Source organism: Emydura macquarii, unplaced genomic scaffold (genome assembly GCF_026122565.2).
Source record: "Emydura macquarii macquarii isolate MOO-44397 ecotype Brisbane River unplaced genomic scaffold, CSIRO-AGI_Emac_v2 contig_1851, whole genome shotgun sequence".
NCBI classification, from domain to species: Eukaryota; Metazoa; Chordata; order Testudines; family Chelidae; genus Emydura; species Emydura macquarii.
This window is the reverse complement of record NW_027131988.1, coordinates 156,470-216,988: the sequence shown is the minus strand read 5'-3', so window position 1 is coordinate 216,988 and position 60,519 is coordinate 156,470. Positions and strand designations below refer to the sequence as shown.

Here is a 60,519-nt window from a genome sequence, read left to right as displayed (position 1 = left end):
TATCTGAGTGATCGATTATCAGGGTTATCAATTGCTATTAGTTGACTGGCTGGGGGGGGTGTTACACAGACATAACCAACCATCCATTAGCTACGCCAGCAAAGTAGTCTCCTTAAGGACCCACCGCGCGGAGATCAAGAAATTGACACCGATTATTTCTGACGTACTTCCCAGCCCTGCCATCAGGGGGCTGCGTTGTACCGGGAGTTTAGGGCGCTGTTATCCTCACACTGGACACCGTCCGCATCATGGGTCTCTGAAAGTTAGTCCCTATCCCTGAGCAGTAGGGGGCGCTGGGCTCCGGGGGCAGGGTGGGGGTTCTCCCCAGGCAGTCAGGTCTGGCCCCGGTGCCCCTGGGTGGCGCTAGAGGGCGCTGGGCTGCAGGGGGCGGGGCAGGTGACTCAGTTTACCCAGCAGAACTTTTGTATGGGTGAGAGGATAAATCTGTGGCCAACTTGGAGCCTGGTGGGACCATCCCGGCTCTGTGATGAGACGGCTCACGACCACAAAGCACATCACATCTGCCCTCCACCATGGCAGCTCCCAGCGACGGGGCCCCAGCTCTGGGTGGGAGGTATGGGACTCCCCTGGACTAGAACCCACAGAGCCTGGGCCACCAGGCTGCCCTGCAGGCCAGGAGTGGATGATATCTACTGGCGCTCAGGGACACCGGGAATGGGTCAGAAACAGCCAAGGGCTGCCAGCTGGGGCTGGTTAGGTAACGGGTTAGATTCATGAGCCGGGGGTGAATGTGATGGATTGACCCCAGGGGGTGTGTGGGGATGGTGGGATAGGATGAGACTGGATGGTGTTGGGACCAGTGGATAGATGGATGGATGGATGGATGGATGGAGGCTGGGGGGAGGGAATGGATGGGTGGATGGATGGTGTGTGGGGGAATGGATAGATGAAAAGGTGGGTAGGAGGGGTGGATAGATGGCAGGGGGTGGCAGGGACCATCGAAGTGTATGTGCGGGGATGGATGGGTGTGGGGATGGATGGATGGAGGGGTGCAGGGGAGATGGATGGATGGAGGGATGGATACGTGGGGGGTGTGGGGATGGATGGATGGGTGCAGGGGAGATGGATGGATGGATAGAGGGAGGGAGGGAGGGATGGGGGAATGGACAGAAAGGCATGTGGGGATGGATGGATGAATGGATGGGCGGAGCTGAGGATGGGCCGTGCCGGGGGTTATTTCATTGTGCCCCTTGTCAGCAGGGATTCCCCGATAACTTTGGAGTCTATAAACAGGCCGAGTCAGCAGCTCTGGGGTATCTGAGGAGCGACGGAGGGATGAGAAGCGCAGCAGAGAGCAGAGTGAAAGGGGCTCAGGTTCAAGAGAGGAAGCTGGCTATGAGCGAGCATGGGCAGGCAGTGAGAAAATCACTTCCCCAGTGCTGGGGCTGCATTGCTCTGCGTCTGTGAGCCATGCATACGTGCAGACACAGAGGGGCAGGCGTTGCGTGCGTGCCGCTGCAGTCCATGAAACGCAGGCCGCCAAGAGGTGCTTTGCAGTGCACGGGGGGTATTTCTAGATCCTGCCTCCCCGGCCTCAGCGCTGCCGGTGTCGGAGTTTGCAGTCAATGCTCTTGCGACGATAGGGCCCTTTAACGCCTGCAACTGGGGGCACCAGATCTGTTGTGTGCATGAGGCATTTGCCTCTCTAGTGCATGCAGCCGGCTCTGCAAGACACCAGATGCATTTGTATATAGACTGCATGTGCCGGGCTCTGCAATGCACCCCACGCGTTTGCATATAACATGCATGCATCAGGCTGGGCAATGCACCCCACGCGTTTGCCTATAGAACGCTGTAGGAAGCCACTGTGGCCTCCCATGGAGCCACAGCCAGAGGAAGGGCGCGAGCACCCTGATTGGACCACCCCACGCCCTTCCACAGAGTCTGCCCGGCAACAAGGGACCCGGGCCGTGATAGGACCACCCAGCCAGTCCAATCAGCGGCAGCGGGGCGGAGCCCTGACAGGAAGGGGAAGTATAAAAGCCAGGCCCCTGAGCTCAGTAGGCCCCAGACTGCTGCCAGAGACAGACGGGCGGCGCTGCCAGCAGAGGCCTAGGCCAGAGCTGAGCCGCTGACGAACCCCGGCCCCACCTGGGCCTGGGGACTGGATAGGGCCTTCACGGAGCTGGACCAGGCAACCCGGCCAGGACGACTGGGCCGAGCTACCCCGAGCCTGGGCCCGTGCTCCAGAACCACCAGACTGGGCCGAGACCCCGGAGCAGCCCGAGTGGCGGGCACCCCCAGAGCCCGGGCCGGATCTGGAGGAACTGCGAAGAGGGACTGACGGCGCTACCCCAGGCGGACTATCCTCACAGCACGGAGGAGGCAGGTACTGGGGTCAGTGGGGAGGAAGAGCCCAGGGACAGCCACAGCCTGTGGCTGAAGCCACAATATAGTCGGTGTGTTGCGGGAGCCCCACCGACACAGTGGCAGCCGCTTCTGCCACTACTAGGGCCCTGGGCTGGGACGCAGTGGAGACGGGTGGGCCTGCGTCCCCTTCCCCTTTTCCCTAGCCACCCTCAGGAGAATCTTTCTCCTGACTGCTCCTGAAGCCGTTGCCTCGACCGCTGCTCACCCTGCCTAAGGGTTGGAGCAACTGACTCCTTGTTCGCTCACCCAGATTGGGGGCCTGAGCAGTAGACTGGGTGCCCACCCTGCCTAAGGGTGGATTGCTAAGACTGCTCACTCGCCTAGCGCGAGCGATTTCCCTGTCTGTAGGAAGCCGCTGTGGCCTCTCACGGAGCCGACGCGCTTACAAACGCAAATCCAAAGCCTGCATCTGCGCACAGAAAGCAGACCCCCTGGTCTTCAATGCCCACGATATATCTGTATATACAACACGTGCACCAGGCTTTGCAATTTGCCTATATAACGTGCACCCAGGGCCTGAAATGCAAACGAGGCGTCGGCATGCAGAACAAATCCACAAGGCCGGCCAGGCAGCGGATGGTTTTGCATGTGCAAGGGGGTGGTAAGTCCATAAATGCAGGAACTGGCGCCGGACTTTACGCAATGGACACATTAAAAGATGCACCCAGCGCCTACAGACCCAGACTTGTAAAGCTCTGCCGGTGTCGCCGCACTCATCATTGCGAGGCCAAGCCCACCGAGGCGCCTAAATCTAGTTTTCAAAAGGGATTTAGGAGCCAAAATCCCATTGACTGTCAGTGGGGTTTTGGCTCCCAAAGTGCCTAAAACGTTTTTGAAAATCGAGGCTGGACCTCGCTCAGCATAAAGGGATCTCGCAGCCTCATCGGTCACTGTGACTGGGCGTCAGGACTCCAGGGTTCCAGTCCCAGCTCTAGGAGGGAGGTGTGGTCTAGTGGTTAGAGCAAGTGGGCTGGGTGTGTGTGTGTGTGTGTGTGTGTGTGTCAGGATTCCTGGGCTCTATTTCTGTCTCTGACCTGCTCAGGGCAGGAAACCTCAGGTCTTGGGTCCCTGGCTGAGTTCAGACAGAGCAGAAATTGTGCCAGGAATTTGCAATGCAAACTACCCAGTCCAGCCAATCAGCAACTCGTCTGCATGCAGGTTAGGTGGGGCTGTCCCCTGACAGTCTATGGCCTGGCACGGCACTAGGGGGCGCTGTGCTGCAGGGAGCTGCCAGGGTCCGATAACTAGCTTGCAGACTCCAACACACACAGAGAGACAAAGACACACTCACTGAGACACAAGTATACACAAACGCACACAGAGACACAAATACTCATACACAGCCAGAGACACAAACACACACAAAAACAGACGCAGTCGGTTGCGGACACAAACATGCATAATGACACAAATAGACACACACGTGCACAGAGCAGGGCTCATTCCCACAGCAATGAACCACACACACAATGCACAAAGACACACTCACTGAGACACAAGTACACACAAACACAGGCACAAATACTCATACACAGCCAGAGATACAAACACGCACACAGAGAGACAGAAAAACACAGACACAATCGGTTGAGAACACAAACTCATAATGACACAAATAGACACATGCGTGCACAGAGCAGGGCTCAGCCTCACCAACAACGAAACACACACAAAGACACACTCATTGAGACATAACTACACACAAACACACACAGAGACACAAATACTGATACTCAACCAGAGACACAAACACACACACACAGAAACACAGACACAATCAGCTGTGAACACAAACATACACACATGTATAATGACACAAATAGAGACACACACACAAAGACACACTCACTGAGACACAAATACACACAAACACACAAATACTCATATACAGCCAGAGGTGTACACACACACAGCGACACAAAAACACAGATGCAATCAGCTGTGAACACAAACATACACACATGCATAATGACACAAATAGACACAGGTGCACAGAGCAGGGCTCATCCCCCCCTCCCCCCCCACACACACACACTGCAGGCTCCTTTGATTTCCGATTCCCTTTGATTGCAACATCCAGGACCCGGGATGGTCCCCGCAGCACAGCGCCCCCTAGCGCCGCGCTGCAGCATCGGGACAGGCCCTGACCACCGCGGAATTGTGGCGGGTGCACACAAGACAGTGGCCAGCAGGTGGCGCCCGGCGCAAAGCTATCAGGCTGGCGTGTGCAGCGAGCGTGGGATTCGTAGCAGGCGTGTTCGGGCACACGTGTGTGTGTGTGTGGGGGGGGGTCTGGGGCCCGCGGAGGAGGCCTGTGGATCTGGGGCACTAGGCTGGTGGGTGGGGAATTTAATAGCCACTGGCTGCAGCCCAGCCTGGGGGTGGGGAGAAGGTTTCCCCCCCACACCTGGTTTCCAGCCCCCCCACAACCCACCAGATACATATAGCCACCCACCCCCCAGCACCCTGAGTGCGCCACTGCTAGAGGGGCTGTGTCCCTGGGGCCTGTCCAGCCCCATGGGGCATGTGTGGGGCCCTGTCCCTGCTGGGAATGGGGGCTGAGACCAGGCAAACTCAATTTGCACATGGGGCCGGTGAACCGTTGAGCTGGGGGGGCTAAATCCCACAGATAGGAGCCGGTGCCCCCCAGAGGGGAAAGGCCCCGTCCCCCACTCCACACCTCCTGGAGCCAGCCCCCCACCTTACAGCTGGAGGGGAAGAAACTTTTAGGGCGTGTCCCAGCCCTGGTGTGTGTGTGTGTGTGTGTGTGTGTGTCAGTGTCACACACCATGCCCCAGGAAAAGGAGCATTGGTGCCCCACAGCTGCTCAGTTCCAGCCCCAGTTTTCATTCTGCCTCCCTCATTCAGTCCAGAGGGTTTTGAAGCCACCAGATCCCAGCCCCAAACCCTCCCCTTGGTCCCTAAAGAAAATTTGAGCCCAGCCGGGCCTGATTTCACCGCTGTCTGCGGGAACCTCCCCTGGGGGCGCTCTAGACGCTAATGGAATCTGACTGGCTCCTCACCTGGTACCAAACAGAGATCTCTGCTGCACTGCTCTCGCCGACCGGGAACAGGCTAGAGAGGAAAGGCCTGAGATTGGGGGCCCCGTCGCGCCGGGCGCTGCACAGACCCACAGAGACACAGACCCGGCCTCAGGGAACGTACAGGCTGAACAGCAGAAGGTCAGGGGGGGATGCTGAAGCCCGGAGCAGTAACGGGCCCTGCATGTGTATGTGTAGGGCAGTGGTCCCCAAACTGATGAGCGTGCTCTCCGAGGGGGGCACAAATGAATATTTGGGGGGCACAGCGGGGTCTGACCTAGCCCCTAGGAGACTGAGGTGCGAGCATCACCCAGACCCATTCTGTCCCCAGCTCTGCTCCAGCCCTGCCCCTGGCCTCGGCTCCTGGTCCCGGCCTGAGCCCCTGGTTCCCGACCTGGCCCCCCACCCCGCTCCCGGCTCCTGACCGCGTGTGGTTAGATGACGTTGGGAGTAAGGGGGGGGCGTGACTGAAACAGTTTGGGGACCAGTGGTGTACAGCTAGAAGGGGGCAGTGACAGACAGACAGACAAGTGATTTGCAGTGATGTTGGAGCCGTGCTGGGAGAAAGACAGACAGGCTCCCGGAGCTCTGGGTCGGGTCAGCGCGGCTCAAACGTTCGTCTCTCTCCCGGGCAGACCTTGGGCCGATAAAAGCTTTTCCCTCCCTGCCGGGCGTCTCAGATCCTGGGACCCGCACGGCTACAGCAACACGGCAAATGTGTAGCCACCACCATCATCCACCCGTCCAGCTCCACACACCTTCTCTGGCTATCCCCAGAAACCCTCTAGCTATCACCCAGCCCTCCCCAGAAACCCCCCTCTCTAGCTAGGACGCCAGTGACATTTCTGCCTCCATCTCCTTCACATCAGCCACCAAATGACCCTGAAATCCCACCCCCACCTCCGCTCCCCAGCCTTCAATGCACCCCCTCCCCCGCCACCTCCCTTTGATTTGTGCTTCATTTGCATGCTATTTGCATAATCACCTCCGCAGCGGCGATTAGAGAGCAGATTACCAGGCAATTTCCAAAGGAAAATAAAATCTAAATAAAATCATTTGCACCACAGTGGGGTTAGTATTAATTGGCTGAGAGCAGCAGGGTCTAGTGGTTAGAGCAGGGGGGAGGAGGGGAAGGGAGCCAGGACTCCTGGGTTCTCTCCCCAGCTCTGGGAGGGGAGTGGGGTGCAGTGGCGGACGGGGGGGCCATGGCCCCCAGGCGCTGGCTCGGAGGGATCCCTGGGGTGCGCCGCGTGCCGGCTTCCACCCATGCTGTAGTGCCGGCCCCGGGCCGAGAGGCACGCGCTCCCACGCTGGTCCCCCCGCTTGTGCACGCGCAGGTGTCTCCCGCCCTAGGCAGGGCGGGTCGGGCTCCGGCTGGCTCGGGAACGCCGCTTGGCAGCGCCCCCTCCAGGCAGCGCCGCGGCTGTGCTGCGGGGAGAGGGAGCAGGGGGGGCCGGGGCTGGCAGGGCAGAGACCTGTAGGCGAGGCTGAGTCTTGCTGCTGCTGCTGCTGGGAGCAGGCTTCGTGCGGGGGGGGCACAAATGCAAGCACTGGCCCCCGGGCACCGGAGTCCCACAGTGTGCAACTGGCGGGGTCTAGTGGTTAGAGTGGGGGGCTGGGCACCAGGACTCCTGGGTTCTATCCCCGGCTCTGGGAGGGGAGTGGGGGCTGGTGGGTGGAAATATGCTGGTGCTGGGGCCGCGGCGTTATTTGGCTTGTTTAACCCTTGGCCTTTCTGTCTCCTGAGATCGGGGGATGGGGGTTCATTCCAGGCCCCCCCACCCCAGATCAAACCCCCAGTCTGAGGTTGTACCGGGAGGGAGACCCCTACCCAGGGACCTCAGCTTCACCACTCCTTTGAGCTGACATAAGATCATAGAAGATGAAGGTGGGAAGGGACGTCAGGAGGTGTCTAGTCCAACTCCCTATTCAAAGTAGGACCAACCTCAGCGAAACCATCCCAGCCAGGGCTTTGGCAAGCCAGGTCTTAAAAACCTCCAAGGATGGAGATTCCACCACCTCGCTATGTAACCCATTCCAGTGCTTCCCCCCTCCTAGGGGAAAAGGTTTTCCTAATATCTCACCAAGACCTGCCCCACTGCAACTTCTGCCATCTGCCACCACCGAGAACAGCCTAGCTCCATCCTCCCTGGAACCCCCTTTCAGGTAGTTAAAGGCTGCTATCAAATCCCCCCTCGTTCTTCTCTTCTAGAGACTAAACAAGCCCAGTTCCCTCAGCCTCTCCTCATAAGTCCTGTGCTCCAGCCCCTAATCATTTTTGTTGCCCTCCGCTGGACTCTCTCCAACTTGTCCACATTCTTTTTGTGGTGGGGGCCCAAAACTGGACACAATATTCCAAATGCATCCTCACCAATGCCGAATAGAGGGAATAATCACTTCCCGCGATCTGCTGCCAATGCACCTACTAATGCAGCCCAATCCGCTGTTAGTTGGCAATAAGGATGCATCGTTGATTCCTGTCCAGCTGCTTATCCACTGTAACCCCCAGGTCCTTTTCTGCAGAACTGCTGCCTAGCCCATCGATCCCCAGGCTGTAGCTGTGCATGGGATTCTTCCGTCCTAAGTACAGGACTCTGCACTTGTCCTTGCTGAACCTCATCAGATTTCTTTTGGCCCAAACCTCCAGTTTGTTTAGGTCACTCTGTATCCTATCCCTGCCCTCCAGCGTGTCTACCACTCCCCCCAGCTTAGTGTCGTCCGCAAACTTGCTGAGGGTGCATCACCCCATCCTCCAGATCATCAATGAAGATGTTGAACAAAACCGGCCCCAGAACCGACCCCTGGGGCACTCTGCTTGTGACCGGCTGCCAGCTAGACACGGAGCCATTGATCACTACCTGTGCAGCCCAATGATTTAGCCAGTTTTCTATCCATCTTATTGTCCATTGTCCGGCCCATCCTCCCGTAACCGGCTGATAGAATACTGGGGGTGACCCTTTGAAACGCTTTGCTAACGTCAGGGTATATCACGTCCATGGCTTCCCCCACATCCAGAGCCATCATCGTAGAATCAGGCAGGTTGGTCGGGCGTGACTTGCCCTTGCTGACTGTTCCTGATCACCTTCCTCTCTTCCAAGTGCCTCAGAACGGATTCCTTGAGGAGCTGCTCCATGATTTTTCCAGGGACTGAGGTGAGGCTGACCGGTCTGTAGTTCCCCGGATCCTCCTTCCCCTTTTTGAAGATGGGCACTAGATTTGCCTTTTTCTAATCATCCAGGACCTCCCCAATCGTGGCAACTTTTCAGAGACAATGGCCAGTGGCTCTGAAATCACATCAGCCCCTCGGCTGCACCGCACCCGGCCCCATGGACCTGTGCACGTCCAGCCTGTCTAAGGAGTCCTGGACCTGTTCCTTCAGCGCTGAGGGCTGCTCATCTCCTCCCCATCCGGTGCTGCCCGGTGCAGGCGTCTGGGAGCTGACCTTGATCAGACCTTCCTGATTTCACCCCTACCATGTCTTTGCACTTCCTGATATCCACTCGTGCTCCATGTCCCTGCATCACCTTTGATCTTGGACCCTCGCGCCTGATCTCCACCTGTTCGCCCCTTCGCCCCCGTGCCTGGCCTGCATCTACGTGACCTTTGCACTTTGACCCTGGTTCTAGCGCTCTCGGTCTCACAGCCTCAGCCTTGACATGACCCTTGACCCACGACCCAAAACGTTCACCTCGTTGACGCTGCTCCTGTCATGTGACCCTTTGATGCCACGGTTTGACATTTGTCATATGACCCCAGGCTAAAGACCTTTGTTACATGACCGTATGACCTCTGCAAGGTGCTGGGACAGTGTGATCTGGTGTGTGTGTGCGTGATCTGGTGTGTGTGTGCGTGATCTGGTGTGTGTGTGTGATCTGGTGTGTGTGCGTGCAGGCCACAAGCCATGTCAGAAGGTGACCTCTAACCCTTTTGACCTTATGAGTTTCTGTGCGGCTTGTGGTGGTGGGCATGAACACACCCACACACGCACAATTCACACACCAGAAGACAGAGAGATCACAGACACAACTCATACACACACACACACACACACACACACACACACACACACACACACAAATGTTCGCTCATTCATTCACACACAACTGATTGTTCATTCATTCATTCATTCACTCACATTCAGACACACACACACACGCACGCGCGCACACACGCGCGCACACACACACCTCTTTTCTGCTCTCCAGCCCTTTCCGAGCTAATGGCTCCAGGTATCTGGGAAAAGCCAATTAATTAGTTGACAAACGACTTCCTAATCTAATTAAAACCCATCTTCCAGCCTTCTAATGAAAAGCCTTTTGAGGGAGGAAAACGTCGCTCTGCAGCTCCGTCTGTCCACGGGCCCTTTGGCCTTCCAAGACGGAAACTCATCGAAACAGCTTTGAAACGTTTACCCGGAGATGGCTCAGCCCAGCGCCCCCTTGCACCGTGGGGGGGCATCCGAGCCAGCCCCGACTCTGAGAGCACAGCGCCCCCTAGTGAGCCGCATTAACGTTTGCCCCAGTGTCTCCCATGGGAATCCCGACCGTGACCCTCCCTGCTTTGTGCAGATTTGCCCTCTCTTTGCAGCCTGGGCACCGGCAAAACCATTCCAGGGGGAAACGTCCCGGCGGGGCTCTCTGGCCGTACCATTACCCTCGATCTGATTGGATTTCCTCCTTTCCCTGGCCCCACAGCTCTTCTCACCTGCATTGGAAGTGCCCCAGACTGGCCGGCTTGCTGGACTCCCCAGTCGGCTGCGTTCCCACCACACCCTGATCGTGACTGACCTCCTCCCCCCGAGCCCCATTTCTTTTACCTAGATCACCAGCGAGCGGGATCCCTGGAGCCGGCCTCCTATCCACACGTTCTGCAGGAGGGCTGCAGAGCCGGGGGAGCCTGGTTTAGAGGCGTCATAAGATCTCATGCGGCAGATCGTCCGGCAGCCAGGTGAATGTCCGAGTTTCATTCCTTAGTGGCGTTCGAAAAGATCCAGGAGTCCAGCCCCCTCTGTTCGCTACAGCGCTGATTTCAGTGCAGCGACGGCCCATTGACCCCAGCTGTGGGTCTGGCCCCATTGACTCCAGTGGAGCAACGCTTTCATATCTAGAAAGAGAACCCAGGAGTCCTGGCTCCTAGCCCCTCTGCTCTAACCACTCGACCCCACTCCCCTCCTAGAGACAGGGATAGAGTCCCCGAGTCCTGGCTCTCAGCCTCCCTGCCTCCCCGGCTCTAACCACTAGACAGCCCCTCCCCTCCAGGTGGGGCTAGAACCCAGGAGTCCTGACTGAGTCCCAACCCTCCTGCTCTAGCCACTAGACCCCGCTCCCCTCCCATGGTGCACAGGGCAGGGGGAAAGCCAGGGTAAGTTACACTCTTCTCTTCCCTGCTTCGCTCAGCGCAAGTCTGGGGCCGGTCTCCTTAGCGCTGAGACACATTGTCCAGTTTAGCCCCGGCAGAATGAAGAATGAGGGAAGCTCTGGACGAAAGGAATTCATGCCTGTCTGCATCGGCCGGGCAGGATCCCAGGGCCTGATCAGAACCGGCGCCCCCGCAAGGAGAAAGGCATCGTATCCCCGTCCCCACCCCACTGAGCCAGCCAAGTGCGAATTAAAGACCCCCTCCCTCAGAGAGGTGACCCCCCCCCACTGACCTCCCCGAAGAGTGGACTTGCCATCTTGCAGATGGGGGCAGCGTGTCAGTTCAAAGCGAAGGGGTAGAGGGCGAGGGGCAGGTGTGTGCGGGGGGGGGGGGGGCGGCAGCAAATGAAGTTAAATACCCTGGTGTCACCGGGAAATTAAGAACTTATAAATCACCCCGACAGGAGCTGGTTAGGGACAATTTTCTTGCTGTCAGGTCCCCGGGCGCATGATGTATTGGACAATATTTCCCCTGCCGCGCGGCGAGGCGGCGGCCCGGAGATGTTGCCATAACAACATAATTTTAGTAAGTTTTATCTATATTCTCCTCCCCCCTCCCCGCGAGATAATATATATATTTAGGGTGACATTTCATAGCAAAGAATCTGATCGCGGCTCATTTCCTTGGTACAGAACAAAGCTGACATGCAGGTCAAGGAGAGACTCGGGAGGCGGGGGGGTTACAGAGATGTGTGTGTGTGTGTGTGTGTGTGTGTGTGAGAGAGAAAGAGAGAGAGCATCATCTCTGCTGCCCCCTGCTGGAGAGACAGCCCTGCCCTGTGTGTGTGTGTGTGTGTGTGTCAGTCACCCCTACTGCCCCCTGCTGGAGGGGATGAGCCCTGCAGCGGCAGCAGAGACACACACACACCTACACACGCAGAAGGGCACAGCACTCCAGTAGGGGGCAGTAGGCATACACACACACACACACACACACACACATCCCGTGATCCAGGCCCTTTCTCGCCAGTGCGTGGATCCAGTGCCCTGGTGTTGGCTGGAAAATGACGGGGCAGCCCATAGAGAGGCCGGGGGGCGCAGCCGAGGGCCTGGACTGGGGCGGCAGAGGGAGAGAAAACACATAAGAGAGACCAAAGTGAATCAGTGGATGAATGAAAAGGTGACTAAGGGGAAGAACAAATGAAAGAAAAAGTGAGTGAGGAAGGAAAAGAAGGCCGGCGTGAAAGAGAGAGTTTCCTCCCGCAGTATTCATGAGCGAACGGCCTGTCTCTCTCCGTCCCGCCTTTGTCTTGTTCCGTTCCTCCTTGCTGTCCCCTCTAGATTGGGGGCGGGGGAGGGAGCCAGGACTCCTGGGTTCTGTCCCGACTCACTTTCCCCGTCCACAGCTAGCGACATCCTCCCCTCTCAGAGGTTGCTTTGGAGGCAGCCGTTTATGACTGCTGTGTGCTGCGCTGGGAAGGGGCCGCAGGGCCAGGCAAAGGTTTAGTGCTATTATTTTATTATCCGCCGTGGTGCAGAATATTTGCTGAAATCATTTGTTTTAAATAGGCAGTGCTGTGAGATGGGAAAATGTCCACTGCAGTGTATGGAGACCCACACAAAACAATGGGACAGCTGGTGAATAAAGGGATCCAGGATCAATCGATCGATCGATCGTCTAACTGAGTTTGTCCCTCAATACTCGAAGATCTGACCGACCGCCGGGTGAGCCACCCTGTGCTGCGTTGCTATGTGGCTGTTCTCCAGCCATCCCACCCCAGAGGTGGCTGCATCCCCAGCTCCCCTGCCCCATCCCTGCTCTACGTAAGCCCCAGCCGAGAAATGAAAGAAAGGAAGGAGCGTTTCTGACAGGCCCCTGGCCTCGTTAGACTCCGATAATCAGAACCTGGTCAATGGGGGCTGATCGATGGGCGAAGCTGTTTGCTAAACGTCTGTTAATTAGAATGTAGCCTGTCGATACAATTACAGCTTTGAATAAACACACAGCCCAGATCTATGGCTTCGCCACACGCACCAGGACCGTTATTACAAGTTCGATCCGGATTAATAATTAAGTATTTAAATTATTTTTCTTCCCAAGGCGTAAGCAACGTTCCTACCAGCTCAGCAGGCGCTGGCAGGCTGGAGCAGATATGTGTCCCCGTCTGTGAGAGAGTCTTATGAGAGAATTATCCCCACCGTGCGGAGAGGAGCCGGGTTCTATCACCAGCTCGGGGAGGGGAGAGGAGCAGTTTGGGGTTTGGGAGCCAGGACTCCTGGGTTCTTTCCTGACGAGGGCGGGCAGTGGTGGCTGGTGGTTGAGCAGGTATCTCATCTTTCTTCACCATCGCATCCCCGTCCCTGAAACACGTCCAGGATGATGCATGTCGGGGCTGTTGCCTTCATCCGTCTCTCTCCCGCGGAGGCAGCAGCCGCATTGATTTTTTCCCTTTGCTTCCCACCTTCCCTCCCAGCCCAGCCGGCGGAATCCGTCAGCGCCAGGAGCTGCTCCACAAACCACCACCCTGCAGAAATCTAGCTGCACGCTTGTTATTAGCATTACGGTAGTGCCTAGCTGAGATCTGTACCCTGTTGTGCATCAGGGCCAGCCCTGACTGCCAGGGAGAGCAGCCCCCCCTTCTATGCTGTAACCACTAGACCCCACTCCCCTCCAGGAGCTGGGGATTGAACCCAGGAGTCCTGGCTCCCAGCCCCATCTGCTCCGTGCAACCCTCCCGAAAGGGGGCCCAGGCTGTCGATCAGGAGTTCTCAAACTGCATTTTTGCTGGGACGCCCTTTAAAAATATTTCAGGTTGTGACCATCTGCCCCACCCCCAAAAGTGATGGCCCCCCTCCCCCATGCCACCCCCCCCCTTACCAGCACGCGCGGGGGTAACAGCTCACAGCCCTCTCCATAATAGCCTCACGCCCCCGATTTGAGAGCCCCGATGCAGATGCCGGGCCTGGGACCATGCTGCTTCGACTGACCCCGGCTCGCGGCCGGCCCACTCAGCAGTCACAGGGATGCACTGGGGAATTGACCAGGCTTATCAACTGGCCCATCGATTTCCTATCGCAACCGGCCACGAGGCGGCAAGACCGAGGGGGGCCGCCGTGGAGATTCCTGCTAGTGGGTAAGAGCAGGGAGGGGCTGGGAGCCAGGACTCCTGGGTTCTATGTGCCGGGAAGGGAGTGGAGTGGAGTGGTTAGAGCGGGAGGGAGGCCTGGGAATCTAGCTCAGAGCTGTAGTGCGGCACTCGGTACCCCTATCCTATATCCAGAGCATGGGTGGGGGTGGGGGGACCTCTGACCACAGATCCGGATTCTCGATCAATAGGAAGGCTCAGTGATATCCTGGGGCATTCACACCCCTTTATCTAGCTATCCATCCCCATCCACACCCCTCATCTATCCGTCTGTCTCCATACACCCCCTCCATCTGTCCATCCCCATACACCCCCTCTAGCTGTCTCCATACCCACTCTCTAGCTATGATTTTCTATTTTCCTGTTGTATTTAATGGCTGCTAGTTTCTCATCCCCCCCCCCCCCCCCTTTATCTCTGTCATCTCATGGAGTCGCTTAATCCTGTTAATTGCATCGGTTTATTCAAAAGGAAACCAGCTAATTCCCTCTGCCCCGCTAATCTAAACTAATATTTGACCCCCTCAGCTATCCTGTTTGAATCCTTTTAAATTACCCCAGCTAATCTATTCAATCAGCTGATCTACTGGATCGAAATAATGAAAACATCCAGGCTGATATGGCAGAAGGTATTTAATATAATCCTGATAATCTATTCAAGAATCCTTTACATTTTTAATGGAATACAATGATGTAGTTAATCCGTTTAATCTAATCCATTAATCCGTCTAGCAGAGGTTTTCTTACGTACTGTCTGCTACCCTGTCTAAACTGTGCATCACAGAACGGGGAGCCAGGACTCCTGGGGTCTCTTCCTCATGCTGGGACAAAGTCATGATGACCACTAGACCTGCTCCCCTCCCAGAGCCGGAGATAGGATCCAGGAGTCCTGATTCCCAGCCCACCCTGCTCTAACCACTAGACCCCACCTCCCTCTCAGGGGTGGGAATAGGACCCAGAAGTCCTGAGAGAGTCTAATGTGACAAAACCTGTCAAAAGAACTAAAGTGACACTTAAAAAGATGGAGACAGGATGTGTTTTTATTTCTCTTCATTTTAAGAATCAGTGCTATCCAACAGTGTGTGTGTGTGTGTGTGTGTGTGTGTGTGCGCGCGCGCGTGCGTGCATGCGCACATCTGACAGTCCCACTGACATTCCTTAATATGATGTGACCTAAAAAAGAAGTGTATCTCCATAAATTTCAGGCATCTCAAACAACTTCAATCTAGAATTGGGCACATTTATCCTTTCCTGTGATGAAAGTTCGCATCTTAAAGTGCACTTTGCCCTATTTTGACATTTTGCTTTTAATCAAATTTAATAAAATACATTAATCATGATTTAACTCCTAAATCTGGCAGAAGTAAAATAGCAGATCAAATATCCTTTAATCTGATCTATTTTTCTTGATCAAAGGAATGTATAAAAATTGTAGAGTATATAGTCTGGGTTTTCATAAAGATCTGAATTCTAGAGCCAATAATGCCTAGAATCCATGTTGTTCTAGATGTTGTTCTAGATTATGTAATGCTTTGAAAGTGCCTAGAATTTATGAACCATACATTTTAAAGTCAGAAAAGGCCTTTATGCGCAACTAGGCTGACCTCCTGTATGACATCAGCCAGAGAACCACAACCAATAATTCTTACATGCAGCCGAGACCTTCTGTTTGATCCAGAGCACAATTTAGGAGCCAGATCAGTCAAAAAGCCATTCATTCTAGACTTACTGACATCTAGAACCAGTGGCCTTCTGCAGGATATTATAACTATTGTTGCACTGAATGAGTCTAGAATCCAGAAATGGTGTTCAGAATAAAGATCCTGATGTCTAGGCGGAATGAAATCTGGAACCCCATGTATTTAGAATCACCTATGACTTGTGGGATCTAGAAGAAGTAGCACTTTAAGAGAAATATCCTAAATTCTAGACCACCTGGAAACTAGAATCTATGTCATTTGGAAGAGGTCTAGCCTTAATATTCCAGATCATCTGAAATCTTGTAACCATGTCATTCAGAAGGAGACTAGAACATGACATCTTGGATTGATCTAGAACCTAGGACCTACCCAGCTCCAAAAGAAAAACCCTGCATTCTGGATCAAATGACCTCTAGAACCCACATCGCTCTGCAGAACAACACAGTTCCCTATGTCTTGCATTAGTCTAGATGTCACCCATCTTTGAAAGCAAACCGCAGATGTTCCTACATTCTAGATGCAAAACCAAAGCTTTCAGTGGATATTCTGGAACCTATTTGGTGACTCAAGATCACAAACAATCCAGAATTTAAGTTGTTCTAGCACTAGTTTTTCCTCCTCCAGATTGGCTGTTATCTCTGTATTTAGGCCTGAAGTTTATCAGGAGTTTTTGGCTATTGTCTCTCTTCAAAGCTGGGTCATCTAGAATGCCTAGAATTCTAAAACAGGGACTAAATGCAGCTCTTGTTCAAAGTGGTCTAGATGCCTGTACTAGTTTTAGAGGGGGATGCTTTGTACAGGAGAGTTTATTGTGATGGAGAAGCTTCTAGATACATATGCAAAAGAAATCAGAACTCTAGAATATGCAGGGAAACTGTGGTCTTTAGACTATGATAGGTCGTGAACTCATGAAGTTATAGGACAAAACAGGAAGCTAGAGAACCTACAAGGCTCCATCAGGAGTTTGAAGGGAGAGATACCTATAACCCATGATGTCATAGAACAAATTGAGAATTTGGAACATATGAAATGACACCAGAGACTTGATGGGGAATGAACTAGAACCCAAGATGTTCTAGACCCAGCCAGGAACTATTTGGATTTTTGCAAAAGCGTCAAGAGATCAGGAATCCATGAAATTGTGGAACATGCCAGGTCTCTAGAACTTGCTGCCTCACACCAGCATTTCAGATGTTGGGACAGATAGATGCCATTAAGCTCTACATCCATTAATCTAGAACCCTGGGTTCTAAGCTCCCTGTCCCTGAATCCAGAGGCCCTGTAACTTAGTTAGGCAGCTCCGATTTGCCAGCTGCCACCCCGCAGCTCTCATGGGAGACAGCGTCATTGCTGCTGTGGTCTTCAGCAAAAGTCTCCCGAAGCAGAGCAAGCAGAGAAGTCCTGAACACCTGCTGGAATCTCCGCCCCACGAAGAGGTAGAGGATGGGGGTGAAGCAGGCATTGAAGCAGAAGGTGAGAGTGCAAATAACCAGGATGGTGTCCAACTCTGGCACTTCTTTGAAGAACTTCAGGCCGTAGTAGAGGTGGTAGGGCAGCCAGGAGATGAAGAACGACACCACTGCAGACACCATGACTTTGAAGGGCTTCCAGGTCCGGGCCAGCCCCTTTTCCTTCAGCTCCAGCCCCATCCAGCCGTAGCATCCCGCGATGGTGCAGAAGGGCAGCAGGAATCCCAACAGGAACCTGACCATGAAGATGGCCAGGTGGATACGTCTGCTGAAGGCCTGTGTATCGGCTCCATTCCTATCTCCAGAGAGGGAGTAATTATTGAAACAGACAGTCCTGCCCCCATCCACCTTGTGGGTGTCCCGAAAAACCAGGTAGGGAGCGCTGAGGGCAAAGGAGACCAGCCACACGCCCACAGCCAGCTTCCTGACCCGTGGCAAGGTGCGGTGACGCCGGGACCAGACAGGACAGTGAGTGAGGATGTAGCGGTCCAGGCTGATGAGGGTGAGAAGGAAGACGGAGGAGAACATGCCCAGGGAGATGCAGATGTTCAGGAGTTTGCACATGGCTGTGCCGAAGACCCAGTGGAAACCCAGGAGGATGTACACAGCGAAGAAGGGGATCAGCAGGGTGAAGAGGAAGTAGCAGGAGACCAGGTGGAGGAACCAGAGGGTGGTCACCGTCCTTCTCATCTTCAGCCACAGCACCCACAGGTACAGCCCGTTCCCCACCACGCCCACCAGGAAGGTGGCGAAGAGCAACACGGCAGAGGCCAGGTGAGTGGCCTTAACAGTTGTTGGGGTCTGGCTGGAATCCACCTCCGGGTTTAGTGGAAAGGTCATGTTGCCTTGATCCATGGCGCCCTGGGGAGAGAAGGAAGAGGGATTGGAAGGGACGACAGAGAAGGGGAAGATGGAGAGTGGAAGAGGAGAAAGGGAGAAATAACAGGTGTTAGGAAGGCACCATCAGAGAGGACCTCTCTGGGCACCCTCTGGTCCTCCAAAATATCAAGGTGGGGTGCTCTCAGCAACTGGGTCACGGCTACAAGCTAGAACTATGGGTCACCTCTTGCATTGAGCGTTCTGTGCCCAGGAGGATAGTTGCAGCGTTCTTATCAGTGTCTTTGTATGACCTCACCCTTCCTAAGTGAGAGCAAGGACTGAGAACTTCATGGAGCCAGTTGGAAAAATGTCAGGGATCACTTGCAATTTCAAACCAGTTCTGGTTACTTTTCAAAATGTTCATGCAGTTGTTTTGTTGTTAATGAAAAAGCAGAAACTGAACATGGTCAGGGTTTGGAAACTGATTGCGGTAAAAAAATTGGGAGTTTCAGTAAATGTTTTGGGGGCTGGATAAAAAATGGCAGTTTTGGGAAGGAAAAACATGAGTTTTGAGCCAAATGTTCAGTTTTCAAAAATTGTTTTAAGCCCAAATGCTTGGTTTTTGAAAATGGATTTTTGGTAAAGGAAATAAAAAAACCCAAGCAGGTCTCAATCACCATATCTGGGGTTTGATTACAAAACATCAGTTTTGATTAAAACAATTTGGAGGCTTCGTAAAAGTCTTGCCTTTTCAGAAAACCGCTTTTAGCAAAATATTTGAGTTTTGCAAACTGGTCTTTGGTTAAAAATGTTGATTTTTCAGTTTTAAAATCCAGTAGTCAGGCTGTTTTTGTTTTAAAAAAAATCAGTTTAAGGTTTTTAAACTGAAAACTCAACACTTTTACTCCCCAAATTTTAACATTTGTACTAAATTTTAGGTTGGACATTGGGAAAAACTTTGTAACTCTCCGAGACGTTAGCTCTGGCATGGGCCCCAGGGGAGGCGGTGGGAACCCCTTCATTGGAGGTTTTTAAGAACAGTCAGACAAACGCCTGGTGGTTTTTCTGGAAGAAGATCCAGAAAAACACAAGCGATTGGGCGCAGTACAGAGGGAATAGATGAGACTCTCTACCTGGAGATGGGACTGGGACGATCTAGAGGCCCTGTCTGGGTTCCAGACAGACAGATTTCTGGAGGCGGAGAATTCAGAGCAAATTTGCCTCTCAGTCAGAGCACTCTCCGCTGGGATCTCCTCTCGCGGGGTATAAATGTGTGTGACATCTGGCTAGCTAGAGCGAGGGCACAGGGCTGAGAAATGCCTGAGGCTCAGCAAGCTGGGGGGAGGCAGCAGGAAGGGGAACTGCGGTCTGGCTGACTCAGAAAGAACTGAAGCAGTTTCACTACTGCACTTCTAAGCCTGCAGGAGAAAGTGCCACGCACGCTTCTGTCTCTGGATGCGGCTTTCCATCTGGCAGTCTTGGCCCGCCTCTCTCTCCTGGGGGTGGGGTCTTGTGGCTAAAGCTGGAACGAAAGCCCCAGGAGAGAGAAACTGCTGCCCTTGATCAGATCAATGGGCTGAGCAATTGGCCCCGGCAGCATCCAGTGATCAGGTGTTCCACAGGTTAATGGCATTGAAAATGGATTTGATTGGTGTCCGATTTCCCACATGTCAATTACATCCCGCGGCCCTTCCATGGATTTGACTGGGGGGTGGGGGGATTGGAAGTCAGAACTCCTGGGTTCTATTCCTCTTCTGCTCCTCCCATCTGATCTCCTGCACACCCAGGCCACAGAACTGAGGATTCCTCCATCCTGCCCATATCTGATGGTCGAGCTAGAGCAGAGCTTTTGGCAAGAGACACCTGCTCTCGATGGAAGCTCTGTGATGGAGAATCCACCCTGTCCCTGAGGCAGCCATTGCAAGGATCTGGTCCCCTCCAAGAAGATCCAAGGATCTTCTTCCCTGGGGAAAAGCTGCCCCTTATTCCTAGTCTCGATTTCTCTGGCTTCATTCCCCAGCCACCGGCTCTTGCTCTTCCCTTCTCGGCTGGGTTAATGAGCCTCAGCTCCCCGAAATCTCCTCCCGAGGGGGGACTGATAGACTGGGATCAAGCCCCCACTTCGCCTTCTCCAGGACAAACACCACAGAGTGAGTCCTTCCATCCCCTGGCTCTCAGGCAGGTTTTCCAGCCCTCAGATCATCCCCGTCGCTCTTCTCTGAACCCTCCCTGATTTCCCGATGTCCTCTTTTATGTGCAGCCCCCCAGAGCTGGGCGCAGTCTCCAGTCATGGCATCCCCTATGATGTATCCAGAGCGGACCCCAGCTCCCTGTTTCTCCAGCCCAGAGACGCACTCGCCCTCTAACCATAGCAGCGCTCGGGGTATCAGCCTTCTTGATGCCATGAGACACTGGTCAGGGGTGTTTTCAACCCCACCCTCCACCGGCCCTTTCTTTGCCTCCCTGCACCCCACCTCAACCAACCCAGACTGCTCATTTCTTCCCAGGGCTCTGAGTCTTCCTGCAACCCATCCAGGAACCTGCAGGGCAGACTCGACTCACCTCCTGCCGGGCTGTACGGGGCGTCTGTGTGGCTGGATCTGTTGGTCCTATCCCGGCCTGACCCAGCTGTGCAGCTGCAGCCCCGATCCAGGCCTGGGGAGATGACCTCTTGAGGTCCCTTCCAACCCTAGGATTCTATGAGGTTGAGGGTCTGTTTTCCCAGTAGAGTTGGCTCCCCGCCGGGTATCTCAGCGTCCCAGCTCCGTGGCCAGGGTCTGTGTAACGCACACGCTGGGGAGGGCTCAGTGTTACTGACGGATTTCACCTAGAAAAGGAACTGGCAGCATTTCCATTAATTCTTTCACCAGGGGACTTACCAAGAACACGCAGGTGAAAGAGGAATCCTCACTTCTCTTTTCTTGAGTCCCAGTTCCCCACACTAACCACTAGATCCCACTTTCCCCCTCAGCTGGGAATAGAACCCAGGACTCCTGGCTTGCTTCAGCACCACCTGCTCTAACCACTAGACCCCACTCCACTCCCAAAACTGGGCTAGAACCCCAGCGTCCTGACTCCCAGTCCTCCCCTCCCCCCGGGCCACCCCTCTGTGGGTGACCAACTCACCCCATGGCAGGAAATCTGATTACCCTTCCTCTGTCGTTAGCCTTATTGCCATGGTAGCAAATGTTATTGATGGTCATACAATTACTCAACTCCTTTATTAAATCCAGCCCCAGAATTTGACTCCCTGACCCACTGCGGCTGCTGGGAGGGGAGGGGAGTCTAATGGTTAGAGAGGAGGAGGAAGGGCTGGGAGCCAGGACTCCTGGGTCCTGTTGCCATCTCTTCCACAGACTTTGTGTGTGACCTTGGCAGATCACAGCATTGCTCTGTGCCTCAGTTTCCCCATCCATAAAACAGGGAACATACCCCTGCCTGTTTCTCCTCAGGGCCTGGCTCTTGCTGAGTCTGGGCAGTGCCCGGCCCAACGGGGCCCTGGCACCATAGGGACCAATTCTGTTGGCAGGGCTACTGTAATACACCTACTAAATAGGACAGCTCAAATCTTCCGGCACGCATCCTCCCCTGGGAAACATCCGTCCCTAAACAGTGTGCGTGGGGGGAGGGGAGGAGTTGAACAATGATGGTGTCAGGGACGCAGGTGGAGGAGTGTGTTCGGGGGGGGGGGGGATGGAACTAGGGGACGGGAGAACAGAAGTGAGCGTGACCCCCACCCCCACCCCCAGCATCCTGGAGACCTTGGAAGCTGCCCCTCTTGAGGATCCTCTGCCCACCCCCATGGCCTCCTGGCCCCTCGCGCTGTTCTGAGGAGCAATTAAACCCCAGGTAATTAGCACCCCCCATTTCTCCCCTCCCCCCCCCCGGGTAGGAAGAGATAAAGCAGAAAAATCAATATGCTGTACTGCAAGGGGCTCCCCCATACCCCTGGGGGGCCGGGGGGGCGCTGTGCCGCAAGGGGCGGGGTGGGGGCTCCCCTCATACCCTGGGGGGCGGTGGGGGGCGCTGTGCCGCAAGGGGCGGGGTGGGGGGCTCCCCCTATGCCCCTGGGGGGCGCTGTCCTGCGGGGCGGGGCGGGGCTGGGCTGCTCCCTGAGGGACTAGCCTGGAGGGGCCGATCCCCCGGGGGATGGGGGCAGAGGCTGGAGGGGCTGACGAGGGTCTCCCCCATCCCCTGTGACGCTGGGGCTGGCGATGGGAGGAGGGGCTGCGGGGGATCCCCCCTCGCCCCGCCCCCCGGCCGTGCTGCAGTAACAAAGAACGCCTCATAAATCAGCCCCCACCCCCCCAGGCTTCTCCCCTCTCCCATTGGTCCCTTCTCCTGGATTCATTTGCCTTTCTGGCCCCGCCCCGCCGCCTCCTGTCCCCTGATTGGTCGCTCCCCCTCGATCAGCTGTCTGTTAACATTCTATCCACCCCAGCACACGTCAGCCCCCCCCCTCCGCACTCATTCCCCCCCCCCCTCCCCAGTGCAGCCCCTGATTTGATGCGCCAGGGCTGGTGGGCTGGACCCCGCGGGCTCGGTACGTCCGTCTGTCCGCCCGCCCGTCCCCGCCGCCTGCCGCATCCCCGGGGCCGGAGCAGGCGTGGGGGGAGCCGCCGACGCGATGAGCGGGGGCGCCTGGCCGGGCTGGCTGCTCTGCAGGCTGGGGCTGGTCCTGCTCTGCCGAGGTACCGCAGTGTCTGCCCGAGGGGGGGCGGGGAGCGGGTGTGCGGGCGGGGGTGTGTGTCTGTCCCTGCCGCCCCCTGCCGGAGGGGCTCAGCCCTGTCCCGCGTGTGTGTGCGCGCACCCCGGGGGGAGCTCTGCAGTGCACAGTTTGGTCTGTGTCTCTTTGGGGTGCGCAATTTGCTGCCTGTGTGACAACCTGGGGTGCACACGTTGATCTCGCTGTGTGGTGTGTGCAGCTCTGGGATGCACCATTTGTGCTGTGTGCGTGTGTGCCTCTGGGGCGCACCGTTTGTTCTCTCTGTGTGTGAGGCGCTGGGCTGCACGATTTTCTCTCTCAGCGTGCCCAGAGCCAAGAGGGATGCACAATTTTATCTGTGTTTGCAAATGGGATGCACAGTTTGATGTTTGTGTGTGTGTGTGTGTGTGTGCGCGCGCGTGCGTCTGCTGCCTCCTGCTGGAAGGGATGAGCCCTGCTCTGCGTGTGCTTGCCTCTGGAATGCCCAATTTGATCAGTGTGTGTTTCATCAGAAGACACAATTACATTTGTGCGTGTTTAACACTGAGATACGAATTTGATCTGTGTATGTTTTGCGACTGGAATACTGATATTTTATCTCCGGGTCTATTTATATCTCTGGTGTAGACAATTTGTGTGTGTGTGTGTGTGTGTGTGTGTGTGTGTGTGTGCCCATTGGAATATTGACTAATTATCACGGTGCGTATGAACCTCGGGAATGGGCAGTTTTTATCAGTTAACATATATCCCTGGCATACCTAATTTGTGTGTGTGACTGAAATAGAATTGTAGAGTGTTTGTGTTTCTCTGAAATAACAGATACACACGGAGGGGGGAAATCCCCATCTCTGGAATGCAGATTTTTTTACCTCTCCCTTGCTCTCTGTACCTCTTGGAATACAAACTATTTCCTCTGTGAGTCTGTCTGTGTGGACACATGCATACTGCGTGTCTGGCTCGATTGTGGGGGTGTTGGGGAAACAGCCCCTCTAGCTGCGGAAGGGGATGGAAAGGGGTATGTGGGTCGCTGTGATGGAGAGAATTCTACAGAGAGAGAGAGAGAGAGATACACATAGATACACCAGGGTGTGTGGCCCTGGAAGAAAAGGAAGGATGTGTTAGATAGATAGATGTGTATGGGGATAGAAGGATGGATGGATGGATGGATGGATGGATAGACAGGTGGGTATGGGGATGGATGGATGGATAGACAGGTGGGTATGGGGAGGGATGGATGGATGGATGGATAGACAGGTGGGTATGGGGAGGGATGGATGGATAGACAGGTGGGTATGGGGATGGATGGATGGATAGACAGGTGGGTATGGGGAGGGATGGATGGATGGATGGAGGGATAGACAGGTGGGTATGGGGAGGGATGGATGGATAGGATGGGGAGGGATGGATGGATGGATACACAGGTGGGTATGGGGAGGGATGGATGGATGGATGGATGGACAGGTGGGTATGGGGAGGGATGGATGGATGATGGATGGGGAGGGATGGATGGATGGATAGACAGGTGGGTATGGGGAGGGATGGATGGACAGGTGGGTATGGGAATAGAAAGGCAAATGGATGGAGGGAGGGATGGATAGACAGACAGATATCTATGGGGAGGGGGGATAGATAGATGGCGGGTAGGTGGGTGGATGTAGGGGCAGACACACCAGGTTGTTTTCTCTGGGGATGCCGGAGTCAATTTCCTCTGCTCCTGTCTCTGTCATGCTACCTCGGGACTCTCCACTCCAGCCGTCACTAGCCTGACGGAGTCCCCGGCGGTCAGAGCAGCGTGGGGACTATGACATCCAGATTTGGAAGGTTCTGATCCAAAGACCCAGCCCCTCCTCTAGTTCTGGTTCTCTGCGACGTGGCTCTTAGCCTGGCCAGCCCCGGCGCCACCCTGGCACCTCGCTAGCGTGTCGAAACCGCGAAGGAACCGAGGCGCGTCGTGGCGTTTAATGACTCACCTCCAGAAGAGGAAGGGACGTGGTCACACAGGGCTGAGGTCACACGGGTGGGGGGGGGTCAATGAGAGCGCAGTGCAGATTGAAAGAGCTGGGATCTGTGGGGCTGACGTGCTGGTAATGGGACACCTGCAGCTGGCCTGGCTGGGTATTGGAATGGTGGCGGTATTATTTGCGGGTTGGCGTTAGTGGGGTCGCTGGGACGGGTTGGCGCCATGGGGTCGGTGGTGTTGGCGCTATGGGGTTGGTGGAGTATGTTGCTGTTAGTGGGGTCGGTGGGGTACGTGGACGTAATGGGCGTCAGCGGCGTTGGCGAGAGCGGGGTTGGCATAACTGGGTGGGTGGTGATGGTGTCGAGGAAGGATGGGCCAGTGGTTTGGCTTCCAGTGCGAAATACAGGCTACCATGGGTGAGATCTTTGCTCCACCACGGATTTGTGGATGACCTTGGGCCAATCACTGTGTCTCTCTGTGCCTCAGTTTCCCAGCTGTCAAACTGGGATATTGCTGCTTCTGAAGGCCCCAGAGGGCCTGGAGAGGAGACTGGAGATGATGGGATAGGAGCCACCTATGGAAATGCCGCGGAGTGATGCCCTTGTGACCAATGACTCACGGGGACTCGGATGGTTGGTGTTCTCGGTATCGGTTACGATTAATAATGAATCGCGCAGCGTGAAGGGAACAGGAAATGTTCAGTGTCTGCCCTGGCCTCTAATAACTAAATCAAACATGCAGCGTCTCCAAGGGACCCTTGCACCAGCCAGAGAGACCCCGTTTGGTGCAATGTTACCAGGCGTCGTGAGGTTCCCAGACGCGGCTCAATCCCACGACTCTGTGAATCTCGGGGCTGCGCCAGGCAGGGTCAGGGCGTGCGCCCCTTCGCCTGTCAATGGAGAGTTTGAGCGCACGTTGCACTGGGGTGGCTTTGCCCATCCCATCGCTCGGGAGCGACTGGAGGCAGGCCAGATCTCGGCGCGATCGTGGCATTTTGCACAACGTCCGGCCCCTTTATGCCCAGGTCTCGGCGCTGATGGCGCATCTGGGGCCCCTCGAAGATCCAGATTTCAGACCCCAGTGGGAATACAGGCAGTCATGGCACCACGGAAAGGCCTGAAACTCCTTTAAAACAACAGGCTTTGAGAGCTGGACTTTTGATTCTTCATCTTTCGGACCGTCTCTCGCGTTGCAGAGAAATTTGTGTTGCCATCGCCCCAGGCGCGCTTGTTGTTGTTCAGGACACTGTTGCGCCAGGCACCGTTCAGACACAGAACAAAAAAGCCAGCACCCGTCCCAGAGAGCTCCCAGTGTGTGTGAAACAAGGGACAACGGGCAGATTCAGAAGCGTTGCCATCGGTGGGATCGGTGGAATGGGATTGACAACAATTGGTGCAGTGTTAATCTCTCTCTTCCCACCTTCCAGGACTGACGCCCGCTGGCCCCCACACGGACACACTGTGTCTGAGAGCCGTTGAATGGCTTGGGAAGGTGTTTGCACATTTGTGTGAGTCTTTGTATGTTTGTGAGTGTGTTGTTTGAGGAAATCTGAGTTCATGAGAAGGCATGTGGGTATGTTTGTGTGAGTCATAGTGCTTGTGAGAATGTGTGTGGTTGCGTTATGTGATTGTGCGCGTGTGACTGTGTATTTGTGGGAGACCATGTGTGGTTGTGTGTGTGACGACGCGTCTGTTTGTCTGAAAGACAATCTTTTGCGAGGTGCATGCGTTTGTGAGATAGTGCGTGTTTGTACGAGCACCCGCATCTGCATGGTGTGTGTTTGGGTGAGTGTGCTTGTGGTTTTGTGATTGTGCATTTGTATGCATGAATATGTTTGTGGATAGGTTGTGTGACATTTGTGTGTGGGTTTGTGTGTCTCTTAGTGTGTTTGTGCATGTTCTTCTTGTGTGTTAGTGTTAGAGGTACGTACTAACATGTACTAAGTGTTGGTGTAGAAGAGAAATCAAGGTAAATTTCAGTGCGCCTCTATCCATCCATCCATCCATCCATCTCACAATCACCCCCTCAGCTTTTCAGTCTCCTAGCTGAACCCTCCCACAGCCCGGCTCCCTCACGTCATCCAGATGGGGGTTAAACCCCTTTCCTGTCCACACAGCAGGGAGGACCGGGCCCATAGCTGGGCTGATTGCTGCGGCGAAGGGAAACAGCCAACCTGACGGGAAGTAGGGCCCAGGGCTCTGCAGGTGCCCAGTGACGCTTGGAGAGGTTGTGGGGGGGCCTTTACGATAGAGCCACAAAAGCAGTTCATCGGTTTCCCTCCGTCGCGTCACACAGCCCTGAGCTGTGATCTTTTCTTTCCTAGCACCAGTCTTGTCCCCTGGTAGACAGATACATAAATAGAGTGAAGGGGGTGGGGGGGGGAGGAGGGATGGCTAGAGAAAGGATGGATATAGAAACAGAGCAGATGGATGGATAGAGGGAAAAAGAGCTGACAGATGAATAGAGAAGAGAGAGAGAGAGTGGCTGGACGGAGAAAAAGGGAGGATAGATGGATGCAGACAATGGAGAGAGATACGGAAGGGGTGAATACAAAAAGAGGGTGGACAGATAGCTATTAATCCATCCTCTCTTTGTATCTAGCTAGCTGGATCTCCCTGGGGGGGGGGGCACAGATGGGGGATCACACCTGCTGTGCTCAATGGCTGGAGGGAGGGGACGGGACAGGTATCTGTGAGCCGCGGGACAGGTACCCTTGTTATGGTAGGGTCACCCGGAAGGGTTACTTTGTTAGTGTGGGTTCTCTCAGAACTCCTAGGGCTGTACATGCTGGTTTGTTATTGTAGGGTCTCTCTGGAGCCCTGGTTTGTTGTTGCAGAATCGCCTCCGCCTCCCTTGGCGCTGGGATCCCTCTCTGATTTCCCCCTCCGCATTCCCACTGATACCCCAAAATGAGCCTGAGATGGCTGGGCTCCGGGGGGGGGGGGGAGAGGAAGCAGGGTGTGAAATAGACAAATCTTCCCCCATTAGGGGTTTGTCAGTGACAAAGCAGCTCTGCGGTTTTCCTTCTTCCTTGCCAGATCGGGAGTCGGTCTGGAAGCTGGGACTCCTGGGTTTTAACCCCAGCTCTGGGGGGGCGTGGGGTCTAGTGCTTAGAGTGGGGGGCGGGGCTGGGAGCCGGGGCTCCTGGGTTCCACCCCCAGGTGCAGGGACACACACATACACACACACGCGGCTCATTGTCCCCGGGATCGCAGCTCCAGACACATTCACACAGGGCCCCGAGATCCCCTCTGCTGCCCCCTGTAGTGATGAGATTTGCTGCAGAGAGACCCTTCCCCCCCGCCACACACCAACCCAAAATGGGGAGGGGGCGGGGGAGTGAACCGAGAAATAGCCCCAGGGCAGTTCTGCTGCAGCCTTGGGCTTCGTGGGTCTCAGGCCAGCTGCCTCCGGAAAGGCCTGCAGGCAGGGGGGACGACATCTCGGCATCAACACAAAGAGCTGAGGGCAGCGGGCTGATGTTGGAGAGAGAGAGAGACAGAGACTGGTACATTTGCACGGCGTCATCCTCCCGTCACCCCTCCGTCTGTCCGTCCATCCATCCATCCCCAGCCACCCGCCCCTAGACACCCCTCCTCCATCCATCCCCTGTACAGACCCCTCTGTCCATCCATCCACCCACCTGCCCGTCTCCAGCCACCCTTCCACGCATCCGTCCCCTTGCCCCCGGCCACCCCTCCCTCCATCCATCCATCCCCAGCCACCTGCCCCCAGACATAGCCCTGTATCCATCCATCCATCCATTCGCACTGCATCTTCATCTACTCACCCATCCACAGCACCCCTGTCCATCCATCATCCACCCCCCCCCCCCGTACAGACCCCTCTGTCCGTCCATCCACCCATCCCCAGACTATCTATTTATCCATCCATCCATCCCGTACAGCAGGGAACTGTCTGCTTCATCTCTTTATCACATCTCAGTTTTGGTGAGTTCTTTCAAGCCGCGACTCTGCCTGAAGTGTGTGAATTTTGGAGAAGCGGAGTTCTCAGTCACTAAAATTGTCAGTTTCCAGCTCACATGGTTGGGGAGAAAAGTTTGAAGATAATTCCTCCCCCCTCTCCTCCACCCCCAAGATCAAGGAACCCAGCAGGTAAATAAAGAAGATCACAAATTTCGGACTGTTTACAAGCTTGTGATTTTGACGGCAGTCGCTATGATTTCAGGGGCCATTGCTGTGATTTGGGTGCAGTCTCAGGATGGTGATGCAATCTCCTGATTTTGGGGGATAGTCGTGATTTGGGTGCCATCTCATGATTTCACTGGCAAATTCGTTATTTTATGGGACAGTCTCCTGATTTCCATGACACTCTGACGACTTAGTGGGACAGGTTGGTGATTCTGCTGCGATCCCGTGTTTTTCGAAGGTAAACTTGTGATCGGGCAGGGCAGTCTGTGGATTTTGAAGGTGGCCTTTGATTTTGGGGGGGCACAATCTCGCAGTTGTGAGGGCATTGTTGTGATTTTTGGCGCAATCTCCTGATTTTCAAGGCAGTGTCATGAGTTGGGGAACAGTCACGTTGCCTTTGCAATTGTGAGACGATTTTTATGGTAATCTCACAAGATGGGGGCAGTCTTGTGATTTTGAAAATAATCTCATGTTTTTGGGGTGTGATCTCCTGATTTTGAAGGTCAATTACCTGGTTCTAGGGCTCAATCTCGTGATTTTGAAGGCAGTGACATGATCTGGTTGATAGTCCCTGATTTCGAAGGTGATCTAATGATTTTGACAGTGATCACATGGGTCTTGGATGCAGTCTCGTGATTTTGGAGGGAACGACATGATTTTGGGGATAACATTGTGATTTTGAAGATGATCTCGTGATTTTTGGGAGCAACCTCATAATTCAGGAGAGATCCATTCATGAGACGGGGGGAGAGACCTCAGATCTCCGCATGCCGCTCTGCGGGAAGGTGGGGGAGGAGTCATCAGGGTCAAGACGCAGAGATGACGCCCCGTCTGAGCGAGTGATTCAGAAAGAGCTTATTGGCTTTGAAAAGGCCACCAGGATACGGCTAGGAAGAACCGGCAGCCCCGCCAGCACCTCTCAGCGTCCTCTCTGCTTTGGAGGCAGAAGACAATTCCCCCCCCCCCCCCGCCACCCTCCCCAGCTCCTTCACATTCAAATCCAGAATTGCACATGCCCCCTTTCCCCCCCCCCCCCCCCATCCTCTCCAGTCCCACCCAGCTGGGATCCCACTGCAGCACGCAAAGGACTGAAGAATCCGGAGCAGGGGGGGATGTGGGGAAAAGTCAGTGAGACAGTTGGGATCGGAGGGGAAACTGAGGCTCATGGTATTGACCCCCTCGTCCGCCCCTTCCCACCAGGAACACAAAACCAGGGAGGTGAGATGTGTGAGCGAGGGGAAGGGAAGGACCCATCAGACAGAGAGAGGGGTGTAAGGGGAGAAAAAGGGGGAGTCTAGGGGATGGATGGATATGTACATACCTTCTCTCTCACCCTGTCCGTCCATCCATCCGTCCATCCATAGAATCATAGTGTCAGAGAAGATCAGGGTTGGAAAGGACCCAGGAGGTGTTTAGTCCAATCCCCCTCAAAGCAGGACTAACCTCAGCTAAAACATCCCAGCCAGGGCTTGTCAAGCTGGGCCTTAAAAACCCCTGAGGATGGAGGCTCCACCACCTCCCTAAGGAACTCATCCCAGTGCTTCACCTCCCTCCTAGGGGAAAAGTTTTTCCTAATATCCAACCTTGACCCCCTACCCCTAACCCCCCCCCCCCACTGCAACTTGAGACCGTTGCTCCTTGTTCTGCCATCTGCCACCACTGAGAACAGCCTAGCTCCGTCCTCCCTGAGTTCCCTATCAGGTAGTTGAAGGCTGTTATCAAATCCCCCCTCACTCTTCTCTTCTGCAGACTGGATCCATCCGTCTTTCCCTCCCCACCCCACTCTGTCCATCCGTCTAAATCCGTCCCTGATACCGGTGCAGTCAGAGGGTGACTCTAGACTGACCTCAGGGGAGCTGAGATCCGAGCCTGCCCCATGGAAAGGTCAAAAGAAGCGGAAACCTGCAGGCCCAATCCTGGCCTCAGTTTCCCCTGTGGGAAGGGGTGGGAAGCGCCTGGCTCTGAGCCGGATTCTGGCATCAGGGAGGCAGAGGCTGGCTGCGTCCCCAAGCCTGGGCCGAGATTTTCGTCCTGTCCCATTTCTCTGCCAGACTGGGGTGGGGGGAGCGGGGGTGCAGGCACCGGCAGAGATTAAATGAGGTGCTAGCCTGGCCCTAGGGACCTGTGTGTGGGTGGGGGGGGGGGGGATGTGCACACGTGCTGCCCTCCGCTGGAGGGGCTGAGCCCTGCTCTGTGCATGTCATGGTCCATGTGTGTCCCGTCTAACCCAGGGACCCGCCCCCACAGCTGGCTAACGACACCCTGAGGATCCTTATTACAAACACTGTCTTCATTTTGATTTGCTGCATTTTCTCACCAGCTCCAGGCTGAGATCACTGGGCTGCGGGTTGTACAGACCCCAGCGTGGAACCCAGGCGTCCTAGATCCCAGCCCGCCCCCCCACTCCTCACGCACTAGACCCCTCGTCTCTCCCAGAGCCAGGATGGAACCCAGGCATCCTGGATCCCGGCCCCACCCCCTTACTCCTGCATTTACACCTCACTGAATCTCAGTTTGCATCACGGCCAGGCAACACAAACGGCCTGAATCAGCCGAAGGCGGGTGCCAGTGGGTGGGGGGGGATCCTCATTTGGTCCTGGCGGCTGGTGGGGAGGGGTGTGAGAGCCACTTTCATCCCCCCCTTGGGAGCTGGGATGTTGCAGGGTGGGGAGTGAGGGGCACCGGCGGAGCTGGGGGTGTGGGGAGCCCAGGGCCGGGCTGGCAGGGGGCTGCGGGTTGGGAGTGAGGGCACCGGCGGGCAGCTGTGGCCGGGGATGATGGATGGCTGTCTGCGCCCGTCTCCCCCGGTCACCTTGTCGCTGGCTCTGAATGTAAAGTAACGTCTGCTGTCCCCGCTCCGGGCCGGCCCATCCGCCAGCTGCTTCGCCAGGCAGCTTCCCACCCCCAGCTCCGCCGGCGCCCCTCACTCCCGACCCGCAGCCCCACCTCCGCCGGTGCCCCTCACTCCCGACCCGCAGCCCCCTGCCAGCCCAGCCCTGGGCCCCCCCAGCTCTGCATCATAATCCAGATCAGAGCCTGCGCCCCCTAGAGGGGGAAGGCCCCGTGTCCCAGTCTGGGTCACTCTGTCTGGGGGGAAGGTGTCCCCTGCATGGCGGCGGGTTCCTCCCTGGCTCTGAAGTTGTTTAGTTGCCTCCCTCCCACAGCTACAAGCCTGGACTGGGGCTGGCCTGAGCCAGCGGGTCCCAGCCTCCAGCCACCACCTCTGGGACAGCTGCTACGCGCCTCTCCTGTGCCAGCGTGGGGCCAGGGGCCCAGCCAGCCGGCGTCTCCCCCCACATCCGCCCCCGGGCCCAGCCAGCCGGCGTGTCCCCCCACATCCGCCCCCCGGGCCCAGCCAGCCGGCGTGTCCCCCCACATCCGCCCCACGGGCCCAGCCAGCCGGCGTCTCCCCCCACATCCGCCCCCCGGGCCCAGCCAGCCGGCGTCTCCCCCCACATCCGCCCCACGGGCCCAGCCAGCCGGCGTCTCCCCCCACATCCGCCCCACGGGCCCAGCCAGCCGGTATCCCGGCCCCCACCCACGCCGGAGTCACGTCCCCGCTGGGCCGTGTCGCCACACGTGGCTGCCTGTCAATAGCGTCCTTTCTACCTGAGGGAGCCGGGAAGGTCGAGCGATGGAGAGAAACGAGTCTGACGGCCGGTGCCCCTCACTCCTGACCCGCAGCCCCCTGCCAGCCCAGCCCTGGGCTCCCCCCCCCCAGCCCTGCCAGTGCCCCTCACTCTCGACCCACAGCCCCTGCCAGCCCAGCCCTGAGCCCGTCTGTTTCCAGCCAGCAGTGACGTTACTTCGGGCCGGGAGGCGTCGTGGAAACTGAGATGAGGGTGATAAAAAGAGACGAGCTGCGCTGATGAGACCCGAGGGGCCCTGTGTCTCCGTGTCCCAGGAGGGGGCTGGGGGGGTCACTTCCCTCTGACAACCCCAGCTGGCCTGGGCGACAGAACAAACATCCCAGAGTTGGGGTCAGAACTCGGGTTAGCCTGGGGTCAGCTGTGCCAGGACTCCTGGGTTCTCTTCCCGGCTCTGGGAGGGGAAGGAGTGGGGGCTAGTGGTTAAAGCACGAGGGCTGGGAGCCAGGTCTCTTGGGTTCTCTCCCTGGCTCTGGGAGGGGAGTGGGGTCTCGTGGTTGGAGCAGGGGGGCTGGGGCCAGGACTCGTGGTTTCTCTATGTTCCTGCCACCTTGTTTTGTTCATGGTTCAGGGGGTGAAGGACCTTTGGATCCCCCGGTTCCTTCTCTCCGCCACTAAACCAATCCGAAATCCAGAGAGACCTGTCAGTAGGGTGCCCAGAGTGGCCAGCCCTTTGTGACGGTTGTGTGAGCGCCCCCTGCTGGGCTCAGCAGAATTCACATTCCAGGGGTTTGAGCAACCCGGTTATAACCTCCTCTGTCCCCATAGCTCATGGCTGCTTTTCCACCACACGGGGCTCCTGGCGGAGGGGCAGTGATGCTGGAGGGGGCTGGGCTGCAGGGGCAGGGTGGGGGCTCTCCCCCGGCTGTCAGGGCTGGCCCCGATGCTCCAGCGTGTCACTTGGGAGCCTTAGCATTTCCTCCAAGAGACCAGGTGTGAACCCAGGGATCAGGGTCTAACCCCCGGTGGGGTGAATCTATTCAGCTTCTCTAAATGCTCCCTCAAGCTGAAATTTTCATTCGCTTCCCACTCAAAATTGTACTGAATTGTTGTGAATTAAACAGTCCCTGTGTCCCGCCCCATCAGCACTAGGGGAGCCGTCCCCGTGCGGCATTATGTGTGGCTGTTCCCCAGCTGCCCCGCCCCAGAGGTGGCTGCATCTCAGCACCGGGCGAACCATCCCTGTGCATGATCTCATCCATTGTCTCTTTCATCCTTCAGGGCTGCTGGTGCAGAGCCTGGAGTATAACCAGCCGGCCGACAACTACACCGTGTGTCAGGGGGACAATGCGACGCTCAGGTGAGACCCTGCCCGAGCGAAACACTCTTATAGCGTGGCTGGGTGTCTCTGTCCCTCTCTGAGGGAATGAGGCCTTCATATCGGGGCCCCCGCCCCCTGCAGCACAGCACCCCCTAGTGCCGCGCTGGGGCATGGGCCCCACTCTGGTCCGTGAAGCCCAGCGCCCCCTAGTGCCATTCCCCCTTTCCACACCCCACGTCTCACCACATCTCTGGTGGCTCTGAGTTTCCCAGCCCGTCCCCCCCCAGTAGGATCCAGTCCGGCTCCGGCTCATGGCGCCTGAGTGGAAAGACGTCTGCACCTTGGCCAAGCAGCCCCCTGAACTATTAACGTTCCGCCCTCGCACCGGGGCCGCGTCTGAATGAAATACAGGAACTCGACCAGCGCTGTCCCCGTCACGTAGCGTGGGAAGAGGCGCCGGGTGACTTATGTGGTAGCTAATAGGGCCGTCAAAAGAGGCAAAATTGCTCAGACCCGTCACACCCGGCGTCAGTGCAGGCGCTGGGAGAGCAGGGGACTGCGGGTCGGGACTGAGGGGCACGGGCAGAGTTGCGGGAGGGAGCCCAGGGCTCAGCTTGCAGGGTTCATCTGACAGTGCGTTGAGGGAGACCCTACAATAACAAACGTGGGCTACATTAGGGTTAGGATGAGAGACCCAGTGATGATTCATTGTTTTTGAGAGACCCTACAATAACAATCTGGCAATCCCAAAAGAGCCGACGGTAACAAACCACACCAGAAAGACCCGATGGTAACAACTGGGTCCGTGTGCTACAGGGCAGAGACGAGAGACCCTACGATAACAACGCCAGGTGGGGTGTGTGTGTGTTCTTTGCTGGGCACGAGGAAGGGGAATGAACAGTTGTGATTTATCTATCTACACACACACACACACACACACACACACACACCCACCCCTCTCTCTCTCTCTCCTGCCTCCCTTCTCTCCTGCAATGCACCAGCCAGCCTGAGTCATGCTCAGCGCTGACCTACATCTGGCTTCCCCCCCTCCTCCAGCAGCTCTGCCCTGGGGCGATGGGGCTGGGCTGACCTAGATACTGGGGGTGACTGGGGGGGTGGGGAGGGCTGGGAGTGGGACTGCGCGGTGGGTGCCGAAGGGGAAGCCCACACGGTTCCCCCCGGCACAGCCTCCCCACCCCCATATCTCATTTCCAGCAACCCCACCCCACCTCCAGCCATGCGGGGGCATTGGGGCCATCCCTGGCCACCCAGGGGGGAGTCCCCACCCCCCACAGATCTCAGAGTTACCCACCACGCCGGCCTGCGGCTCCCCGGGGACCCGGGTTTACTCAGCGATTGTGGCATTAAAGGAGAGAAAACAGAGCTGCTAATTCTATCTCCCTGGCCTGATCGGAGAGCACGGCCAGGAGCACGCAGGAAGGGCGGGGGCTGCGGGTCGGGGGTGAGGGGCACCGGCACAGCTGGGGGTGGGGGAGCCCAGGGCTGGGCTAGCAGCTAGTTCAGACATCCCAGATCTGGAAGCCATTCAAGTTTTGTCAGGGCGAGGGAGATAAAATGAGCTGCGACAGCTCCGGCCTCTCGCCTGCCTCGGGTCTGGACACAACTGCTTGTGAGTGGGGGATAGAACCTGGGCTCCCAGCCCCCCTGCTCTAACCACTAGACCCCACCCCCTCCCAGAGCCAGGGAAAAGAACCCAGGAGTCCTGTCTCCCAGCCCCCCTGCTCTAACCACTAGACCCCACCCCCCTCCCAGAGCCAGGGAGAGAACCCAGCAGTCCGGGCTCCCAGCGCCAATAATGCTTTGACAGCTCTTTACCCTCACCTAGTGGTGAGATGCAGCCACCTCTGGGGGGGAGCTGGTGAACAGCCGCACCCTAGCAGAGCCGAGCGGCACAGGTGGCCTCTGACTCCTCCAGTCACCACAGGGAAGGTCCCTGGGAGGCTGAATGGAAACGGGACTTGGGCCAGGAACCAGGGCGCTTGGCACCGTAGTTCTCCGAAGACTCGCTCCCCCGCAAACAGCTCTGCCGGTGCCCCTCACTCCTGACCCGCAGCCCCCCGCTCTGTCTGCCCCTCCCCCCCAGCTGTTACATCGACGAGCAGGTGACCCGGGTGGCCTGGCTGAATCGCTCCAACATCCTCTACGCTGGGAACGACAAGTGGTCCATCGACCCGCGGGTCCGGCTGCTCACCAACAGCCTGGCCGAGTTCAGCATCCTCATCGCCCCGGTGGACGTGTGGGACGAGGGGCTGTACACCTGCTCCTTCCAGACCCAGGCCAAGCCCCACACGGCCCAGGTCTACCTCATCGTGCAGGGTACGGGGGGGGGCACCTGGGGGGGTGGAGGGATGGGCTGGGATACAGCGGGGAGGAGGACCCAGAGGGGAGGGGGCTGGGCAGAGATGGGGGCAGGTGCAGGTGGTGGGGGATGAGAGGGGTTAGGGGGCTGCGGGGCCGGTCTATGAGATCTATGGGTGAGGGGGGACTGGGGAGGGATGTGGGGGGCCCAGTGGGGGTGGGGCAGTCTTCTGCTGTAGGGCTTTGCTAGGCCTGTGTGTGTCCGTCCCAAGCACCTCCGACACCCCCGAATCTCCCCCCCCCCCCGGCCTAAGGCCCCGTTACCTTCAGGCTGAGTTTGGGATGTCAGTCCCCCCTGTGCCCCACCCCAGAAGTGGCTGCATCTCAGCACCGGGTGAGGGATCTCAGGGTAACCGGCCCCCTGAGGTGGCACCGAGTGCGCGGTTGCAGCCAGGAATCGTTTTCCTCTCTCACCCTCCCCGCCCCCCAGATCCTCGCGGCCGGAGGGGGATTTTTGCTGTCTCAGCCGCCCAGTGCCCGTGGGCAGCGGCGCCAGGAAGTGGGGACAATAGAGCCTGATTGGATCCGGGGGGACAATTGTGGGGTCCCTGCCACAGCTGTTTGCTGCTTCGCTCTGATTGGCCATGGCCGGCGTCGTTCCGGCCAATCAGCTCACACAATGGGCCTCGTTAGCGGGAGCGACTCACGTCAAGGGCGGCTTTTTTTGGCTTTTCCATCAAATTAAAATTGCCCTGTGGAGACGGGGGGTGAAGCCAACATTAACCCCCCACGTGCTGCCCGGCGACAAGGGGCGGCTGCCTCTGGGGTGGGGCTCGGGGACTGTTTATTATGGGGCCCCTCACCCGGTGCTGAGATGCAGCCACCTCTGGGGTGGGGCGTTTGGATACCAGCCCCACTCCTTCCACCCCCTAGCACCAGGTGTGGGGGGTGTGGAAGGGGGGGCACCCCCCAGGGGACGAAGGCTGGCGCTGATCTCACTGCACACACCGTCCCCCCCCCACCTCCCCGCAGTGCCAGCTCGAATCACCAACATCTCCTCGGCCGTGACGGTGAACGAGGGCAGCAACGTGAATTTGCTGTGCATGGCCACGGGCAAGCCGGAGCCCACCGTGACCTGGAGACAGCTGAAAGGTAAGGGGAGGCGGGCCGGGGGGGGTGCAGATTGGGGAGGCAGGGGAGGGGGATCTGGGTGGAGAGGGAGCTGGGGGGGGGGGGGCTGAGCCTGTTGGAGGGCGGATCATGTGACTCGGGGAAGACGTGGAGGGGGGTCAGGTTGGCCTAGAGCCGTTGTGGAGGAGTCGGACGGGAGCCCGACCCGCTATGCTGGAGCCAAACTTCAGCCCTTCCCCCCCCCCCCCGAGCTCTGCCAGTGCCCCTCGCTCCCGACCCACAGCCCCCTGCTAGCCCGGCCCTGGCAGGCAGTGGCCATATCTCAGGAGTTCTTGATAACTGTTGTGTTGTTGTGTGTGTTTTTTTTCTCGTGTGTAAGTCTGTGTTTGTGTCTGTCTCCCCCCCTCCGCACCACCTCCCCACACACAGACGGGTTCACCAGCGAAGGGGAATATCTGGAAATCACCGAGATCAACAGACAACAGGCCGGGGAGTACGAATGTGTCACAGCCAACGGCGTCTCTGTGGCCGACAGCAAGAAGGTCCTGATCACAGTCAACTGTGAGTTACCCTTTGGGCCTTCGCCTCTAGGGGGCGCCAGCTCCCATCCAGCCTCAGGGTGGGGAGGACCGGCTGGCTCAAGGAGGCAGGCAATGGGCCATGGGGCCTTTCCCCTCTAGAGGGCGCCAGCTCCTCTCCTGTAATTCTTTTGCTTTCTCATCTCAGACCCTCCCACCATCAAGGACGTGAAGGACACCCATCCCCCCATGGGGAAGCCGGCGCTGCTGAGATGTGAGGCGATGGCCGTGCCCCCTGCCGAATTTGAGTGGTTCAAGGATGACAAGCAGTGAGTGACACGCCCCCCTCCATGAAAGGGTTAATCTGCTGCAGCAGCCCCATTGCCCTGCCCCATGGGTGACTGACATCCAATCGGCAACCCTCTAGCCTCTCATTGGCCATGCAGCATCATGTGATCTGTGGTAGCCTGACTGTCAAAATTCCCCTGCCAGTGGGATCTGAGCTGTGAGAGTCTCCTTCAGAAAAGATTTAATCCCCTTTCTGGGGTCTCTGGTTGTTGGTTTGTTGTGTTGGTTGTTGGGTGATTGTTGGTATGTTGGGTTAGTTGGTTGTCGTGTTGGCTGACTGATGGTTTGTTGAGTTGGCTGGTCAGTTGGTTTGTGGGGTTGGGTATTGGGCTGGCTGATTGATGCTTTGTTCAGTTAGTCGGTTGTTGGTGTGTTGAGTTGGTTGTTGATTCATTGGGTTGGTTGTTAGTATATACGGTCGGTTGGTTGATTGTTGGTTTGTAGAGTTGATTGTTACGTTAGTTAATTGATAGTTGTTGAGTTGGTTGGTTGTCGGTTTGTTGGTGTGGTTTTCGGTTTGATGGTTGTTGATTTGTTGGGTTGGTTGTTGGGTTAGTTAATTGATGGCTTGTTGAGTTGGTTGGTTGTCGGTTTGTTGGTGTGGTTTTCAGTTTGATGGTTGTTGATTTGTTGGGTTGGTTGTTGGGTTAGTTAATTGATGGCTTGTTGAGTTGGTTGGCTGTTGGTTTGTTGGTGTGGTTGTTGGTTTCTGTGTTGGGTCAGTTGATTGTTCGGTTGATTATTAGTTTATTCAGATGGCTGGTTGGCTGGTGGGTTAATTGTTGATTTGTGGGCTACCATTGTTGTGTGACACCTGAGATCCAGGCTGGTTGGTCAGTTGGCTGTTTTGATGGTTGGTTGGGCTGTTGTATTCCTGGGTTACTTGGTGGTGTCCTGGGTTGGTGATTTGGTGCATTGGTTGTTGGTATGTTGGGTTGGTTGCTAGGTCTGTTGGTTGTTGGCGAGGTTGGTTCTTGGGCTGGTTGTTGGTGTGTTGGGTCAGTTGTTGGTTTTGGGGTTGTTCGTAGGTTGTTGTTGCTTTGTCTGGTTGGGTGTCAGTGCTCGCAGGTTTAACGATGACGGATCATCCCTGGATGGGGGAGTCGCTGTCCGGCCCAGGTGAGGGGAGATTCACACTCCGGCATTGGCCATGCGCCAGCTCATGGGACAGGGTTTGATGGCCCCGGATGACGGGCCAAATGTCAATAAAGGGCCTTGGGGATCAAAGGAGCCAGTAGACAGCTGGGCCGGTGCCCCTCACTCCTGCCCTGCAGCCCCCTGCTAGCCCAGCCAGTTCTGTGCTCTGTCGTGTTTCGCGGTGGTTTGCTGATAACCCCACCCGCCGGGTGTGAAACTGTGCGAGATCCTGTAATGTTACTTCTTCTGCCCCCACCCCCGCAGACTCTTCGGGGGCCTGGAGGGGCTGCAGATCCGGAACGAGCGCACACGCTCCATGCTGCTCATCGACAACGTCACCACTCGGCATTATGGGAACTACACCTGCCTGGCCTCCAACAAGCTGGGGGCCTCCAACGCCAGCTTGCGGCTGATTCGTACGTTTTGCCCCTCCCCCCCGGTGCAATAGCTGGCCCCGCCCACTACCCTTCACAGCCCCACCCACTGTCCTTCACAGCTGGCCCTACCCACGTCTGTCAAGACTGGCCCCAGCCATAAACCCCCCAGTGGGGACTAGTAACATTTAGATAGACTCTCCTGGCTCCCAATGCCCCTCTGCTCCGACCCATAGACCCCACTCCCCTCCCAGAGACAGAACCCAGGAGTCCTGGCTCCCAGCCCCCCACTTCCTGCCAATCTGATTTATAGACCCCACTCCCCTCCCAGAACCAGGGATAGAACCCAGGTGTCCTGGCTCCCAGCCTCCCCAGTCTACAGTAAACCATCCTCCTCTTAAACTGTAAGGGCCAGGTAGGCACTTAAAATGCTTCTGAAAATCCCACTTGGTGCCACCATCGCTTGAAAGTCTTGCTCCCTGGCTTTGAAATCCTCTTTCTTCTCTTGCCAGGACCCGGTTCTCTGGAAAACATTGCCGTGACCGGGATGGAGTCCGCCTGGTTCCTGGGCTTGCTGTCGTCTGCCTTTGTGACTCTCTTGTTTAAGATTTAACGCGGTCGGCAGACGCGAGAGGAAGGCAAGAAGGCCAGAGGAGAAAGGGAGAGAGAGAGAGAGAGAGACCCTCTCCTTTCCGTGCGTGATGAAGAGAGAAAACAAACAAATGAACAAATCTTATCGAGAACCCCAGCACTGTGAGGGATACGTGAAAAAAGAAAAAAAAAAAACCGACAAAAAAAAAATATGCATTTCTTTCTACGGCCATTTTCCGTCACTTTCCATCCCAGACACTTCCAGTTGAACTTGTTCTAAATGAACAAACAAACTGAACTGCAAAGACACAGGGCTTTAAAGGGTTAACGGCAAGTGCTTCTGTGCCCCATGGGGGCCCCCCGCAAAAGGACTTGTAGTGAGGGGTTGTTCCCCTTCCCTGGGAGAGGTTAGGGGTTTTAGCTTCCACGAAAGACAAACTTCTCTGGCTCTTGGGAATGTTGGGGGTCTGGCCATTTCCTTTGTACACGGAGCTTTTGAGTGGGGGAATTTCCCTGGTTTTCACAGGTTTGGGGCTGAAAAGTTCCTCAGTTAACAACGTTTTTGTGGGCTGAGAATGACCCTTGTTTACACAGGTTTTGGACTCTGAATTTCCTGATTTCGTGAAGTTTTCCGGGCTGAGAATCCCCTCGGTTTACAAAGGTCTGAGGCTGAAAATTTTCTTAATTCACAAAGTTTTGTGGGCCGAGAATTACCCTTGTTTACACAGGTTTGAGATTGTGAATTTTCTTAGTTTGCAACCTTTTGGGGGCTGAGAATATCCCTGATTTATACAGGTTTGAAGCTGAAAAATTCCTTAGTTCACAAAGTTTTGTGGTCTGAGAACTATGCTAATTTACAAAAGGTCTGGATTGAGAATTTCCTTACTTTACAAAGGTTTCGGGGGCTCAGAATTTCCCTGGTTTACAGAGGTTCAGGCCGCAAACCATCTTAGTTCACAGGATTGTATGGCTGAGTATTACCCTAGTTTACACAGGTTTGGGGCTGTGAACTTCCTTAGTTTACAGGGTTTGAGGGGACAAAAATTACCCCAGTTCTGGGCTGTAGATTTATTTAGCTCATGACATTTTCTGGGCAGAGCATTTTCTGGTTTACACAAGTATCAGGCTGAAAAATTTCCTTAGTTCACAAAGTTTTTTGGATTGAGAATTTCCAGGTTTCCATAGGTTTTGGGTTGAACCTTTCCTTCGTTCAGCAAGTTTTTCTGTGAATTTCCTTAGTTAACAATACAAAACAAAAATACTCCCCTTTAACCTGTGAACTTCCTCACTTAACCAAGTGATTTGCCCCAGCAGAAATTTTTTCACCTAATAAATTCTGTTGCCTGGCGATTTCCATAGTTCACAAAGTTTTGTGGCCTGTGAATTACCTTCAGTCACTTACGTTTTTGACTGGGAATTTCCTGGGTTCACAAAGTGTTTGGGACTGAGAATTTCTTTACTTAATAAAGCTTTTTGCGCCTGACAGTTTGCCTAATTGATGAGGATTTTTGCCTCTGGAATTTCCTTTATTAACGAAGGCGTTTGCACTTGCAATTTCCTTAGTTAATTAAGTTTTTTTTCACCTGCACGTTTCTTTAATTAATGAAGAGGTTTTTTTACATGTGGCAGTTTTCCTAATTGTCTTTTTTTCGCACCAGCAATTTGGTTAGTTGCCAACATTTTTTGCACTTGTACCTTTTTGCTAACAAAGTTTTTTATTTCCTTTGGGAATTTCCTTAGTTTTCCAAGGCGGGAGATATCCTTTAGTCTTGAAGTTTTGGGGCTGGGAATTTTCTTAATTTGTTCAATTGTTTCCGCGCCCCTGGCTCAGAGAAGACAGAATTGGAAGCAGCCTTGGGATTTTGATTCGGCACCTTGATTCCGCTGTGTCCCTACAATATGGGGCATGAGGGGTTTATGGGCCCCCTAAGATGTCCATCTCCCCAGCTCTGGATGGAGGAAGGCTTCTGGCTGAGCAATGAAACCACCTGTCTCTTTGGCTGTGGAGATCCCTCTCCCTCTCTCCGTGCATGGGAGGACGTGGCTGGTCAGCTCCAAGATGCATCGTCTGCTCCCCTCTGTCCCCATGGAGTCACAGTGAGTTGACCGGGAGGGGATTGGTCAGACGGGTTTGTTGGGCTCAGGTTTTGGGTAGTCGCCAAGGGGTGGGGGTGTTGTGGGGCCTGACGAATGTTGGCAAAGTTGGTGTCATTGTTTGCAAAGCAGGGAACTGGCAGTGGGAGACCAGGATACCCTACAATAACAAACAGGCCCACTCAGTCCCAGCCACTACAATAACATCCCAGTGCACCCAACCCCTCCACTTGTGGGAGACCCTATAATAACAGAGTGCGAATGCAGCCCCAGCATTTATGAGAGACCCTATAGTAACAAACTAGCATGTGTACAGCCCTGTCCTGCCTGAGAGACCCTACAATAACAAATCAGCATGTATACAACCCTATCCATCCCAAGAGACCCTACAATAATAACTGGCATGTGTACAGTTCTACCCTTCCTGAGAGACCCTATAATAGCAAACTGGCATGTGTACAGCCTTCCCCATTCCGAGGGACCCTGCAATAACAAACTGGCATGTGTACCCACCCAGGAGACCCTACAATAACAAAACCAGGGCACTCAGTATCAACTTTCATGAGAGACCCTACAACAGGAGATTGGTATTTATCACCTTAATGAAATGAAGTTAAAGAATCTGGCCTAGGAAGTTCCTTCATTTTTTGTAGTGAGGTTTTGGACTGGCTGGGAGGAGTTGCACACTGGTTTGTTATCGTAGGGTCTCCTGGATGTGCTGGAATTTGCTTGCTTGGTTTGTTTTCTATTATCTGGTCTCTGGAGAATGCCAGGAGCTGGGCAGGCTTGGCTTATGATTGTGTTGTCTTCTGGGATGCCTGGGGGGTTGTGCAAATTTGGATAATTATTGTAGGGTCTCCAGAAAGTGCTTGGGGCTGTGCTTGCTTGGTTTGTTATTGTAGGGTCTTTCTGGAGAGCTGGGAGATGTACAGGCTTGGATGATGATTTATTTATTGCTCAGGTTTATTGTTGTAGGGTCTGCTGGGCGTGCCTGCTGTGCAGGCTCGGTTTGTTATTGTAGGGCCTCCTGGGGGAGCTGAGTGTGTGCATACAGCATGAGTGCAGACCTTATTCCAAACATATTACCTGGCAAACGTCTCTAACACTGAGCCTCTAAGATCCTAGAGCCCGCTGGGCTCAATGAGATGGGTAACATGTCCACACTGTGCAACCCCAAATCAGAGCCATGGGCCCATCTAGCCTGGTATCCTGCCTCAATCCCTACGGCCCCAGATCAGCCGTGGAGGTCACGTCTCCTACAGGGAGGTAGCTGTTTCAGAGAACAACGCAAAAGACCCCGCAGTTCTGGGACAACCAGGTGGGAATCGGCTTATCTGTTTTCCCAGGAAATTCCATGATTTTGAAACTCCCGAAACAGACCCAAACAACATGGAAATTTTCTGTGAGATGAAATTCCGGAGGGCGGGGTGGGAGGAATCATTTTGGGTCGATCACATCCTTTGGTTCTAATTTGGATACATTTTTTTTTGAAAACGTAATTTTTTTGTACTATAAAAGACAAACAAAGAATGAAATGGTCCCGCTCAGAAAAGGTCGAAATGAAACATAGCGACCTTAGCAATGCTCTGTCGCTCAGCTTTGTCCCTGAAAATCATTCCCACCCACTGTTTTGCTTTCAACCCGTCGATGTTTTCCAATGGAAAAATATTCCACTGGCAAATTTCCAGTTGCTTTGGGGATAACCCTGAAACTCCAGTGGGAATTTTTCCCCCAGTCCATTTTACACCACCAGATTTTTTCTCAACACAGAACAGGAGTGAAACAGCATCAAAACAAGCACTTAGGTAGGGGCTGGGTTGAGAAAGAGACTCTTTGGCGTTCTGATTGAGATATTTACCAGTGTCACCAAGTCTTTGGCCTGGGAATTTTCTTCATTTCTTGTTATTTGATTGTTAATGAGGCATTGTAGCCTTAGAATTGACAATTCCAAAGATGCCGAAGGAATTTAAATGCCTAATGTATTATTTATTAAGCACATTGTGTTTAGGGTTGGGTTTTTTTTTTTGCCTCATAGAATATTTTAATTGAATTTCTAGAAGCTGATATTCTTAGGTGTAAAAATATGATTGTTTTGTTTTGTCCAGGAGCCAGAATCCAGGTTGGCAACTTTTTTAGGGGGGAGGAGGGCTCCCCTAGGAATTGCCTTTGGTTTGGTTTTAAATTGTTAATGGTTCTTGTTCCCAGTGCAGTGGCAGAGCAGATTTGGCTTGGCCGCTGCATTGGATTTAGCGCCTTTAATTTTTTTTTAACTTTGCCGGCAAACATAAAACTACGCAATGAAAATGATTGATTACAGGGCGATCGTTGTTACTGATTTGGGGTGTGACGGTCGTGCCCAGGAACCCACATCAAGGACCAGGGCCCCAGTTTGTGTATTACGGTAACACCCAGTCATGGCCCAGGGCCCCACTGTGGTATGTGCTGTACATTATGATTGCCATTTCTTAGGTGTATTACGGTATCGCCTAGGCCCTCACCTAGAGATAGGGTGGGTGCCTGGGCCTCTGGACACCTGGGTTCTATTCCCGGCTCTCCCACAGAATTCTTAGGCTACTTTGGACGAGTCACGGCCTGCCTCAGTTTCCCTGTCTGTACAATGGGGAGAGTAGTGCTGCCCAGTCACCCTGGGGGCGGCTGGAGGAGTGGCTGAGGGAGGGTTATTCTTCCCACCTGCGGGGGGCAGTGCTGGGCACCTGTGATGTCATGGCTGCGCTGGCGGCATCCTCTGATGTCACAGTGGTGGCGCCGCCTCCCTCGTTGCCATGGCAGCCCTGGGATCGTCCTCTCTGACGTCCCAGCGTTGAATCTGATCTCAGAGTCCCAGTATCTTCGTTGCCTCTGACATCACAGTCATGGGGTCAGAGTCTGGGCTGACATCATAATCATGGAATCAGGGCGCCTTCTGACATCACAATCACTGAAACAGCATAATGCCTGATGTCATGACATCACAACCATGAAATCAGAACCTCTGTGATGTCACAATCATGGCATTGTCGACATGGCAGCGTGGCATCGGCATAACCTCCGACGTCAGGACCGTGGAGTCTGCGTATGATGCCCGCTGACATCACAGTGATCATGCTCATGAATCACATTCATGGATTCACACCCCCTCCCCATTGACGCCAGTCTCATGGTGACATCGCTGGTGACATCACAGCCTCATCGGCCAGTCAGCAGAGCCACTGACGGACACCATGGGCCTGACACCCTCCTGCCTGCCACCCGTGTCATGGAGTCAGCCTGATTGCTGAGGTCACAATCAGGGAATCAGCGGTGGTGACATCACGGCCATGGAATCAGCCTGATCTCTCACGTCATGGTAATGGAACCGTCCTTGCTGACATCACAGCCATGGACTCAACAGCGTGTCCCCTGCCTGGAGGCTGAATCGGGGCCAGTGCCTCCCTCCATCCCCCACCCCCACCCTGCTCCAGCCAGGCCCCTGTGATATTGCAGAAGGGGTTGTGCCACCGTGGGCCTGGATTTAGAATGGAGTTGGGGGGTTGAGTTGGGGGGTCGAGGGCAGCAAGGGGGCCAGGGGATGAAAGGAACCAGGGTCACTTCAAGCAGCTTTTCCCTGCTGCGGCTTTTACCACGCTCCATTCCCCTGCTGAGCAGGGCTGGTTTCGTGCAGAGCCCCAGGGCGGCACTAGGGGGCGCTGTGCTGCAGGGGGGCGGGACACCCGGCTAGATGGGCAGGGTCCTTCGCTGGCTGGATGCGTGGGGGCGAAGGCGCCAGCCGGGGCTGGGGGGGCAGGAATCGGTGGGTGGCGTGGACGCGCCAGCGGCTGGGTGCCCAGAAATGACGAGCCTCTCGCTTCCAATGGGTCCTGTTAACCCCTTCCGCGCCAGCTAGCGACTGCGCCTCCGCGCCGGGGGAGGGGGCAGGGCTGGACTAGCAGGGGGCTGCGGGTTGGGAGTGAGGGGCACCGGCAGAGCTGAGGGGAGCCCAGGGCTGGGGTCGCAGGGGCTGCGGGTCGGGACGTTAGCGCTAGAATCTCTCTTCCCTCGTTCCAGTTTCTGTTCACGACTCCCAGAGAGACGAGACCCCCCCCAGTGACCGGCCGCCGGCTGCCTGAGGGAGATCCGGCTCCTGTCCTCGTGCGTGTGGCCCCCTTAGGCCAGCTTCACGTCTCCCTGTATGAGGGTTTAATTCACCCCGCGCAGCCCCCCCATCCATCCCACCACGCCTCCGTCCATCCACAGATCCTCCCCTCCATCTGTCCATCCCCCTCACACACCTCACCCATTTCCCATCCATCCTCCCACACCCCTCCTCCATCTCTCCACCCAGACACAGATACACCCCTCCTTCCTCCCATAGATACACCCCCGTCCCTCGTCCCCCCATCCATGCCCCCACAGCTCTCCATCCATCCATCCATGCCTCCTTCCCCACACAACCCCTTCATCCCCCCACAGCCCTCCATACACCCATCTATCCATCCATCCCTCCATCCATCTCCCCCTCACGCCCCTGCATCGGCCAGGCAGTGTAATGTCGTCAAGTCTCATCCCAGGGGAAAGGCCAGGGAGGCGTCATTTGAGTCGCAAAAATGGGCCACATCCTCATTTCAACGGTGTGCCCACTGCGGCGTGGCCGGGGAGACTCGCTCCACCACCCCAGCTCCGCGTCCTCCAGCAATTTTGATAACACAGTGTCGTCCGAAATGGGATATCGTTGGGATACCGCTCGTGTGACCCTTCCATGCCTAGGGTAGCCACCTGATAATGCCAAGGGCAGGACAGGCTGTAAAAGGAGAGCAGATTCTCCCAGCACTGGTGGGTGACACTGAAGTCAGATTTCCCAACCAGCCACAAACTGCTTCTGATTCCCCCAAACCGGTTATCAAGAAGCCAGTCCACAAATACACACAGCCCCTTTACTGCATTCCAGTCTCTGCCTCCCAATCAGCCACTAGTAAAGAGACCAGTTATTTAAGCTCTGTGCTCTTTACTAAAAAGGTTTCTCCTTACCCAAAATGCCACGCTGCCGGCCAATCCTTTAGTAACTAAAACTGAAGGTTTATTATACAAAGAAAGAAGCAAACAATAAGACAAATGTTAATGGATTAAAGCAATCAGACACATACAAATGATTTGAAAGTCCATAGATATCAGGTTTCTAAAATTGTGGAGTTGCAGGCTGGTACAGTCCCTCTGGTGTACATCCAGTACCCGGATGGGTCTCAGTCCTTTGTTTCACAGCTTCAGTTGCAGATGACTTGATCCAGAGGTAGGAGGTGGCTGAAGCTGAACCCGACTGAAGACAAAATGGATCCCGGGCACCTGCCTTTTATGTCCTCTGGCCCTGGCCATGCTGCTTGTAGAATGTCACAGGAACCAAAATGGCGTCCAGAGTCACATGAGCCAGGCCTGGTGACTTGTCAGGTGTATCCCTGGCTTCTCCCCCTGGGCCCCTTGCACCTGGGAATGTCTCAATGGGCCATTAAACAGGCTATTGTTCTGCAGCCATCCTGTCTGGGGCGTGACCCAGACACAGCACAATTTGAAATACAGAGATAGCAACCGTATCCATAACTTCCATCACACACATAACACATGAACACAAACGTCGTCATCTTACTTAGCACATTACAGCCTTTCTACCAGTCCCTGGCATGGCGTATCTCACATACGTTACTCTGATTTTGACATACTGATGTCACACTAATATACTAAATGCCTCCTCCACCCACAATCCAGCCAGCGTGACAGCTCAAAAGCCCCTTCTCCCATGAACGGAGTGGCACCGACCGTCAAGAAAAGGTTTAGGAATCAGCGTGGTCGGAACGATCCTTGAACTCAGGTCGGCTCGGCTGGCGTAGAAAAGCCACGGATCTCTGGTCAGCCTGGAGAAGTTGCCTTGGCACGTAGGACGGGAACCATTTAGCCATCGGCATCGTGTCCGTCTAGGGCTCCCCGGCTGGACGCTGCTCTTCATCCGCGCCGCGCTGCCGGGGGTGGAGTGGCTGGTTGGCAGCCGAGCGTTTGATTGGCCGAAGGATCGATTTGGAGGCGCAGGGTATGTCACACGTAACTGGTGTGATGCGTCCTCCTCCGAGACCCTTCCGTGCCCTTTGGGATGCGCTCGATCATCCCGGAGCCATTCCACAGCTTGACCATTTGCCTCCTTGATCGCAGGTATAAATGCCGCGCTTGTCGGTAGCAGTTTTGCTCCACCTGCCTGCATCTTGGGAAACAGCCACCGAGGTGGCTCTGCCAGTGCCGTAGGGCTGGGCTTCAAATGCTGAACTCGGCAGATGGAAACCTCCGGGGCACTGGGGAATGACCTCAGGAGTGATCATCTCAGCCGTCCCCAGAGAATCTTCGAAGGCCGAATCAAAGTCGGAGAATTTGATCTTTCCGACCAACCTTCCAGTCACGGCGCATCATGAAGGGGCCCAGAAACCTGTCAGCAGGGCAGCTTGTCATGGCCTGCATGCTAGAGACTCCAGACGCCGCGGGACTAGCACGTCCGTGTCCTGTGCAAAAGTCCAGCATTTTGTAGCATCTTTTGTTTGGCGTTGCTGGCACAGGAGATAATCTGCGGCTCAACCTCCTCATGGCAGCGGCGAAGAAACTCTGTCCAGTGGCAGGCAGCAGCTTAATTTTGCCAAGGGGTTTCAACCTTTTTTCATTTGCAGCCCCCTGTGGAAACATGAAGTTTGTCACAAAGACAGCTTGAGCATGCAGCTGAAAGCTAAGAGGCAGTTAGGAATGCGCTGACCAATAAGCGTTGTCAGCAAAGCGTGGGCGAAGTTTTCTCTGAAGCTGAATAAGATAAGTAAACTGCCCGACTGTCTCTTTCTTTGAACTGAAGTTGTATTTTTCCATTTTAACAATAAACTATGTGCATGCCTTCCTTTGTAACCATATACGGAAAGTTCTTCGTATATGTGACACTGTTTGTGCAAACTCCGTTATTTCTTCTTTTTATGCATGCTTAATGCATTTTGCTGTATAACAATGACTTGATAATAAGTCTATATAAAAACCCTCACGCGACGCAGATCGGGGGCGCAGTTCAGCTAAAGCTGTTGCCCCAGGTAATTACCTTGTTAATAAAGGTCTTTTCCTTGCCCACCCAAACAGAAGTGAAGACTATGTTTTCTTCAACACCCCTAAAAATTTCTAATGGCGCTGTGGAAATCTTAGACACAGTCTGTGGCCCTCCAAGGGTCTGCGGCCCACAGGTCGCAAACCCTTGCATTATGCCATGCGACGGCAAAATTCTCCCAGCAATTTCTTTGCACGCTGGAGCCTTTGTCCCGCAAGCTGTGTGATTAACTCGTCCTTCATGTGAGTATGAACCAGTAGCTTCGTCACTGTGATGCTGGAGATGTTCAGGGTGTCAGAACCATGGATCCTCTTCTTTCTGGTAATATTTTCCATTGATTCCTCTGCATCTGCATCAAACCCAAGGGGGATTTCGTCATTGGTCCCGTGTTTTCTCTGTAGCCTCCTAATAGTGCTCAGACAAATCTCAGCGGGCGTTAGCAGCTTTTGGTTTGTTGAGAGCTTCTCCCTCAGCCGGACCATCTGTGATGGCCACGCTGAACGGCCTCTGCTAGAATAAGGTCCCAGCCACGGTGTCTGGCTTGGGCAGACCAGGCAAGATGTGCCTTAGATTGCCTGGGCCCAGCACCCATGCCGCAGAGAACTCCTCCTTTGCCAAAGCCTCCTGGAGATCAACCTCCCACGAGATCTGGCCACGACGAGCCGACGACGACCGGTCTGCGGCCAGTTCCGTCCCTGCCACCCTCCCTCGGACTTTCTTCTTTACATTCAATCTCCATTTTTGTCTGTTCTTCCTGACTGCAGCCTGGAGCTTGATGGAGCCTTGGATAATCCTCTGGGTTTTGAAGGCTTCGTACCAGCCGTGACCCAAAGTACCCATTCGCCTGACATTTCTAGCTAGCTCATCACTGCTTTCCTCATCATATTAATAAGCTTCGGTCCGTCGGACGCAGTTATCACTGCAACCGAACTCTTCCCGGGCTCTTTCAAATTGCCCCTTCTTGACGCTTCATGGCTCATAATGAAGCTAGATGGCACTTGGCTGCCTCGGGGGACGTCATCCCGGCCGTGCTTAATGTTTCGTTCGAAATTGGACGGCGCTCTCGGGTTGTCAGGAAGAACCAGGACAGAGCATTTGGACGCTGTGTTCTGCCCCCACCGGCTTTCAAGGCTCTGTTTTGTGCGCAAGAGCGGAAGCGGGTCCATAGAAGGACACACGTGCCAGGGGATCTAGAAGAAAGTGAATCTTGCTCGCAGCTGGCACTCCTTTTGGCCTCTGCTGCTCCATGGCCCTGTCTCTCCAACCTGGCCAAATTTGGTGCATGGGCACACGTGTTAAGGTGCCCGCCGGGGACGTGTTCAACCCGCTCCTCTGCGGTGGGGTTCTGCAAAGATTCAGCTGCCGGTCGGTACACCTGAAAATGATCACGGCCAAAGTACAGCCAAGGATTTGGGAATTGCTTCCTTTGGGCTTGGGATGAATCCCGGGAGGAGGTGGCTGCGTGCGTCCCGTCGGCGGATGGAGTCCAGCAATGCCTGGCTGGATGCTGATGTCTTAAGCAGCGCCTCGTTGCAGCTACGTCGGCGCCAGACCCGAAGCTGGTGATCCACACCCCGCTGAGCCGACGCCGGCGAATCACCTCGAAGCGCGCCGGCCGTTTCCAGGAGTTGTAGCCTGACAAAGAGGAACAAGGTTCAGGGCTCGGGGCATTAGCCGCTCCCCCAGGACTGCCAGCCCGGATCCACGATGCATGGGGGGGCTGCATGTCAGACTGACCTGGGTTCCAGGATCATTCGAACCACGCGGATCCTCCGCCATTTTCTCGAGTCCGCAGCCACGGCCTTGTTCCCGGTTTGCCACGGGGGGGCCCTGGTGTCTGGGGAAGAAGGTGCTTCCGAGCAATGCTCGACCGGACCCATTTCCCACACTTCTGTGTTACCAAAATGCCCACCCATCGGAGACCTTGGGGATGGGATCCGGAAGGCAGTGAGTCCCCACCCCCGCCACGCCGCAGGGGGGCACCCTTGAAATGATGATTTGGGGGATTTTTAAAACTCAAGTGACGCCTCCCTCACCTGTCTGTCGTTAACTCACCCATGGACACACACGTGCTCCCAGATTGTGTACACCTCCTCATCCATCCCCCTGCGCCCCACTGTGCAGCCGTCTGTGTGTCCATTCATCTATAGACATACCCCTCTGTCTGTCTATCCATCTGTATACACACTCATCCATCCATCCATCCATCCAGGGGCATGCACAAGGGGGAGCAACAGGGGACGGCCCCCCCCCAATAATCGTTGGGGGGCACAGAACTGCTCCGGCCCTGATGTGGTGGGGGTGGGGGGAAGAGATAGTTCCTGCCAGGACCGCATCAGAGCAAGGGAGCAACAAGTGCCTCCTGGGGTTATGGGGTGGGGAACGAACAGGGACGGGGGGGCACAGAACGTGCCCCTCCAAAAGGGGTCAAAGTTAATTTTGTGGGCACGCCCTGCATCCATCCGTCCCTGCAACTCACTATCCACCCATCCATCCTCCACACACCCACCCCTCCATCCAGCTATCCACAGATACAGCCCTCTGTCTGTCCGTCCATCCATCCGTCTGCGTACGGGAGTTCTGCGAGGGCGTTTAGAGAGGGCAGCGCAGCGGGGCGGTAGATACACTTCATTATTGTTCTGTAAACTAAAGAAAATACCCCGCCCCCAATAAAACCCAAACACCAATACAGGAAAGAGCTGCAGGAGTAAGAAGAGAGAAAGCCGGCCGCCGTCCAGCAGCAGCGCAGGGGTATCCAGTTTGTACCCAGCGTATTGCACCAAATGCAGCAGTGTGGTTACCTGCCCTGTGGGCGGGAGACGTACGTGTGCATTTGGTGCAAAGGGCTCCTGTCCCTCAGGGACCCCGTACCAGCTTTGGAGACCAGGGTGGCGGAACCGGAGGAGCGAAGGGAGACAGAGAGATCCAGAGATGAGACTTGCCGGGACGCAGTAGAACGGTCCCACCCCCGGTTTGACAAGGAGGGTGAAGGTCTCAGGGAAGGAGAACATCAAATTGGAGCAGAGGGAAACGATCCTGTAGTTGGGACCCTCCTTCCAGATGATGTTATGGTTCCTCTCGCACTGGGGACACCTCTCCGGGGGAAGGAACTCCAGTTAAAAGGAAGAGACAGATAATAGTAACGGGGGACCTGATCATTAGGAACACAGCTAGCTGGGTTTGCGATGACCGGGAGAACCACATGGTGATTTGCCTGCTGGGCACGAAGGTTGCAGATCTCTGAAGGTATCTAGACAGACGTACGTGTAGTTTTGGGGGAGCCGTTCGGCGCAGCACATGTAGGTACCAATGACATAGGGAAGGATGGGAGAGAGGTTCTGGAGGCCAAATTTAGGCTGCTAGAAAAGAGATTGAAGTCCAGGACCCCCATGGCAATGTTCTCTAAAATGCTTCCAGTTCCACGTGCAGGGCTTTAGACAGGCAGAACAGCAGGGTCTCAATGCGGGGCTGGGGGGAGGTGAGGGGTTAGGTTTATTAGGAACTGGGGAACTTTTTGGTAAAGGGGGATTCAGGGATGGGGTCCACCTAAACCAAGATGGAACCGGATTGCTGCCACGTAAAATTAAAAAGGTCGTAGAGCAAGTTTTTAAATTAAGGGCTGGGGGAAAGCTGAGAGGTACGGAGGAGCACGTGGTTTGGACAGACATCCCTTAGGATAGGATCTATTAATGGAGATTCTCTATATCCTGAGAAGGAGAAGAGGATGGAAGAAGATAAGATATGGGGAGGATCTGATGAAAAACGAGTCAAATGAAAGGGTCCCATTCAATTACATCACAATGGCAGACAGCTAAAAGGTGACAATTTTTAAGGGCTTATCTACAAATGCTAGAAGTCTAAATACTAAGATGGGTGACCTGAAGTGCCTCATATTAAATGAGGATACTGATATAATAGGCATCACAGAAACTTGGTGGAGTGAGGATAATCAACGGGACATGGTAATACCAGTGTACAAAATATATCCGAAGGACAGAATAGGGCGTCCTGGTGGGGGAGTGGCGTTATATGCGAAAGAAAGCGTAGAGTCAAATGAAATAATCTGAAATGAACCAAAGCTATGCCATAGAATGTCTATGTCAGTAATGCCATACTTGACTAGTCAGAGTATAGCAGAAGGGATGTACTACCGAGCACCTGCCCAGGATGGGATAGTGGCTGTGACATGCTCAGGGAGATTAGAGAGGCTATAAAAACAAAAACTCAATAATGAGGGATTTCAACTATCCCTGTATTGACAGGGTCCATGTCACCCCAGGACAGGATGCAGAGAGAAAGGTTCTTGACACCTTAAATGACTGTTTCTTGGAGCAGCTAGTCCTGGAACCCACAAGAGAAAAGAGGCAATTCTTGATTTAGTCCTGATTAGAACACAGGATCTGGTCCAAGAGGTGCATATAGCCGAACCGCTTGGTAACAGTGACTATAACATCATAAAATATAACATCCCTGTGGGAGGGGAACACCCCAAAGCAGCCCACCATGGTAGCATTTAATTTCAGAAGGGGGAACAACACAAAAATGAGGAAGTTAGTTAAATAGACATTAAAAGGTGCAGTGCCAAAAGTGAAATCCCTGCAAGCTGCATGGAAACTTTTTAAAGACACCATAATAGAGGCTCAATTTAAATGTATACCCCAAATTAAAAGAACAGAGTAAGAGGACCAAAAAAGTGCCACCGTGGCTAAACAACAAAGTGAAAGAAGCAGTTAGAGGTAAAAAGGCAACCTTTAAAAAGTGGAAGTGAAATCCTATTGAGGGAAAGGGTCATGAACTTGGGCAAGTGAACTGTAAACACATAATTAGGAAGGCTAAAAAAGAATTTGAAGAACAGCTGGCCACAGACTCAAAAAGTAACAGCAAAAAAACATGTTAAGTACATCAGAAGCAGGAAGCTGCTAAACAATCAGTGGGGCCACAGGATGATCAAGATGCTAAAGGAGCACTCAAGCAAGATAAGGTTATTGTGGAGAAACTAAATTAATTCTTTGCATCAGTCTTCATGGCTGAGGATGTGAGAGAGATTCCCAGACCTGAGCCATTCTTCTTAGGTGACAAATCTGAGGAACTGTCCCAGGTTGAGGTGTCATTGGAGGAGGTTTTGGAACAAATTGATCAATTAAACAGTCATAAGCCACCAGGACCAGATGGCATCCACCCAAGAGTTCTGAAGGAACTCAAATGTGAAATTGCAGAACTACTAACTGTGCTACGTAACCTATCATTTAAATCAGCTTCTGTACCAGATGACTGGAGGATAGCTAATGTGACGGCAATTTTTTTAAAGGCTCCAGAGGTGATCCTGGCAATTACAGGCCAGTAAGCCTAACTTCAGTACCAGGCAAACTGGTTGAAACTATAGTGAAAAACAGAATGATCAGACACATGGATGAAAATGATTTGTTGAGGAAGTGTCAACATGGTTTTTGTAAAGGGAAATCATGCCTCACCAATCTACTAGAGTTCTTCAAGGGGGTCAACAAGCATTTGGACAAGGCTGATCCAGTGGTATTGTGTACATAGATTTTCAAAAAGCCTTTGATAAGGTCCATCACCAAAGGTTCTTAAGCAAAGTAAGCTGTCATGGGATAAGAGGGAAGGTCCTCTTCTGGATCAGTGACTGGTTAAAGGATAGGAAACAAAGGGTAGGAATAAATGGTCATTTTCAGAATGGAGAGAGGTAAATAGTGGTGTCCCCCAGGGCTCTCTACTGGGACCAGTGCTGTTCAACATACTGATCGCTGGTCTGGAAAAAGGGGTAACCAGTGAGGTGGCAAAATTTGCAGATGATACAAAACTACTCAAGATAGTTAAGTCCGAAGCTGACTGCGAAGGGTTACAAAGCGATCTCACAAAACTGGGTGACTAGGCAACAAAATGGCAGATGAAATTCAATGTTGATAAATGCAAAGTAATGCACATTGGGAAACATAATCCCAACTCTACATATAAAATGATGGGGTCTAAATTAGCCGTTACCACTCAAGACAGATCTTGGAGTCACTGTGGATAGGTCTCTGAAAACATCCACTCAATGTGCAGCGACAGGCAAAAAAGCTACCTGAATGTGGGGAATCATTAGGAAAGGGATAGATAACAAGACAGAAAATATCGAGTGGCCTGTATAAATCCATGGCACGCCCACCTCTTGAATACTGCATGCAGATCTGGTCACGGCATCTCAAAAAAGATATATAAGAATTGGAACAGGTGCAGAAAAAAGAAGCTAAAATGATTAGGGATATGGAAAAGCTTCTATATGAGGAGAAATTAATAAAACTGGGTCTTTTCAGCTTGGAAAAGAGACGACTAAGGGGGCATATGATAGAGGTCTTTAAAATAAGGACTGGTGTGGGGAAAGTAAATAAGGAAATGTTATTTACTCCTCATAATACAAGAACTAGGGGGTCACCAAATGAAATTAATAGGCAGCAGGTTTAAAACGAACAAAAGGAAGTATTCTTCACACAAACCTCAATCAACCTGTGGAACTCCTTGCCAGAGGATGTTGTTATAGTCTTGGCTTTCACAGGGTTAAAAAAAGAACTAGATACGTTCATAGAGGATAGATCCGTCAAAGGCTATTAGCCAGGATAGGCAGGGATTGCTGTTTACCAGCTGCTGGGAATGGCCAACGGGATGGGTCACTTACAGAACTGCTGGCTGTTGTATGGAACCTATCATTTAAATCAATGGTTACCTGGTCTATTCAGTCCATCTGAAGCACGTGCCATTGGCCGCTGTCAGCAGACAGGATACGGGGCTAGACGGACCATTGGTCTGACCCAGTCTGGCCATTCTTATGTTCACCCATTCACCCCCATACGCCTCCATCCATTCTTCCTTCCCTATACACACCTTTCCTTCCTCAGTTCCATCCTGCTTGACCTGACTTGAGCGACTAAGGCCTGGCACGAGCTGGGTGAGTTGAGATGCGACTCCTGGAAATGGGGGCGGTTCCTCTGAGGAACAGCAGCAGATTTCAACCCCAGGTTCCCTAATTGCCCTGGCTTTTGGGTGTGGAATTGGGTTCATTCGCCAGCCTAAAATCTCATGCTGTTTGCAATGCATTCTGGGATCCAAACTTGGCTTCCTCAGCCCACGACATTATGTGAACTATCAAAGCCCAAATTGCAAGATGGTTCTGAGCTCAGGAATGGATTTGGATTGCAGTTCCCCTAGGGTGAATCTGGAGTCACTCCACATTACTCTGTCTTTGGGGCCCTAGCACATAGAACAGAATACAGCTTTTGAATTCTTTCCGTGGAACCTGGATTCTGACCCTTTGCTATTTCAGTAGCTAAAAGCCCTTGGGGGTTAATGCTGCATTTGTGACTGTTTACTTAATGAGTAAAATAATTGTATACATAGTTTTTTGTGGGGTTATTAACTTGCTTTACACACATTTACCTGGGGTTTACAGCTGAACAAGATGCTTATTTTAAAAACGTATGCAATCCAGATGGAGGTGGTGGCCGAAGTATCTGCAGTGAGTGTCAAACTGTGTGCAAACAATCTGTAAAGCATATGTAAACAATGAGTGAATCACATGTAAATAATGAGTAAACTATATCTAAAGGATGTGTAAACAAAGCATGTGCAAAGCATCTGTGAACTATGAGTAAATCATGTGTAAACAATGCAACGCACACATGCAAACAATGAACAACATAAAGTACATGTAGACTAAGTGCAATGTGTAAACATGTGTAAACCATGAGTAAATTGTTTAAACAAGTAAACCACATGCAAACACTGAGTGAGCATGTGTAAATCATATTCAACGCATGTGTAATTCATGAGTGAACATCTGAAAGCCATACGTGCGAAACACATGCTAATCATGAGTAAGCCATATGTAAAGCACGAGTAAACCATATGCAAACCTTGAGTAAAAAGAGTGCAAAACATAAGTAAACAATGTGCAAACTTCATGAAAATCATGAGTGTGTCATGAGTAAGCCACATGCAAACTGCGTAAAGCATGAACAAAGAGTGAGTAAGGCATGTGTTAACTGTTTGGAAATCACATGTAAGCCACCCGCCACCACATGTAAACAACATGTAAACTGCAGCCATGTGCAGAGATTATGTATTGTGTAGTATTGACACACTAAACATGTGACCTACTTGTGCAAGCTATGTTTAGTAAATATACACATCTGTTCAACCCATGTGCCATACTGTATGCATGACACATGAAGAATCAGATGTAAGACATGTTGATGCTAGTTAATACAGACGTGTGAGCCAGTGTCTGCTCTCAGTGTGACCCTGGAGTCAGTCCATTGGGGTTACTCTGTATTGACACCCTGTTGTAATTGAGAGAAGAGCTTTGTGAGTGTTATATTAAACAGATGTTGAGAATTTGGTTTACACATGTTCACACATGAAACAAGAAATGCTCACAGCCATGTGTGAAACATGACCAGGGTGTCAAGATTGTGCAAACAAGGTGTAAACAAGGTCAAAGATATGTAAACAAGGAGCAAACGCTGTGTAAAACACGTACAAACAATGTGTAGACATGGCATAAGTTTTCTATAAAGCTGAACAAGGTGTAAACTCTGAAAAGTATATGCAAACAAGGTGTAAACTACAGGTCAAACCTATGTAAACAAGATGCAAACTCTGAGTAAATCCTGTGCAAACAACAGGTGAGCAAGGCCTAACCTGAGTGTAAACACTCTTTGTGTACAGGGTATGTGGACATGGTGTAAACTCACTGTAAAGCATGTGTAAATTGAGTGTAAAGCACATGCAAATATGTGTAAATGAGTTGTACAGTCTATGTAAAGCATGAGTAAGTTATGTGCAAGCCAAACATAAGTGCTGTGTAAAGCACAGGCAGAGTGTGTTCTATGGGCAAAAAACCATGTAAACCATACATAAACCCTGTGTAAAGCATGTATAAACAGGGTGTACACACTTTGTAACCATCATGTAAACAGGGTGTAAACCGCATGTAAACATGATGTAAACCAAGTGTAAACCACATGTAAACATGGTGTACATTTCAGGTACAACATGGTTAAGCAGAATGTTAATTTTGTGCAAACTATTTGTCAACTCTGTGTAAACAAGGCATAGAACAGCACCCACAAAATGTGTAAACATGTAAAAGAGAGTGTAAAGGTTTTGCAACCTGCATGGAAACAAGGCGTAAAGCATGTGCAAACCACATGTAAACTGTGCAAAGCTAGGGCAGGCAGAGTGTAAATTCTGTGCAAAATACATGTCACCCACTGTTTTCCAAGCACCTGTAATCTAGGTGGACACAGTGTGTAAAGTACAGGGAAATGTGGTGTAAACTCTCAGCCAAGCATGTGTAAACATGAATAAAGCACATGTAGACAGAATGTAAACGTGATGCAAAACATCTGTAAACCTAATGTAAAGTAAATGTAAACAGGGTGCAAACTTCGTGCAGCACAGATGTAAACATGGTGTCACAAACATGTAAATGGTATGACTGCCTCAAAGTATCTGTAAAACTGGAGTAAGGACTGTGTACACAGGATGTAAACTCTGTGCAAAGCCTCTGTAAACCTGGTGTAAAGACTGCACACAGGTGTAAACTCTGCAAAACATCTGTAAAGAGGGAACAGTTCTGTGCTAAGCATCTTTAAATGTGGTGTGAGGAAGATGTAAACAGGGTGTAAACATGGTGCAAAGCAGGTGTGAACATGGTGTACAGAATGTGTGAACAGGTGTAAACATCGTGCAAACCAGGTAGTAACAGTGCAAAATGCAGGCAGAGAAGGGGAAACTTGACCCCATTTTTGCACTTGGTTTGCACACTCAAAGCTCATACTCAGCCCTGGCTGGCTCCATCTCAGCAAGGCCTGCCTTAGTTTCTCCCAGAGCCAAGGGCGGAGGTAGGCTGATTTTGTCAGGGGGGGTGTAGCTGACGAGGGGGAAGAGCTTTGGGGGTAGAGTAGCTGTTGGGCTGCCATGGGTGCCCCAAATTGGGGGGGGGGTGCTTGTTCTCTCCACCGGGGGGCGGGGGTTGTTGTTGGGCTCACAACCCTGGGGGGCAGATGAAGGGGTGGGTGGGAGCAGCTGGAGAAGCCGGGGTGTATGGCGCTGGGAGAAGGGGGTGGCGAAGGGGAAAGAGGAACGGAGGCGAGGAAGGCGAGCAGCAGAACGGAGGGACTGCGGAAGGCAGGGAGCAAAAGCAGGAATGGAGGAGCAGAGAGAAAGGCGGGCTGGGGCCCCTGGAGGGAGGGAGGGAACGGAGAAGGCGATGAAAGGAGAAATGGAGCAGGGACGGCGCCAGGGAAGGATGGAGGGACCATGGCAGAGCCTGGAAAGGCGGGCAGCGGGGGGCCGGGGGAGGCCAGGCACGCAGTTCAATTCTGTACCTCAACGTCTGAAACACAAATGGGGGGGGGGGGGAAAAGACAAAAAATCCATTGTAAAAAAAGGGGGAAAAAAACCGTTATTGCAAAAAAAAAACCACAAAAAAAGCCACTTTGTCTTCCATCCCCGCCGGGGCCCAGGGCCCGGGCCAGCGACTCGGCCGGCCCCCGGCTGCCCCTGCGTCAGTGACCTCTCTCGGGGTCACCTTCAATTCGCTCGATTTTCCTGTGATTGATTGAAACGGCCTTTTTTTTTGTTTTTTTTTTCCCATTTAATTTGTCAAAACTCCATGGGGGGGGGCGGGAGGGGGAAAACGATGTGAAAAAGCAAAGTAAAATAAATAAAGAAATGAAAAAAAAACCCTCGTCTTTTCCCAATAAAAACGAAATAAAAGTCGAGCCGGAGGAGTGGTACTTGGGGGGGGTGGGGATGGATGGAGATGGGGGCAGATGGGGGGTGTCCAGCGGGGGGGGGGGTGGATCGGGGGCTGGTGTCACATTCACACTCTCCTGTTTGGGGGATTTGGGGTGACGCCCATTCCGCCCGGCGGCCGGGACTGTGGGTGGGGGACTGGTGTCTGGGGGGGTCAGTGAGTGAGACCAGGGGCAAGAGGGGGCTGGGCAGGGGGAGGAGTGGGGTGGGGGGGCTCTCAGGGACAGGAGCAGCTGGCCGGGCAGGGAGGAAAAATCGTGTCACGCTGAGAGAGGGAGAAAAAAATAAAATTTGGGGGGGGGGGGCCCCGGCATGAGGGATGGGGAGGATGTTCCAGGGCTGGGGGGGGGCATTGGTGCAGTGGGGGAGGGGAAGGGAGGTTGGTAGGAACCTGCCACTCGCCGGGCCCGAGAATGGGGCCCCCTGGGTCACCCAGCCCAGACCCTCCCCCCCCCCCCCGG

The 60,519-nt window shown here is 53.9% G+C and overlaps 2 protein-coding genes across 2 annotated transcripts; one reads left to right on the top strand and one right to left on the bottom strand.

The window, feature by feature from the left end:
* Window positions 1-16,918: 16,918 nt before the first annotated feature.
* Window positions 16,919-17,956, bottom strand: LOC137159319 (probable G-protein coupled receptor 33). Its single transcript, XM_067557477.1, has one exon. It carries the CDS (start codon window positions 17,954-17,956, stop codon window positions 16,919-16,921), a length of 1,038 nt encoding a protein of 345 aa, XP_067413578.1.
* A 4,471-nt stretch (window positions 17,957-22,427) lies between these two features.
* On the top strand, window positions 22,428-41,574 carry IGLON5 (IgLON family member 5). The gene is made up of 8 exons (XM_067557476.1): window positions 22,428-22,611; window positions 33,605-33,683; window positions 35,749-35,981; window positions 36,996-37,115; window positions 37,524-37,655; window positions 37,821-37,941; window positions 39,362-39,513; window positions 39,984-41,574. Exons 1-8 carry the CDS (start codon window positions 22,548-22,550, stop codon window positions 40,082-40,084), a joined length of 1,002 nt encoding a protein of 333 aa, XP_067413577.1. The 5' UTR covers window positions 22,428-22,547; the 3' UTR covers window positions 40,085-41,574.
* Window positions 41,575-60,519: the final 18,945 nt, after the last annotated feature.

Bases quoted from the DNA above. Each gene is read 5' to 3' on its own strand.
- LOC137159319 (XM_067557477.1), bottom strand. From the start codon at position 17,956: ATGGATCAAGGCAACATGACCTTTCCACTAAACCCGGAGGTGGATTCC.
- IGLON5 (XM_067557476.1), top strand. From the start codon at position 22,548: ATGAGCGGGGGCGCCTGGCCGGGCTGGCTGCTCTGCAGGCTGGGGCTG. The intron at 22,612-33,604 runs GTACCGCAGTGT...TTCATCCTTCAG, and splicing joins GCTGGTCCTGCTCTGCCGAG to GGCTGCTGGTGCAGAGCCTG. The intron at 37,116-37,523 runs GTAAGGGGAGGC...CCCCACACACAG, and splicing joins GACCTGGAGACAGCTGAAAG to ACGGGTTCACCAGCGAAGGG.